General features: G+C 29.8%; 1 protein-coding gene and 1 long non-coding RNA gene across 4 annotated transcripts; both read right to left on the reverse strand.

Moving 5' to 3' along the window:
- Positions 1–868: 868 nt before the first annotated feature.
- Positions 869–56,390, reverse strand: LOC143233943 (uncharacterized). Of its 3 annotated transcripts, none has more exons than XM_076470869.1 (6): positions 56,306–56,390; positions 50,763–50,986; positions 7,384–7,462; positions 5,958–6,120; positions 4,542–4,711; positions 870–1,351 (listed from the first exon to the last, which is right to left on the reverse strand). In XM_076470869.1, exons 4-6 carry the CDS (start codon positions 6,032–6,034, stop codon positions 1,269–1,271), a joined length of 330 nt encoding a protein of 109 aa, XP_076326984.1. In that variant the 5' UTR covers positions 6,035–6,120; positions 7,384–7,462; positions 50,763–50,986; positions 56,306–56,390; the 3' UTR covers positions 870–1,268. The 3 variants fall into 3 exon arrangements, with proteins under 3 accessions (XP_076326985.1, XP_076326984.1, XP_076326986.1); XM_076470871.1 differs by lacking the exon at positions 56,306–56,390 and adding an exon at positions 56,017–56,212; XM_076470870.1 differs by lacking the exon at positions 7,384–7,462 and having other exon boundaries at positions 869–1,351.
- A 4,597-nt stretch (positions 56,391–60,987) lies between these two features.
- On the reverse strand, positions 60,988–69,173 carry LOC143235500 (uncharacterized). The gene is made up of 3 exons (XR_013019229.1): positions 68,967–69,173; positions 65,624–65,867; positions 60,988–61,516 (listed from the first exon to the last, which is right to left on the reverse strand). It is a non-coding gene; the product is annotated as an uncharacterized LOC143235500 (long non-coding RNA).
- Between the last annotated feature and the right edge of the window lie 2,916 nt (positions 69,174–72,089).

The raw sequence follows: 72,089 nt of genomic DNA on the forward strand, positions 1-72,089 counted from the left end.
TTATATTTACCATAAGACATAAGGAATAGGTCTGTTACATTTTTAAACACTACATGCTGTATCTAGTTCCTCAGTTTTAAGAATCAAATGAGTATATCATAATAGTATTTCATCAATAGTGTTCATCATGTATGTTACTAAATGTTTACTTTTTGAAGAACACTTCTCATTTTTTTCAGAAGCTTCACACTTGTTCAATGTTGACATTATCAGTGTTTATACAGTATTTTTACATATAGTGAAAGACTTAAAAACTTGTAGTACCCTTCACAACAATTCCCACTTAACGTATGTACTGAAGCTAATATTTGATTAATGGAACTGGTTTTGAACTTGAATCACTTAAATGAAAACAATACATACAAGTTAAAGTCATGGTACCCTAATTGATAGTTCAGACATTTAACCACTTCATGGCAGTATTCTAGAGTACAGATAGTCAAGTGATGTAAGACATGGTGCACTAATTTATAGTTCAGATATTTAACCAGTTTCATATCAGTGGTTAACACACAAAATGCAGTTTTCCCTTGGCTATTGTATATATTTAGCTGTCTCAACATGGGTTTGGTTGACTTTCCACATTACATCTTTGTGTTTACTTGTTTATAGTTTTGATACTACTAACTGTTAATGCAGTAAATATATGTTAAAGGAACTTAACAGACTTTCAGTAAACATTGTAAGTGTTTCACATAAAAAAAGAAAATATTTTAGTGACATATTTGTAATAAACTAAAAAACAATGTTTCTGTGAATATATTGAGTACTTTTGTCACTGGGCTGTGTGGAAAGTGATGTGAATGTTAAGAATAAAAACAATCTTCTTCATCTAAAAATCTCAACTTTATTTTACTTTATCTCCAAAACCTCTTAAATACAATTGTTTGTTTTTAGTAAAACTATATTTTATCTGTTATTTTCTCTATACAACGTTGGTCAGTTTGAACTACCTCCTGACAATAAAATAAAAATGATAATTGAAGGATATTTTCTGCCTTTTAATGTTATTATTGAAAGTTCTTGGCGAACATGTTCAAATGTGATACTTTTGTGGCGATTGTGTTTAAAGGTATCTACTTTGTTAGACCTTTTACATCTTGTAACTCAAGGTGTACATGTCACAATGTTTTACAGAGTTATGTTTAAATTTTAAATCAACGACTTTATTATCAATATACACAGATAAACTTGGTATAAAAACATAGTTTGCAAACACAATTTTAATATTGTATTAGTTTTAAGTTCTTGTTCTTAAAAAGAAGTATTTAAAAATCATAAATTTCCCTGGTATTAGAATTCTGACATTTGATCACTCGGTCTTTCCTCTTCTCTAATTCGTTGAACATCCCTTCAAAAAATAAGAAATTTAACATAGATTTCTCATTGTTATTACTCTACAAAACATAAACTGGTTAATCAGACTCACCTAATGCATTCCATCTTTCACACATACCAATAGTTCTCTTTAATGTTTCACACAATATTATTTATACCCAAAAGAGAGCTAAAGTTTTAACATATCAAACGATCAAGTTTGTTGTTTTCTTTACAAAACTGTCTGTTTTGTCATTTGAAATTACACTGGAAAACTTAGCTGAATTTCTTTAAGGATATTATTTCAGAGTCAGAAATCCAGAAATTATCATATTTGTTGGACAGTGTTTTCTGTGTGTTTAAATACATAAAGCATTATTTATTGTATGAATACCATTAATATATAAAAAATAAAGCTCATGTTTTATGATACCAAAAATAAGAAAAGACCAACTTTTCTTTATTCATTATTATAACAGTAAGTAAAATGTAAAAATAGAAATTTATGAGGTAAGGTAAGGTAAAGTAAGAAATAAGAGATTCATTTTAATAAGTATGCTTGTGATCAGTTCAGGATTATATAATTTGATATGCTAATGTTCGCTGCATATTTGTTGAGGGATTTACAACTAATGACACCTGAACCAGGTATCTAATAACAGTTAAATTTTTCAATTGAACCGTCAGTCGGGGCTGAAAAACTGTTTTCTTCAGTGAAGCTTTGTACATAAATTATATCTTTTCCTGGAATTATTCTTTTATAACTAGTCTGTATAGAATTCTTCGGGTTGTTAGCCATGAAGATGTTCGTTTACATTAGTTTAAATTTGGTTTCAGATTTTGTATAAGTAGGGCTTTTTTGATTGTGCGTTTGTTTATATTTGTTTCCCTACTTAGTATCTGGGAGTTTTCAATGGTTTGTTGTGTATATTTGATTTGCAGTGTGCAAAACGTATGAAGGTATTTTTTTTGTGTTCTTTGAATCTAGTTTCCATTTTTCTGCTTGTTTCTCCAATATAGAAGTCGTGGTAGTTGTTGTATTGTATTTTGTAAACTATATTGGTGTTGTGTTTGATATGCTAATGTTCGCTGCATATTTGTTGAGGGATTTACAACTAATGACACCTGAACCAGGTATCTAATAACAGTTAAATTTTTCAATTGAACCGTCAGTCGGGGCTGAAAAACTGTTTTCTTCAGTGAAGCTTTGTACATAAATTATATCTTTTCCTGGAATTATTCTTTTATAACTAGTCTGTATAGAATTCTTCGGGTTGTTAGCCATGAAGATGTTCGTTTACATTAGTTTAAATTTGGTTTCAGATTTTGTATAAGTAGGGCTTTTTTGATTTGCGTTTGTTTATATTTGTTTCCCTACTTAGTATCTGGGAGTTTTCAATGGTTTGTTGTGTATATTTGATTTGCAGTGTGCAAAAACGTATGAAGGTATTTTTTTTGTGTTCTTTGGATCTAGTTTCCATTTTTCTGCTTGTTTCTCCAATATAGAAGTCGTGGTAGTTGTTGTATTGTATTTTGTAAACTATATTGGTGTTGTGTTTGTCAGTGTAGTTTTTACATCGTATGGACTTAAGTTTTGTACCTGGATTTTGAATAAATTTGGTGTTTACTTGAATGTTGTGTTTTGTTATAAGTTTTTTCCAAATATTGGTTATTTTCTCGCTGATGTCGGGAACATATGGTATGCAGCAATATAAGGTTTTGTAGTTTGTTGTATCTTGGGATTTATTGTTGTTTGTTTGTTTGTTGTTGGTATAGGTGTGTGTGCATATATTTTTTTCCACAATTTTTTGAGGAAATTTGTTGATGTTGATGAAGTGTTTTTATTTTGTTAATTTTATTGGGTGAGCATAGTTTTGTGGCTATGTTTATTTGGTTTTTTAATGTATTAAGTTTCTGTTTTGTTACAGTTACTGAGTCCCAGGGAATGTATAATCCAGTATGGGTGATTTTTCTGTGGATTTGTTTTGAATTTTGTATCAGTTCTAGTTATCTTGAGGTTAATAAATGCGATTTGGTTAGCTTTTCCTGTTCACGGGTGTTAGAGTGTATCGAGTTAACGTTATTGAAGAACTTAGTATGTGTTCTGTGGATATGAATTCAGCAATTCTATCGTTAACATACCTACCCTACTAAAATTAGGAATACGAAATAGCTTGAAAAAAATATTGTCCGTAGAAGAAGACAAAATGCTCTAAGATTTAGATTGCGTTAACCAATTAAAATCCTTCTTCCATTAAATTATCTTATTGTTGTTAATGATTCGACAATGAATCGGATTACGATTCGCGTGCCTTACGCGCTTGGCCATGCGGGCCAATTATTTAGATAACTTTTACTTTCCCCTGAAATAAAATAAAATAAAAAATGCTGATTTCTATAAGAAATAAATAGCGTCTGAACTAAATTTACCTTGACATCTAGTGAGGAATCTTCTAAACTAAATAATTAAATTCAAAATACAATAACATGCAACTTCACAATGAGGTAAATTCTGACTTTTTATAAAGACATCGTTGCGACCGTTAATGGTGCTACCCGCTAGTACAACGGTATGTCTATGGATTTACAACGCTAAAATTAGGGGTTCCATTCCCTTCGGTGGGCTCAGCAGATAGCCCGATGTGGCTTTGCTATAAGAAAACACACACGCGACCGTTGGTGAGGTATCGTCATTAGTTCTAAATTGTTGTTATTGTAATTTGAAATTAACAGTTACCGTATTTTCTGCAGAATTATGCTATAAAGATAACCACGATAAATTTGTTTTTCCTATAATGAATAAACATGAAAATAATAAATTGAACACATAACACTTTCATCTTTTGTTAGATTTGCACTCACGAAAGATATTAATAAACTAGATGATTGATGAAGGAACCTCTAACGTGTTTTGGTTCAAGAACAGATAGAAACAAAATGAAGGGTAACAAATATTTTCATGTGTTGCTTTTCAAGTTCATATGACATGCTATGTTGTATCCTACAGATTGTATAATTATTCTTGTGATTCATGGCATGTGCAAATTGCACTGTTAAGCGTCCTTTATGTGACATCATTTTAGTGTATACTAACTAAGTGATAGACAGAGAACACACTACTGTATAGTGATGTAAATGTTTAAAACAGGCAATTTTGGTCCTCTTTTACGGTTATAATAATAATAAAAGAAATGCTGTTCTGATACAAACAAAAGGCTGCTTACGTTTGCTGTTTCTCATCCTTCCCTTAGCTATAAAAAATCCGTATGGTTTATAAAGAGGTTTTATCACCTCCACAACCTGTGCTCCATCTCGTTGAAGACCAGTCAGTCGACCACACGTGTAATCGAGGGTAGGTTGGTTATTTATGTCAGCATCATCACAGTTATTGTGACTGGAGTCTGGTTTGATATGTCATGTGGGAGGAAAAATATAGTTAAAGCAGCGATTGTTGTTTCTCTTTTAAATCAGTACAAGTTGAAAAGTTAAGACATCCAATTACTATCATGCCACGCGAATGATTGTAAGAAACATAAAAACCACAACATGGATATTAAAAGAAGTCCCACGAACTCCATGCAAGTTTACAATAAAATGCATTTTAAATTAGAAATGGTCGATTATCCAAAAGTCATGTTAAAAACTATTGCATTTTTCACATATAAACAACACGCTTCTTTCAAACAGATCCTCACTGAGAATAAAAGTTAACATTAATTTATACTTACTACATTCCACTTGGACGAACCAACAGTGTCTGATATTCATTGTGTAGGATTGTGTTTCTCAATGTCTAAAATTCGAGCCACAATGCAGCTAAACACAGTGAGTAATTTCATTTGTGCTCGCGTTGTAGGAATAACAGTCGGCTCCGTTATCGATTCTAAGAGCTGACTAAAGTTTCTAATGACAGTGAATTCTGCCGAGTGGTTGGTCAGTTGTTTAGAATTAGAAATGTTAAGGTTATCCTGGCTTGTCACTTAGCCCATGTGAATATGGAATAATCAATAATTCAAAATATCGGTATCAAGCTACTGAGGGAATATCCAGGAGAGTTGGAAATTTATGAACTCTCAATTTTTAACCAGAGAATATTCGTGTTAAAATGTACGAAAGTCTGATAAAAGAGTAGAAAAACGTCTATTAAATATCCATTGAATGTTCAAGTTATTCTCCCTCTAGACATTTAATCACATAAGTATTTTTTAAGATAACTAGTGCCCCGGAAACAATACTGGGACCATTTTATGGATAAGATAATGATTATTACACTGAGGCCCATTTTCAGCACAAACTTGGCCGCTAACAAATTATTCTCATTTCACTAGGTAAAATAAAATTAAATAGTCAGTATAACTTTCACTAGTATGAGAAAAATATACAAAAGACACACAATGTTCTCCACAAAGCCACTTATCGCGAAAGTTTTAGTGCTTATCCTTCGTCTAAACTGTATGTTGTGAAAAATGATTATATAGATATACGTAATAAGAAATGTATGTTTCTGAGAGAGCCATAAGAAGAGATAAGTCCAGTCAAATCATGTATTAAAACTTGTTTTTTCTAATGCAATTATTACTTTGAGTACATGCAATATTAAAATTTGGTATCCTATTTAAACCATAAAACATGGAACTTACGAGACGTGACACCCGGACTCAGTCTGGATGATCGAATCTTCTTTGATTGTTCTCCTCTTTATATACGTTATACACATGTTTACATGAATTTAGGAGACCGTCCTGGATCTGCTTTTTGAGTGATGACTTTTTGCCTTTTGAGTAATTGTACGGGACAAAGTCACTGTAATAGAAGCAATAATTACAAATAATGAATTTGTCATAGTATATTTAACAAAAGTGAAGTGTGTGAGAGGAGATCACTATTTATTTAAATAAACAGTGTTATATTGATAAATCGGTACCTTAGCGTTAATGGATAATAAATGAAATAAAGTTAATAAATATCACGATTCACACGAAAACAATTATTGTTCAGACAGTATGAATAGTGTTTCAACAACTACAAGATCTGCCGTATCTAGCCAAACTGTATAGTCCTGGTATTACATGAAAGACTTCGATAACTTTGGGTATAGCAGATGTAATGATGTTTAGATATTCTTCTATACTTTAATTCACAAGTTACCATAGCAACGTTACTTAGAAGAAAAAAGGGCTGGAATAGTGTATAGGGAAAAACGATAGTTGAAGTTCGTCAAATAAACTAAACGTGCTTCGGTATTTATATGGTGGCATAAATATCGACAAAATTTAGTATGGTTATTTCAGGGTCACGTAAAATATATTTATCAAATTTCTCTTCTTGATTCAGAAATACAAGAATTGAGGGTCCAAAAGAAAAATGATAAGTGAAAACGACTCTACAGGGTATTGACAACAAAAATGATATGTGACAGGTAGCGTTTAATTAGCTTTAGCCTAGCGGCAAAGGAGCAAAGTTTTGTTTTGTTTGTGTTTTAATTTCGCACAAAGCTTCTGGAGGGCTACCTGTGCTAGCCGTCCCTAATTTAGCAGTTACGACTAGAGGGAGGGCAGCTAGTCATCACCACCCACTACTGAAAAGGCGAGCATGTTCGGTGCGACTGGGATTCGAACCCGCGACACTCAGATTACAAACATCAACTGCTACATATTTTTTCCAAACCGCTTGCGTCCTATTTAATTAAGAAAAATACATAATAGTTTATAGCTTTAAAATGTTTGTTCGATACAGAATCAGTTTTCATAACGTATTAAGTGCTAAGTTTTCCTTGGTTTGTTTTGAATTTTGCGCGAAACTAAACGTGGTCTCTCTGCGCTAACTTTTTGAGCAGCTGTAGACTAGCGGGAAAGCACCTAATCAACACCAACAAACGTTAACAATTCGGTTGCTCTTTTATAGACGAATAGAGACATTGACCGTCATATTTTAGTCCTTCTCTTCGGCTAAATGGGTGAGCGTGTTTGGTGTGACGAAGGTTCAAATCAGCGTCTCGCAGATTTGGAGTAGAGCGCCCTGACAACCACTTGAGCTAAGAGTCAGGATTTAATTCAGAATGCATACCTTTTGGGCATCACAACCTCTGGAGGAATTGACTTTTCTTGCAGATCGCACCGGATGTTACTGATTGCCCTAGACTCCCCTACAATAAAATGCTGATTTATACAAAATTAAATAGCATCTAAACTAACTTTGACATCTCGTAAGGAATCTGCTATATTAAATAATTAAATTCAAAATACAATAACAACAATATCTACACTAGGTAGATTATGACTTTTAATAATTACATCGTATCAACCATTGGTATGACATCATCATCAGTTCAAAACTGTTATTATTTAATGTAAAATTAACAGTTACCTTACTTTCTGCAGGATCATTTCATATTTACCTCGATAACTTTGTTTTTTCCCTATAATGAATTAAACTGAAAATAATAAACTGAACACATCATATTTAATTAGATTTATACACATGAAATATATTAATAAACTTAATGTTTGGTGAAGAGTCCTCTGACGTGTTTTGTTTCAAGAGCATATAAGAACAAATTGAAGGGTAACAAATATTTTTATTTCTTGGTATTCACGTTCATTGTCATGCTGCGTTGTATCCTACAGATTGCATAATTATTCTCGTGATTCATGGCATGTGCACGTTTGACTAATGTCACGGCAATATAAATTGCAATGTTAAGTGTCGCTTGTGTGACAACATCTGCAGGAACTGATTTCTCTTTGAGGTCGCAGAAGGTGTTATTGATTTCCCTAGGAAGAGATGTGGTATCCTGATAAAAGCAAGATTTTATGTTTTCTTTTACATCATGGTTGATTTTGTCTGATAGTAAACTTTAAGAGACAAGATTATAAAGCTGTGTTCATTAATAACTTGACTTCTAAGAAGCTTCTAACTTATATCTTTACGAATTATTCCATGTTATACACACGGATATGTTTAAATACATGTAAATAGGACATGAAGTGAAAGATTACTTTTACTTTTGGTGACAGAACCTTAAATTCACAAACTCACTATTACATTTTATTATAACATTGTATCCACAAAGAAGACTTAGAAACTGAATTGAAATACATAGAAAATCTAGTGCTCTCTAGAGATTTAGCCCAAACATTATAAATAGGGCTTTTATTAAAGGTCGAAACCTTACAATATATTATATTAATCCCTAGCCTCTCTACCGACATACCATTTTATGCCAGAAATTTCTAACGAAATTTTTAGCCTCTTTAATAAGTTGAGTACTGACATTAAACCTTGAAATAATATAAACATCGTATGACCTAACCCTAAATGCCCAACAAGAGGTCTCAGTCGAGTTGCACGGTCGTCATTGCGAATAACTTCAAACATTCGCTTTGGCATGGTCGATATAAGCGTTTGCAGAAGGCTGGCTCGAATGTTATTCCAAGTGGTGAAGATGGCTTCACGAAGATCATGCACTCTTTGGAATTGACGACCATCATTTCTATAAACTTCCCTTGCCATCTACCCCCAAACATTTTAAATGGGGTTTAGTTCTGGCGAACACGCTGGATGGTCCAAAAGAATCACGTTATTCACTATGAAAAAGTCCTTTGTCCTGCGGGCATTGTGGATTGCAGCGTTGTCCTTCTATCCAGTCTATTCCACACAAGCGAGGGCCTTCAGTTAATAAGGATGCTCTCTCTAATATGCCAATGTAGCCAGCAGCTGTTTGACGCCCCTGTATAACCTAAAGCTGCATTGTTCCATGGAAGGAAAAAGCACCCCAGATCATGATGGAATCTCCTCCACTGTGTCGTGTAGAAAATGTCTCTGGTGGGATATCCTTATCGTGTCAGTAACGTTGGAACCCATCTGGGCCATCAAGGTTAATTTTTTCTCATCAGAAAACAAAACCTTCGTCCACTTTTCTACTTCCCATGTTTGGTGTTTCTCAGCAAAATTTAACCGAGGTGTTTCGTGGTGTGGAAGGAGGCGTGGCCTTTGAAGACGTTTACGGTTTTTAAAGCCTTTCTCTCATAGATGTCGTCTTATTGTTCTTGAGCTGCATTCTGCGTCCGTAAGAGCCTTAATATGGTTCGAGGATCGGCTGATGTTTTGCCGTACAACCCGTCGAATCCTCCTGCTCAACGCCAACGAAAGTTTCTTGGGTCGACCACTTGAAATTCTCGTTCCGTATTCCTCAGCGTCTTTTAAGAAATTTGCAACAGCACTTTTACTACGCCCAATCTCACCAGTGATGGCACGTTGAGAGAGACCTTGCTTTTGCAGTTCGACAATCCTGCCATGTTCAAACTCTGTCAACTTTTTAGCCTTTGCCATGTTTTTACCCAATATAACACAGGAGATGTCAGTGTTAGACGCTGAGAATGCTAATGCTTGAACACAAGTGACTGAATTTCGTTACGTGTTTACCGTTTAACGCTTCGTTTCAGTATGGTCTTAAACTTTTGACCAGCTAGTATTTAGGCTAATTTCATTGTGTTCACATTTTCCCTATTAAATGCTAAATTTTTTTTTATTTTCCCTTTTCTTATATTCATCTTTCGAAGCTCTACTCAAATAAGTGGTTGAGTATAACAACGCAAAATGCATATTTTTTCTTTATGTTCATTGGCCTTAAGATTTTGGCCAACAGTGTGTATCTGTGAACCATTGGAAATAACAAAGAGTAAACATATTTAATGAATTATGAAACAGAGATGCATTTCTTTGGAAAAATACGTCAAGACTTCTCATAATGTTTGTTTTAACTGAGATACATTTATTAAAGAAACATATCTGCTAGATGGCAACGAGATGCTGAACAAAATTTTCCTTCGTATTCAATATTTTTGGCCTGCAATAAATATTATTTGCTTTCTACGTTTTGATCCTCTATAAGTGGCACTGGTTTGGTAATAACCTGGTTAGGTGTACAGACTATAAGATGTCTGTTAGTTTTCAAATGCTTAGAATTTTCTGATGTTTCTGTATAACTATGGCTTAAAATATTAGGCTCATTTAGTCTTTCTTTACTCCGACAAGGAAAGGGTTCAAAATATATATTTACTATTTCTACATGATCAGCCGCTTTTATCCGATGAATATTCCGAGTATATATTGGGTTTTCAATTAAATTAAACGCAACTTTTATCATCTTCTTAATTAACTGTTGGAAACTGTTGTTAACTTATTATAATGTTGCTTTACCTCTAAAACTATTACACCAGTTATTTATATGTTTTAGACGTAATGAGGTTTTATATAACAGCCAGACAGGAAATGTTGCTGTAACGATTGTTCTCCATTAAATCATTTGAAACTACTATTTGATTTATTTCATCGTGGTGGATATGATACTGGAAGTTGTACACGACCTGTACGAAGTATATAATTATCATCATCATCACGGCATGTAGATTAATTAATTAAAAGATTGAAACAAAACTCAGGTTCAGTTAGCTTTCGTAAAGATAAACCAACTGCTTCGTTTTTGGCTAAAACAACTGACTTTGTTTAATGCTTGAAAAGAAGCAAGAGGTCTAGTTCTTGAAAAGTAGAAGTTGAGGCGTTGAAAGAAATGTATTAACATGAAATATTTTCTTTAAAGATTTCTTTTCTGCGATTTTGAATTGAAATTGCTTGAGAAACATTTATTATGGATGTTTTGTCGAAGAGAAGTAAGTGAAGTTGGGATTGGTTTTAATTCCATACTTTGGATACTTGTTTTGAAGTTTTGTAATTGACGTAAATTTGATAAAAGGGACGAAGAGGCGGTCTACAGACAAAATAAATAACGTAGAATTTTTTTCACTGAAATATTAAAAGATTTTGCCTGTACTTTTAATACTAGACAATTGAAAAATAGAAATATTTTACCTTTATCTTTGAAGCTTTTATGGACATAATTCAAATTTTTAGGCTTGTTGCTAGCCATTGGTTTGTGTGATCCTAGTGAAACAAATATATATAAATTTCAACGAAACTTTGTTTGTCTAAAGTTAAGCCAAATCTACACTTTTTTTCATAACAATGTTAAAATTGCAGTATTTGAAAAACGTTGTTTGACGTATAATATTTCCTATAATACACTTATCAATTTTTTTTAATCTTTTGTTTGAATTTATGGCATAAAATACGTAAATTTATTTTGAAACTTGATGCAACGAACAGCTGAATACAAAAGAAACAATGAGGCTGATAAAAAACATCGTGATAAAACAATATAATAACATGAACAGTCCTAATTTCTATAACAACTGAAGAGAGAACAAGTGTAGAAGTGTTCAAGGTAGTGTTCTCACAACACGAAATACTGGCGATGGTTGTGAGAATAATAAAAGTGCAACAACTTTTCTTAACACATAGCTGTTACAACATCAGAATTATTGTCTCCAAAACACAAACTGTCCATCTATTCGAAGTTTCATCGTATCTCGATGAAAAAGAAATTTAAATTCGTTGCTAGCTTTTCGTTATCGTGGAAAATGTACTAGCAAAAACACTTTACATCGTTTCAGTAAAAGTTTTAAGTTAAGACAATTCCAAAGAGAAAAATTCAACTACAAAAGAACAGATTGACAAGAAAGTAAAATATAGTGCGGAAATTGTAATTAAACTGTCAAGAAACAATCAAAATCAATAAAACAAACAAACAAATCATAAGCCCCGATACTTTCTGCAATCAGTACGCACAGCTATAAAACGATCAAATTGCTTATACTTATTCTCAGATTATTAACATTTAATGAATTTACTGTCCTCGACTCACTTTCTTATATTAAATAATTAAAGATCTACATCCTCATAATGGATGTTTAGTTGGTAGTTTTGACGTAAGTTATTTATTCACAAACAATCCTTTGGATTCGACCATTGACATTTGTTTGGAAAAATTCTTTCCAGAGAAGTCGCTTGTTTATGGCTTATCTAAATAACAACTTAGAGCTATAATAATTCATTATTTAGATAACAACCATTCTTTTATTTAATGGAAACATTTAAAGCGTTTGTCGAGATTATCGGAAGATTACGATGATAAGGTTATTTTGCATTAATTCATTATCTTAGTTGTTTTACGCCTTTTAAATGTAATCGAAATCAGTAATTGCTTATAAAACCTAAGGTATATTTTTACCAGCTAATTACCTCTAGAGAATTTAGTAAAATATAAATCAATTTGTTTTACATTGTTTTGTTTATATTAATAGTTCTTGATTAGTGTGTTTCTTTTGTTTTCTTCAACTTAATTAATATGGATAATTGCTTCTTCTAACACTTTTGCAGTTATATTCTTAAACTTCACTCTCGATTCGAATTATTGTGTTCCTTTTTTTTGAATATCCGTTAAGTTGCTATGATATAGTAACGCTTAAGAAGTATTAGTTATTGCATGTGAGGTGGTTCTTCAATTAGATGCATTTGTGTATGTATTTATTTACCAGTGACTTAGTTTTTGTAAGAATTTTAAAATAACCTATATACATATTATTATTATTTTGTTGGTATAATTCTTTCATTGAAATGTAAATCTTCTATTATATGTTTAAAATATTTTAATACTTTTTTTCAGTCACCTGGTGACGTTCTTGGTAACCGCTATATTTCAAGCCAGAAATAAGCCTAATAGTTAACGAGAAACACTAAGGAACATTTTGAAATGAAACAATATATGAAAACAGAATGTAACGTAGATAGAGCAACAAGAAATACAAATTGTCGTGGTTTGTATATATACAGATTCTTCTACCAAAGGTAAAGTTGAAATGAGAACCCATGACGGAGAAGCCTAATGTTTCACTAGATTGGCCATATCTACTTCTGTAGGCAGGGGCGTACACCTGATGTGGGGGGATGATTTGTGCAACCACTAATGTGGACTGTTCAATTTTCAAATTGGTAATCTCTGATTACGTGGACCTGGAAGCTGTAAACATGCAGTCACAGAGTAATCTTGTGGCCGCGATACTTGCATGTATACTTAGGTCTACTGACTGATACTTACGAACTATTGCTTGGATCGAAAAGCTTAGAAGCACGCCTATATTAAAGATGTACGTTTCAGCTACTGAAAAAGCCTACATCTAGGTCTAATTATGTAATTCGATTGGTAAGAACACGAGAATTTGTAGGCCTGTGATGTAATAAAACAATTCAAGAGACCAAACTGTAGGGGGGATGATTGTATGCACCATACCCCCCACCTAAAATGAAGGAGGGGATGTATACCCCATCCCCCCAGGATCTACGCCCCTGCATATAACTCTCATCATGTCGATAATTAGTCACTAATTAATTAAATTATCCTTAAACGATTTATAATAATAATAATTAAATCACCCTATAAATGACGCTTAGTTAATCCTGAAAAGGACAGTGAATGTTAATTCATTAATTAATGAATTAGTAGTTAAATCCTTCCGCCACAAAGTAAAGAACGTGTTTCTAGGCAACCATGACTAATGTCAAACATATTTGAACAAAATATAATTACTAATTCAGTTGTTAATGTAATAATTCCTTTAAAATTAATAATAATAAAAAAGACACCTAATTCATTAATTAACTAGTTCGTCCTAAAATGAAAGCTTAACATTAATTCATTAATGATTAATTAAATAAACATAGTATGTAAACCATCATAAAAAGGATGCTTAACGCCAATTTATCAGTTAATTAAATCTCTTTCTTGAAAAGGCGTTATCTTGCTTAAAACTTACTCTTTAAATTATCAACCAAGTGTTTAAAGGTTTTTAATGATATAATAAATTGTTCAAAACACTATTTAACGTAACCTGTTTGAATTAGATTATAATTCACAGAGAAAATCATGTCTTGAATGAACAAATATATTTTGCGGTAATACATAGTATGTCCAAAGACCAAGTAAATAGTTTTGACAAGAACTGAGTATTTGCAACTAAAAACATTGTTCACTATAATAATTACATTATAATAAACTATAATTAATAGTTGCTTTACACAAGTAATCATTTCTTAATTTCATAAATTATACAATACGTATAAAAACTAAATCAGCCATCTACTTTACTTATATTTTAAAATTGACCTCCAATACATAAATGATGACTGTAAAGTACAGGGTGTTCGGAAAGTCACTGTGCAGTTTTGTCTGTTAATAAATATATAAGTGCACAGTGACTTTCCGAACACTCTGTACCATACATTAGTGATTGTGTAAATAAAACAAGTATATTTGACACATACTGACAAGGAGTGCACCAAAGACAAGTACTTCAATTATTCATATAAAATAGACAAACAACCTAAAATTCTAAGTTTTTTATGATAAAAATACTTTCCTTTTCTTTCACGTTTCATAAATCCATCATGTTTACAATCCCAATAAACATTTACGTCCATTATACCATGTTTCGTTCTAGAACTCGCGTATTTGACGTTTAAACAAAACGTTTAAGCTGCTAAAAAGTGTAACAACTGTTGAAGATGAAAGTCGTGGAATAAGTTAATTCCTTCTAAATAACGTTTGTGGTATCCTATGTTATTACTGATTGTCGTGTGAAATATTTAACGAAAACAACGATTTATTGGCTAGGCATTCTGTGAAACGAACGATGAAACCAATATCGATCAATTAAGCTTTAATTTACATGAAGGTGTAATCGCTTAAGAGAGTAAAAAAATATCAGTATCGCTTATTTTTATCTCACATTGAAAGTATAAAACACACAGCTTCTTTTAATGTTTTACAAATCCTAAATATTATATGAACGAAATAGTTATTATAATATAACCAATATTTGTTCTACTACTAAATATAACAAATAAACAACTTACTGATTACTTTTATCTTCAAAAAAAGAAACGCAAAAGACAAAATTTGAGACAAATTGTTAACAAGTTTATTCCGGGTAGTTCTGTACGACATGTGTGAAACTTTGCACATTCACTGCTGAACATGCAAAGTCTGCAAAGGCGAAGTCCACGCTCACTAGGTGACGTTTAACGTCACTCAACGGCAATAACGAGTATGCCCCCCGCGAGCATCAATAACTGCTTGGCATCTCCTGCCCATGGAAGCGATGAGATGACGAATCACATCCTGTGGAATGGCTGTCCACTCAGCCTGCAAAGCTGCTGCAAGCTAAGGTAGGGTCTGCGGTTGAGGTTGTCGCCGTAGCAGACGTCGGTCAAACTCGTCCCAAAGATGTTCGATGGGGTTTAAATCTGGTGATCCGGAGGGCCAGGGAAGAACGTTGATGTTGTGGTGTCTCAAGAAGATAGTGGTGAGTCGAACTGTGTGAGGACGGGCGTTGTCATGTCGAAAAACGTCGTTGACGTTCACCATGATGGGTTGCACATGGGGCCTAAGAATCTCGTCGACGGTTGCGTACGGTCTGATCGGAAATCCTACGCAGCCCTGGTATGGTTGAGGCTGTAGACGTCGTTGTGGTGGTCCTATCCCGAAGGTGACGTAACCGGATGTAGCGATCTTGTGCGGGCGTGGTCACATGAGGTCTGCCAGATCGTGGACAGTCACAAGTTGATCCATGTTGTTGGTGGCGATTCCATAGCCTTGTGATGGTGCTTGGGTGGACATTCACAGCTCTGGCAACATCTGATCGAGATTCGCCTGCTTCCAAGCGACCAATGGCGTTGTTGCGTTGTGCTTCAGTCAGTGTTGGCGTAACTGTTTTGCGTGTCGGTGGCTTAACACTGAGCTATGGAAACCGAGAACCCGTCACTTTTATAGGGGATTTTGCACATGTTGCACTTGCAGAACATGCAGATCTCTCAAACAAATTTATTGGACACGAATGCGTTTTGGAGAAAAATCCGATATTTTTCTCCGTTTTCAATGTGCACAACTTTTATTGTCATTTTGGTCTGACAATCAGTGCCCTAACACGTGTACCATCACATACTCTGAGCTTGTAACGTTATTACATATATTTCTCTTTAAAATAACAAAAATATCCCTTTTGCGTTTCTTTTTTTGAAGAGTATATTTATTAAAGTATCAGAAATTTTAGACTGTCTAAAGTTTAAGCACTAATATCAAATCGCATGCATACAATCTGGAAATAAGTTTAAGAATTACAAAGGTCAGACACAAACAGTGTGGACACTGATGTCAAGACAAGATTGTTTGGAGGGTCATCCACACAGTGTGGGACTGTAAGATATTTCAACTTAATCAGTCGCTGACCTTTTCTCATTAGTTACATTGAAAAGAACATTATCGGTTCCTTTCTACAGGCTAGGTGGTTAATGTACTCGACTCGTAATTCGAGGGTCGCGGGTTCGAATCCCCATCCTACCAAACATGCTTACCCTTGCAGCCATGGGGGGCGTTATAATGTTAGGTTGTTGGTATTTGTTGGTAAAAGAGTAGCTCAAGAGTTGGCTGTGGGTGGTGATGATTAGCTGCCTTCCCTCTAGCCTTACACTGTTAAATTGGGAACGGCTATCACAGATAGTCCGTGAGTAGCTTCGTGCGAAATTCAAAACAAACAATCCTTTCTACATATCTCAAAACTTTATGTACATTACCGCTATTATAATTATTCAATCATTTCACTTTATAGATAAATTATAAAACAGTACTCTGTGATTATACATAAAGCTCATGTTTGCCTTAGTACCTCAAAAGAAAACACTGACGATCGTGATTAAGCAAAATATTCAAATTTAGAAAAATTCTAGAATTAGAATGATCAAGTCTATTTTGCAATAAGTGGCTAGCTAATCCAAGGATCAAGTTTTTGATCAGTATTTTGCACATGCATACAAAACACCAGTTACTATATTCATTATATAAACTTATAAAGAAATTCTCAATGACATCCACTTTTACACATCGCTAATTACACTCATTTATACTGTTATTATAATATACAAAATATTTCGTAATGAACTCTACAAATGAACATTATACGTTAATTATTGTAAGTTAAATGTTTCTTACAAAACATTTCAATGATTAATTTACTTCTCAGCATAAATTATTAAATATTATGTCAGAAAAACTATAGCGTTTCACTTGGATTAAAATGAATGTGTGATATTTACAGTATATTTAAGGAAACCTTTATTAAAATAAAAGTTAATAATAACACATTGTCGCTATTTACATATTTACAATATATGTAATGTTCATGGGAAACTTTTATTAAAATAAAAAGTTAATAATAACACATTGTTGCTATTTACATATTTACAATGTATGTAATGTTCATGGGAAACTTTTATTAAAATAAAAGTCAATTATAATACATTGCAACTATCTATGTATTAACAATATATTTAAAATAGATGATTCACTTTACAAAACTGTAAAAATATGGTGACACATATCAATTAAACACAATCTTTGTAAATAATTAAACTGTGCATTTCTGAAATACGATTATTAATGACGAAACACTGTTGCTATCTATGTAAGTTCATTACATAGTCAAGGCCCGGCATGGCCTAGCGCGTAAGGCGTGCGACTCGTAATCCGAGGGTCGCGGGTTCGCGCCCGCGTCGCGCTAAACATGCTCGCCCTCCCAGCCGTGGGGGCGTTATAATGTGACGGTCAATCCCACTATTCGTTGGTAAAAAGAGTAGCCCAAGAGTTGGCGGTGGGTGGTGATGACTAGCTGCCTTCCCTCTAGTCTTACACTGCTAAATGAGGGACGGCTAGCACAGATAGCCCTCGAGTAGCTTTGTGCGAAATTCCAAAACAAACAAACAAATCATTACATAGTCATATAAATACCAATGTGTATTCTCGATATCTGATAGGGTAATGAACAATTATAGCCTACTGTACCTCACGCACAGCAAATGGTCATACTGAATCAGTCGACTTGGAACAAAATGAAAGATTGATTCCACTTAAATATGTAAGATTCGTTATTATGTTAAGTATCTTATGTTTAGAAACATTGTTGCTATATATTAGATGAAGATTTCAAATCATTGACAATGGCTACTTTTAATCATTCTGACAGCAGCAATAAGTTTATCTTACAATACTTTTAATTCAAAGACAGAACAAATGTTTTCAACTAGGCTTTATTACACGCACACACAGAATATACTAACTGTCTAAAATATCTTGGGAACACCAATTATCACGTTAATTATACAAAAAAAAAAAAAAACACATTCTTCCGCCTCTATGTTATTTGTTTAGTAATTCAGTGTTGTTACAACTAAAAAATATTAAGTGAATGACTTACCCATTATTTATATATTTTCTATTAAAAGACTACGAATCATTGAAACTAATGTATGGACCCATACAATTATAAACTTATTTCAAAGATGCACACATGGTTACTTATAAGCAACAATGTGAATTTCATCGTCTTAATAACGTTATCCGTCGTTAGAAAGAATAGTTTTCACTATTTTAGAGGATCGTCACATATTATTTTTAGCGATTAGTTTACTAGTAATTAAAATTGGAAACTCACCATTTTTTTAGATTATTCACTTAAAATCATACCATACAAACAAAACATATTCTATTTACCTTAAATGATATAAATAAGTCCAAATTCCTTGATATCTAAATATTTTAAATATCAAACAAGAATACAGTATTAAAGTTCTCTGAGTTACTGTTTATCGAGAGAACAACTAACTCTTAGCGAATATAAACAGTTTCGTAGATCAATAAAACACTTTTGTGTTTTTATGATCACATAAAATGAATTATACATCTTGATCTATTCACAATACTATACTATTTTACATTTTGCTTAATTTTTCAAAACTATGTCTAATAATAATAATAATAATAATAAATTTATTAAGCAATAAATTAAACACAAAAAATCAAATATCAATATAAAACCATCAACAAAGAGTTAACTCGTCCTGTGATGGTTAAACACATAATAAAGTAAAATCAAAACTTACAAAATCAATATAAAGTTCCCAGAATATTATCATCAGTATTTAAGATCCATTGTTTTAAGTATTTCTTTTGATTAACACGATTAATAGAAGATCTTATACTATAAGGAATAAAATTATGAATACGAGGTGCCAAATAAAGATATTGATGAAGTGTAACTGTTTTACGTGGTGTGGGTACATTAATTGGAAAAAAAGATTGAAGTCGTGTAAAATATGAAGTGACTTTAAAAGGCCTATTAAAAGAAACATGCAATGTAGATAAAGCTAAAAAATATAAATAAAGTTTATCATATGAAAGAGGGGAGTTAAATTTACTGAAATCGGTATCAAGCCTATGAGTAAAAATAAGAGAGAAAACACTTTTTTGCAACTTGTGAATAGGAATTAAAAAAGTCTTATATGTGCCACCCCAAATTGAAATACAATATTGTAAGAAAGAATGAAAGAGAGCATAACATACACTTAACAAAATATGATAAGGAGCACAATGACTAAGTTCAAAAATTAGCATAGAACTATATTTTAATTTATTAACTAAAGAATTAATATGAAATTGCCAATTTAATTTTCGATCTAAAATAATTCCTAAATATTTAACAGAGGAAACTTGAGTCAATTTGGGACACTTACAATTAGGGTAAGTATAACAATCACTAGAATGATAAAAAATAGAAGGAAAAGCTGGAATGACACCATAAAGGTTAAACTGAAGAAGAAAAGATTTAGATATATTTAAGGATAAGTCATTACAGAAAAGCCAATTTTTAATTTTATTAAGATCACTAGAAATAATGGCTTCATTAATTAGATTTGGCTTACTATAAACAACAGCAATATCATCGGCATAGGCTTGGATATCTCCAAAAAACTGTTGGTAAAGAATATCATTTATATAAATGAGAAATAATAAAGGGCCCAGAACAGAACCTTGTGGTACTCCAACATTAATTGTAAGCCAATCACTATAATTATTATGGATACAAACCGATTGCTTTCTATTGTGAAAGTAAGAAAAAACCAATCAAAAACAATGCCTCTAAAACCATAATAAGATAATTTATTTAACAATATTTTATGATTAACAGAATCAAAAGCTTTGGCTAAGTCAAGAAAAAACAGCAATTGGATGAAGATCAGAATCCAAAGCTTCTGTAATACTTCCCACAAGTTTAGCAACAGCAACCTCCGTTCCAAGCCCAGGCGAAAGCCAAATTGAGAAGGAGACAAAACTGAATGTCTATCAAGAAATGATAAAATTCTAATCTTCATAGATTTTTCAAATAGTTTAGAGAAATGTATTAAAAAGGAAATAGGTCTATAATTCGTAAAATCAGGAATATTACCAGATTTATAAATAGGAATGACCAATGATAACTTTAAAACATTAGGAAACTTCCCTTGAGTAAAAGATAAATTAATTAAAAAAGTCAAAATTGGTGCAAAAGGATTAGCATTAGCTTTCAAAATCTTAACCGAAACACCATCTACACCATTAGAAGCTGAATTTGATAAGGAGAAAATATTATTCATAGTTTCAGATACAGTAACAGGATATAGGTAACAAGAAGAAGAAGGAGCAGGAGGCATGCCCTGAGAACAAAATTTAGGATTGGAGCAAGTAGATTTAGCAACATTAACAAAAAAATAATTCAAATCAAATAAATCAGTAGTACCAAAATTACAAAATTTCTTATTTTTTTTTTAACATCAATAATAGAGTTAACAATATTCCAATTCTGTTTAATAGTTTTAGCATTCTTAAACAGGTTATGATAATAAGTCCATTTAGTCTTACGGGTCAAGCTAACAACATAATTCCTTAAACACTTAAATCTAATCTTTAGATAAATATCATCAGGAAATTGATGTAGTTTCTTTTTTAACTTATCTCTTTTAATCATTAACAAAACCAATTCACTGGTAATCCATGGCTTAATTTTTCTAAACTTTCGTGACACAGAAACAGTAGTAGTACAACTTTGAATACAATCAGTTAACACTTCAGCAAAATTATCATAAGCAACATTAACATCAGAACAATTCATAACACAGGACCAATCTGCAAAATTCAAACAAGAACTCAATTCATTAAACTTAATCTTTTGAACATTTGAGACATGTTCTAGATCCGATAAAATGTCTATACATAAAACAATTGGAAAATGATCGGTCAAAAAACTCTCAACAATATAAGAATAACAATTTTTAACAGTATTTCCACTAATTAAAAAAATGATCAATACAAGAATTAGTAACATTGGTTATCCGTGTAGGAGAAGAAATAATATACTAAGATTGTTCTCAGACAAAAACTTAAAATATGCATTCTTATAACAAACATCATCAAATGCCAAAACATCTATATTAAAATCACCAACAAGTATATTAATATCATATTTGTATAAATTCAATTCTAATGAAAGCTCATCAATAAATTTCAATACAGGCAATCTAGGAGATCGATAAACAACAAAGAGATTAAATTTCTTATTTTGAATCATACAAAATAAAATCAAAGCATCAGACTTAATGTACTGTACTTCTTTTATCATAGTCAGTATCTCAAATTTAACAAAACTGCTACTCCACTAGCCTTATTTAGACCAGAAGATGAAGAATAAAAGGAGTAACCTGGAATCGAAAAGGAAACAAATCCATCCTCAACAAACCAAGTTTCAGAAAAAGCTATTATATGAAATTTAACAACGCTTGATTGTAAAAAAACAAGAAATTGGTCAAAATTTTGAGTAAGACTTGAATATTAACATGTATTAAATTTAAATGACCAACAGAAAAAAACATTTGGTAAATCAGAAAGAGAAGACAAAGTTGGTGTAACACCAACAATATCATCAAAATCATCAGCCATTGCAGTATTTATAAATTATTAAGATCAATCAAGCAACGTAAAACAATGGGCTGAGTAGTTTCTGATTTCTAATAAGAATATTACCATTCGATACCCAAAGAAATTTATAGCCAAGATCTTTCTGTTTTCGTTTTGCTTGCATGAAAATATCACGATAATATGGGGAGAGATGTTCGTTAACATAAACTGATAAGATTCATTACAGACCTTAATATCATTAGTATTAAGAGAGCGAAATTTAGTTTTCTTAAGTTTAAGCAGATCAAATTTAATTTGCTTACGACAAAACTTAACAACAATCTGTCTCGGACTCTTATTTTCAGTTGTTTTCTTTCCTATACGATGAACAGTGTCAATATCTGTAGGAGCACAGTCAACCCCAAAAGTAGTTGTAATCTTCTCAACAACTTCTTGCAAATTCTCATTAGGCTTCTCTGGAATACCTCCAATCAAAACATTATAGTTATAAGAATATTGTTCCGCTTCACACATCTTCCTCCAAAACTTGCCATCTCCTTCCACAATTCTTCATTTTCATGCTTTTAATGTTTTATTTTCCTGTTTACACTCCTTAACTTCAGCTCTCAAAGTTGTGATATCCTCACTCATAGTTTCTACCTTCTCTGAATAATATTGAAAGGAAGTCACTAATTCTTCGACCTTTACTTTAATTAAGTGAAAGTCATCAAGTCTTGACAAAATTTCAGTAACTTTGTCTTAAGCCACTTCATATCTGCCTCCCCATATTTAAATCAAGCTCACTATTCTCAACAAGATTCACTGTCTCCCCCTCTAACGAAATGGACACAGTCTTTCTTAATGGAGTTTCACTATTTAGGCTTAACTTTTTTTTTCTCATACAAAATCACATTCATAACTTTTCCCAATTTCATTTAAATATTCCAAATCCTGTTCAGTTAAGTTCTTACATCTTAAATGATACCATTTTTGACACTCACCAGAGCAATGAAGGGCTTTATCACCAACTTTAATATAAACTTTACATTGAGCACAAAATCTACGTGGCATACTAGTCAGCCATTTGTAGCTGTAAATGTCTAGTGCTATATTTTTGTAATTTCAATGTAATTTTTCGCACCCATATTTACTTTAAGGTTCACTGTTTGATCAGGGTGGTTCACCCTAAAGAACATTGAAATAATTTTGTGAACCGGTCGATTGACAGACTTCCCAACCATTTTGGGTCCAGCATGGCCAGATGGTTAAGACACTCGACTCGCAATCTGAGGGTTGCAAGTTAGAACTCCCGTTACACCAAACATGCTCGCCTTTTCAACCATGGGGGTATTACAATGTGACAGTCAATCCCACTATTTGTTGGTAAAAGAGTATCCCAAGAGTTGGTGGTTAGTAGTAATGACTAAACTGCCTTCTCTCTAGTCTTACATTGATAAATTAGGGACGAGTGACGCAGATAGCCCTCGTGAAGCTTTGCACGAAGTTCTAAAACCAAACCAAAACCTAACCATTTTGTACTCACACATTTTAAAGTCTAACGTTAAATTTAATATAGAAATTTATACAGCAATGATCTATCTATGTATAGCTTCATCATCCGTATATTATTATTTGCATTATTTTTCATACTCTCATCCTTACTTCATTTTATGTCCACATCGAAAGATCTAAGTGATACTTATCGGCTTTACATAGGACTTTGTGTATGTATATCTTTCGCACCTTTTTCAGTTTCTTTCTGTGTTTTTGAAGTTTCAGGTATTGATCCCAACAGTATTCATTACTGTTTGTACTAAAAAAAAAAACAGGTTTTCGTCATACCACCTCGGGAAAAGGTTATTCTCATACTTCAAAAAAAATTCACAGCGACTCTTCAATTGGTTATTGCGGAACTACTGTTGTCATCTATCGAGAGATGCGAAAGTCAGATTGTCGGATAGTTCACAAATTTATATTGTAACATAGCCTCTTATTGGCACAGAGGGATCTGAAATTCTAAATGTCAATATGTATTATCCACGTTATTGTAATTTTGTGATTTAGTAATTTAGTTTTGAAGTTCTATAAATTGAATATAAAAACATTGTATATATTCATAGTTCTCAAATGATGTAAATGAAACAAAAGAGCATTATATATCTTGATTGTCTTGAAATGACATATCTGGTGTAAAACATGCTATATCTTTATAGTCTTAAACTGATATAAATGGAGTGAAGGAACACTGTATATATTGATCGTCTTCAACTGATATAAATTTAGTATAACAACACTGTATCTTGATTTTCTTGAACTCATAAAAATTTAGAATAAGAACATTGTACATCGTCACAATTTTAAAATGATATCAAGATAGTAGTGGAACATTATATATCTTTATAGTCTTGAACTGATATAAATGGAGTATATGAACATTGTATGTCTTGAACTGATACAAATATAGTATAAGAATATTGTTTGACAACTCACTCTTGAACTGATGTAAATGAAGCATAAGAGCAGTGTATATCTTCAAAGAATTGAAGTAATGTAAATGAAGCATAAGAGCATTGTATATCTTGAGATACCTCAACTCATAAATGTAGTATAAAAACATTCTATAGCTTGATCGTCTTGAACTGATACAAATGTAGTTTAAGAACATTGTATAACTTAATCGTATTCAACTGAAACAAATGTGGAATAAGAACATTAAAAATCTGATAGAAATGTGGTATAAAAACATTGTATATCTTGATTGTCTTGCAATGATATAAATGTAGTATAAAAACATTGTATATCTAGATCGTCTTGAACTGATATAAAATGTAGTATAAAAAGATTTTATATATTGATAGTTTTTAAGTTGTATAAATTCTATATAAAAACATTGTATATATTCATAGTTCTCAAATGATGTAAATGAAACAAAAGAGCATTATATATCTTGATTGTCTTGAAATGACATATCTGGTGTAAAACATGCTATATCTTTATAGTCTTAAACTGATATAAATGGAGTGAAGGAACACTGTATATATTGATCGTCTTCAACTGATATAAATTTAGTATAACAACACTGTATCTTGATTTTCTTGAACTCATAAAAATTTAGAATAAGAACATTGTACATCGTCACAATTTTAAAATGATATCAAGATAGTAGTGGAACATTATATATCTTTATAGTCTTGAACTGATATAAATGGAGTATATGAACATTGTATGTCTTGAACTGATACAAATATAGTATAAGAATATTGTTTGACAACTCACTCTTGAACTGATGTAAATGAAGCATAAGAGCAGTGTATATCTTCAAAGAATTGAAGTAATGTAAATGAAGCATAAGAGCATTGTATATCTTGAGATACCTCAACTCATAAATGTAGTATAAAAAACATTCTATAGCTTGATCGTCTTGAACTGATACAAATGTAGTTTAAGAACATTGTATAACTTAATCGTATTCAACTGAAACAAATGTGGAATAAGAACATTAAAAATCTGATAGAAATGTGGTATAAAAACATTGTATATCTTGATTGTCTTGCAATGATATAAATGTAGTATAAAAACATTGTATATCTAGATCGTCTTGAACTGATATAAAATGTAGTATAAAAAGATTTTATATATTGATAGTTTTTAAGTTGTATAAATTCTATATAAAAACATTGTATATATTCATAGTTCTCAAATGATGTAAATGAAACAAAAGAGCATTATGTATCTTGATTGTCTTGAAATGACATATCTGGTGTAAAACATGCTATATCTTTATAGTCTTAAACTGATATAAATGGAGTGAAGGAACACTGTATATATTGATCGTCTTCAACTGATATCAATTTAGTATAACAACACTGTATCTTGATTTTCTTGAACTCATAAAAATTTAGAATAAGAACATTGTACATCGTCACAATTTTAAAATGATATCAAGATAGTAGAGGAACATTATATATCTTTATAGTCTTAAACTGATATAAATCGAGTATAAGAACATTGTACATCCTCATCGTCTTGAACTGATAAAAATATAGCATAAAAACGTCATATAAAATAATTGTTTTCAACTGGTACAAATGTAGCATAAAAACATTATATAACTTAATGGTCTTCAACTGATAAAAATGTAGAATAAAAACATTGTGTATCTGATATAAGTGTGATTTAAAAACATGGTATATTTTGTTTGTCTTGAACTGATATAAAATGTGGTACAAGAACATTTAATATCTTGATAGTTTTAAAGTTGTATAAATTCTATATAAAAACATTGTATATATTCATAGTTCTCAATTGGTGTAAATGAAACAAAAGAGCATTATATATCTTGATTGTCTTGAAATGACCTATCTGGTGTAAAACATGCTATATCTTTATAGTCTTAAACTGATATAAATGAGAGTGAAATAACACTGTATATCTTGATCGTCTTTAACTGATATTAATTTAGTATAAGAACACTGTATCTTGATATTCTTTAACTCACAAAAATTTAGAATAAGAACATTGTACATCGTCACAATTTTGAAATGATATCAAGATAGTAGAGGAACATTATATATCTTTATAGTCTTGAACTGATATAAATGGAGTATATGAACATTGTATGTCTTGATAGTCTTGAACTGATATAAATATAGTATAAGAATATTGTTTGACAATTCACTCTTGAACTAATGTAAATGAAGCATAAGAGCATTGTATATCTTGAAATACCTCAACTCATAAATGTAGTTTAAGAACATTGTATAACTTAATCGTATTCAACTGAAACAAATGTGGAATAAGAACATTGAAAATCTGATAGAAATGAGATATAAAAACATTGTATATCTTCTTTGTATTGAACTGATATATATGTAGTATAAAAACATTGTATATCCTGTTGGTATTGAACTATTATATAATGTAGCATAAAAACATTGTATATCTGGATCGTTTTGAACCCATATAAATACAATAACAATGATATAAGAACATTGTACATCTTCAAAGTTCTCAATTCATGTAAATCAAACAAAAAAGCATTGCATATCTTGATTGTCTTGAAGTGATATAAATATAGTACAGGTACATTGGGTAACTAATATAAATATACTGTAAGAACATTATATATATTCACAGCCTTGAAATAATATAAACTTAATATAAATAAATTGTACATGTTCTAGTTTTCAACTGATACAATGTAGTATAACAACATGTTCACCATGATAGTCTTCAACTGATATAAATTTAGTTTTAAAACATTGTATATTTTCATCGTCTTGAACTGATAAAAATAGAGCATAAAAACATTATATAACTTAATCGTTTTCAACTGGTACAAATGTAGCATAAAAACATTATATAACTTAATGGTCTTCAACTGATAAAAATGTAGAATAAAAACATTGTGTATCTGATATAAATGTGGTATAAAAACATTGTATATCTTGATTGTCTTGCACTGTTATAAATGTAGTATAAAAACATTGTATATATTCATAGTTCTCAATTGGTGTAAATGAAACAAAAGAGCATTGTATGTCTTGATTATCTTGAACTGATATATATGTGGTATAAAAACATGGTATATCTTCATTGTCTTGAACTGATATAAATGGAGTATATGAACATTGTATGTCTTGATAGTCTTGAACTGATATAAATATAGTATAAGAATATTGTTTATCAACTCACTCTTGAACTAATATAAATGTACTATAAGAACATTTGATATCTTCAAAGAATTGAACTAATGTAAATGAAGCATGAGATAATTGTATATCTTGAAATACCTCAACTCATAAATGTAGTATAAAAACATTCTATAGCTTGATCGTCTTGAACTGATACAAATGTAGTTTAAGAACATTGTAGAACTTAATCGTATTCAACTGAAACAAATGTGGAATAAGAACATTAAAAATCTGATAGAAATGAGATATAAAAACATTGTATATCTTGTTTGTATTGAACTATTATATAATGTAGCATAAAAACATTGTATATCTGGATCGTCATGAACTGATATAAATACAATAACAATGATATAAGAACATTGTACATCTTCAAAGTTCTCAATTCATGTAAATCAAACAAAAAAGCATTGCATATCTTGATTGTGTTGAAGTGATATAAATATAGTACAGGTACATTGGGTAACTAATATAAATATACTGTAAGAACATTATATATATTCACAGCCTTGAAATAATATAAACTTAATATAAATAAATTGTACATATTCTAGATTTCAACTGATACAATGTATTATAACAACATGTTCACCATGATAGTCTTCAACTGATATAAATTTAGTTTTAAAACATTGTATATCTTCATCGTCTTGAACTGATAAAAATATAGCAAAAAAACATATAACTTAATCGTCTTCAATTGATACAAATGTAGCATAAAAACATTGTGTATCTGATATAAATGTGGTATAAAAACAGGGTATAACTTGATTGTCTTGTACTGATATAAAATGTAGTATAAAAAGATTTTAAATATTGATAGTTTTAAAGTTGTATAAATTCTATATAAAAACATTGTATATATTCATAGTTCTCAATTGGTGTAAATGAAACAAAAGAGCATTATATATCTTGATTGTCTTGAAATCACCTATCTGGTGTAAAACATGCTATATCTTTATAGTCTTAAACTGATATAAATGAGAGTGAAATAACACTGTATATCTTGATCGTCTTTATCTGATATTAATTTAGTATAAGAACACTGTATCTTGATATTCTTTAACTCACAAAAATTTAGAATAAGAACATTGTACATCGTCACAATTTTGAAATGATATCAAGATAGTAGAGGAACATTATATATCTTTATAGTCTTGACCTGATATAAATGGAGTATATGAACATTGTATGTCTTGATAGTCTTGAACTGATATAAATATAGTATAAGAATATTGTTTGACAACTCACTCTTGAACTAATGTAAATGAAGCATAAGAGCATTGTATATCTTGAAATACCTCAACTCATAAATGTAGTATAAAAACATTCTATAGCTTGATCGTCTTGAACTGATACAAATGTAGTTTAAGAACATTGTATAACTTAATCGTATTCAACTGAAACAAATGTGGAATAAGAACATTGAAAATCTGATAGAAATGAGATACAAAAACATTGTATATCTTCTTTGTATTGAACTGATATATATGTAGTATAAAAACATTGTATATCCTGTTGGTATTGAACTATTATATAATGTAGCATAAAAACATTGTGTATCTGGATCGTTTTGAACTCATATAAATACAATAACAATGATATAAGAACATTGTACATCTTCAAAGTTCTCAATTCATGTAAATCAAACAAAAAAGCATTGCATATCTTGATTGTCTTGAAGTGATATAAATATAGTACAGGTACATTGGGTAACTAATATAAATATACTGTAAGAACATTATATATATTCACAGCCTTGAAATAATATAAACTTAATACAAATAAATTGTACATATTCTAGTTTTCAACTGATACAATGTAGTATAACAACATGTTCACCATGATAGTCTTCAACTGATATAAATTTAGTTTTAAAACATTGTATATTTTCATCGTCTTGAACTGATAAAAATAGAGCATATAAACATCATATAACTTAATCGTCTTCAACTGATACAAATGTAGCATAAAAACATTGTGTATCTGATATAAATGTGGTATAAAAACATTGTATATCTTGAGTGTCTTGCACTGTTATAAATGTAGTATAAAAACATTGTATATCTAGATCGTCTTGAACTGATATAAAATGTAGTATAAAAAGATTTTATATATTGATAGTTTTTAAGTTGTATAAATTCTATATAAAAACATTGTATATATTCATAGTTCTCAAATGATGTAAATGAAACAAAAGAGCATTATGTATCTTGATTGTCTTGAAATGACATATCTGTGTAAAACATGCTATATCTTTATAGTGTTAAACTGATATAAATGGAGTGAAGGAACACTGTATATATTGATCGTTTTCAACTGATATCAATTTAGTATAACAACACTGTATCTTGATTTTCTTGAACTCATAAAAATTTAGGATAAGAACATTGTACATCGTCACAATTTTAAAATGATATCAAGATAGTAGAGGAACATTATATATCTTTTTAGTCTTGAACTGATATAAATAGACTATAAGAACATTGTATATCCTCATCGTCTTGAACTGATAAAAATATAGCATAAAAACATTATATAACTTAATCGTTTTCAACTGGTACAAATGTAGCATAAAAACATTATATAACTTAATGGTCTTCAACTGATCAAAATGTAGAATAAAAACATTGTGTATCTGATATAAGTGTGATTTAAAAACATGGTATATTTTGATTGTCTTGAACTGATATAAAATGTGGTAGAAGAACATTTAATATCTTGATAGTTTTAAAGTTGTATAAATTCTATATAAAAACATTGTATATATTCATAGTTCTCAATTGGTGTAAATGAAACAAAAGAGCATTATATATCTTGATTGTCTTGAAATCACCTATCTGGTGTAAAACATGCTATATCTTTATAGTCTTAAACTGATATAAATGAGAGTGAAATAACACTGTATATCTTGATCGTCTTTATCTGATATTAATTTAGTATAAGAACACTGTATCTTGATATTCTTTAACTCACAAAAATTTAGAATAAGAACATTGTACATCGTCACAATTTTGAAATGATATCAAGATAGTAGAGGAACATTATATATCTTTATAGTCTTGAACTGATATAAATGGAGTATATGAACATTGTATGTCTTGATAGTCTTGAACTGATATAAATATAGTATAAGAATATTGTTTGACAACTCACTCTTGAACTAATGTAAATGAAGCATAAGAGCATTGTATATCTTGAAATACCTCAACTCATAAATGTAGTATAAAAACATTCTATAGCTTGATCGTCTTGAACTGATACAAATGTAGTTTAAGAACATTGTATAACTTAATCGTATTCAACTGAAACAAATGTGGAATAAGAACATTGAAAATCTGATAGAAATGAGATACAAAAAAACATTGTATATCTTCTTTGTATTGAACTGATATATATGTAGTATAAAAACATTGTATATCCTGTTGGTATTGAACTATTATATAATGTAGCATAAAAACATTGTGTATCTGGATCGTTTTGAACTCATATAAATACAATAACAATGATATAAGAACATTGTACATCTTCAAAGTTCTCAATTCATGTAAATCAAACAAAAAAGCATTGCATATCTTGATTGTCTTGAAGTGATATAAATATAGTACAGGTACATTGGGTAACTAATATAAATATACTGTAAGAACATTATATATATTCACAGCCTTGAAATAATATAAACTTAATATAAATAAATTGTACATATTCTAGTTTTCAACTGATACAATGTAGTATAACAACATGTTCACCATGATAGTCTTCAACTGATATAAATTTAGTTTTAAAACATTGTATATCTTCATCGTCTTGAACTGATAAAAATAGAGCATATAAACATCATATAACTTAATCGTCTTCAACTGATACAAATGTAGCATAAAAACATTGTGTATCTGATATAAATGTGGTATAAAAACATTGTATATCTTGAGTGTCTTGCACTGTTATAAATGTAGTATAAAAACATTGTATATCTAGATCGTCTTGAACTGATATAAAATGTAGTATAAAAAGATTTTATATATTGATAGTTTTTAAGTTGTATAAATTCTATATAAAAACATTGTATATATTCATAGTTCTCAAATGATGTAAATGAAACAAAAGAGCATTATGTATCTTGATTGTCTTGAAATGACATATCTGTGTAAAACATGCTATATCTTTATAGTGTTAAACTGATATAAATGGAGTGAAGGAACACTGTATATATTGATCGTTTTCAACTGATATCAATTTAGTATAACAACACTGTATCTTGATTTTCTTGAACTCATAAAAATTTAGGATAAGAACATTGTACATCGTCACAATTTTAAAATGATATCAAGATAGTAGAGGAACATTATATATCTTTTTAGTCTTGAACTGATATAAATAGACTATAAGAACATTGTATATCCTCATCGTCTTGAACTGATAAAAATATAGCATAAAAACATTATATAACTTAATCGTTTTCAACTGGTACAAATGTAGCATAAAAACATTATATAACTTAATGGTCTTCAACTGATCAAAATGTAGAATAAAAACATTGTGTATCTGATATAAGTGTGATTTAAAAACATGGTATATTTTGATTGTCTTGAACTGATATAAAATGTGGTAGAAGAACATTTAATATCTTGATAGTTTTAAAGTTGTATAAATTCTATATAAAAACATTGTATATATTCATAGTTCTCAATTGGTGTAAATGAAACAAAAGAGCATTATATATCTTGATTGTCTTGAAATCACCTATCTGGTGTAAAACATGCTATATCTTTATAGTCTTAAACTGATATAAATGAGAGTGAAATAACACTGTATATCTTGATCGTCTTTATCTGATATTAATTTAGTATAAGAACACTGTATCTTGATATTCTTTAACTCACAAAAATTTAGAATAAGAACATTGTACATCGTCACAATTTTGAAATGATATCAAGATAGTAGAGGAACATTATATATCTTTATAGTCTTGAACTGATATAAATGGAGTATATGAACATTGTATGTCTTGATAGTCTTGAACTGATATAAATATAGTATAAGAATATTGTTTGACAACTCACTCTTGAACTAATGTAAATGAAGCATAAGAGCATTGTATATCTTGAAATACCTCAACTCATAAATGTAGTATAAAAACATTCTATAGCTTGATCGTCTTGAACTGATACAAATGTAGTTTAAGAACATTGTATAACTTAATCGTATTCAACTGAAACAAATGTGGAATAAGAACATTGAAAATCTGATAGAAATGAGATACAAAAACATTGTATATCTTCTTTGTATTGAACTGATATATATGTAGTATAAAAACATTGTATATCCTGTTGGTATTGAACTATTATATAATGTAGCATAAAACATTGTATATCTGGATCGTTTTGAACTCATATAAATACAATAACAATGATATAAGAACATTGTACATCTTCAAAGTTCTCAATTCATGTAAATCAAACAAAAAAAGCATTGCATATCTTGATTGTCTTGAAATGATATAAATGTAGTACAGGTACATTGGGTAACTAATATAAATGTAGTGTAAGAACATTATATATCTTCACAGCATTGAACTAATATAAACTTAATATAAGTAAATTGTACATATTCTAGTTTTCAACTGATACAATGTAGTATAACAACATGTTCACCATGATAGTCTTCAACTGATATAAATTTAGTTTTAAAACATTGTATATTTTCATCGTCTTGAACTGATAAAAATAGAGCATATAAACATCATATAACTTAATCGTCTTCAACTGATACAAATGTAGCATAAAACATTGTGTATCTGATATAAATGTGGTATAAAAACATTGTATATCTTGATTGTCTTGCACTGATATAAATGTAGTATAAAAACATTGTATATCTAGATCGTCTTGAACTGATATAAAATGTAGTATAAAAAGATTTTATATATTGATAGTTTTTAAGTTGTATAAATTCTATATAAAAACATTGTATATATTCATAGTTCTCAAATGATGTAAATGAAACAAAAGAGCATTATGCATCTTGATTGTCTTGAAATGACATATCTGTGTAAAACATGCTATATCTTTATAGTGTTAAACTGATATAAATGGAGTGAAGGAACACTGTATATATTGATCGTTTTCAACTGATATCAATTTAGTATAACAACACTGTATCTTGATTTTCTTGAACTCATAAAAATTTAGGATAAAAACATTGTACATCGTCACAATTTTGAAAGGATATGAAGATAGTAGAGGAACATTATATATCTTTATAGTCTTGAACTGATATAAATAGAGTATAAGAACATTGTATATCTTCATCGTCTTGAACTGATAAAAATATAGCATAAAAACATCATATAAAATAATCGTCTTCAACTGATACCAATGTACCATAAAAACATTATATAACTTAATGGTCTTCAACTGATAAAAATGTAGAATAAAAACATTGTGTATCTGATATAAAATGTGGTACAAAAACATTTCATATCTTGATAGTTTTAAAGTTGTATAAATTCTATATAAAAACATCTTATATATTCATTGTTCTCGATTGGTGTAAATGAAACAAAAGAGCATTATATATCTTGATTGTCTTGAAATCACCTCTCTGGTGTAAAACATGCTATATCTTTATAGTCTTAAACTGATATAAATGAGAGTGAAATAACACTGTATATCTTGATCGTTTTCAACTGATATAAATTTAATATAAGAACACTGTATCTTAATATTCTTGAACTCTCAAAAATTTAGAATAAGAACATTGTACATCGTCACAATTTTGAAATGATATCAAGATAGTAGAGGAACATTATATATCTTTATAGACTTGAACTGATATAAATGGAGTATATGAACATTGTATGTCTTGATAGTCTTGAACTGATATAAATATAGTATAAGAATATTGTTTATCAACTCACTCTTGAACTAATGTAAATGAAGCATAAGATAATTGTATATCTTGAAATACCTCAACTCATAAATGTAGTATAAAAACATTCTATAGCTTGATCGTCTTGAACTTATACAAATGTAGTTTAAGAACATTAAAAATCTGATAGAAATGAGATATAAAAACATTGTATATCTTGTTTGTATTGAACTATTATATAATGTAGTATAAAAACATTGTATTTCTTGATTGTCTTGAACTGATATATATGTAGTATAAAAACATTGTATATCCTGTTGGTATTGAACTATTATACAATGTAGCATAAAAACTTTGTACATCTGGATCGTCTTGAACTGATATAAATACAATAACAATGATATAAGAACATTGTACATCTTCAAAGTTCTCAATTCATGTAAATCAAACAAAAAAGCATTGCATATCTTGATTGTCTTGAAGTGATATAAATATAGTACAGGTACATTGGGTAACTAATATAAATATACTGTAAGAACATTATATATATTCACTGGCTTGAAATAATATAAACTTAATATAAATAAATTGTACATATTCTAGTTTTCAACTGATACAATGTAGTATAACAACATGTTCAACATGATAGTCTTCAACTGATAAAAATATAGCAAAAAAACATATAACTTAATCGTCTTCAACTGATACAAATGTAGCATAAAAACATTGTGTATCTGATATAAATGTGGTATAAAAACATGGTATATCTTGATTGTCTTGTACTGATATAAAATGTAGTATAAAAAGATTTTATATATTGATAGTTTTAAAGTTGTATAAATTCTATATAAAAACATTGTATATATTCATAGTTCTCAAATGATGTAAATGAAACAAAAGAGCATTATATATCTTGATTGTCTTGAAATGACATATCTGGTGTAAAACATGCTATATCTTTATAGTCTTAAACTGATATAAATGGAGTGAAGGAACACTGTATATATTGATCGTCTTTAACTGATATCAATTTAGTATAACAACACTGTATCTTGATTTTCTTGAACTCATAAAAATTTAGAATAAGAACATTGTACATCGTCACAATTTTAAAATATCAAGATAGTAGAGGAACATTATATATCTTTATAGTCTTGAACTGATATAAATAGAGTATAAGAACATTGTATATCTTCATCGTCTTGAACTGATAAAAATATAGCATAAAAACATCATATAAAATAATCGTCTTCAACTGATACCAATGTAGCATAAAAACATTATATAACTTAATGGTCTTCAACTGATAAAAATGTAGAATAAAAACATTGTGTATCTGATATAAATGCGATTTAAAAACATGGTATATTTTGATTGTCTTAACCTGATATAAAATGTGGTACAAAAACATTTCATATCTTGATAGTTTTAAAGTTGTATAAATTCTATATAAAAACATTGTATATATTCATTGTTCTCAATTGGTGTAAATGAAACAAAAGAGCATTATATATCTTGATTGTCTTGAAATGACCTCTCTGGTGTAAAACATGCTATATCTTTATAGTCTTAAACTGATATAAATCAGAGTGAAATAACACTGTATATCTTAATCGTTTTCAACTGATATAAATTTAATATAAGAACACTGTATCTTGATATTCTTGAACTCTCAAAAATTTAGAATAAGAACATTGTACATCGTCACAATTTTGAAATGATATCAAGATAGTAGAGGAACATTATATATCTTTATAGTCTTGAACTGATATAAATATAGTATAAGAATATTGTTTGACAACTCACTCTTGAACTAATGTAAATGAAGCATAAGAGCATTGTATATCTTGAAATACCCCAACTCATAAATGTAGTATAAAAACATTCTATAGCTTGATCGTCTTGAACTTATACAAATGTAGTTTAAGATATAATATGTTCTTATACTATATTTATATCAGTTCAAGACTATGAAGACATACAATGTTCATATACTCCATTTATATCAGTTCAATACTATAAAGATATATAATGTTCCTCTACTATCTTGATATCATTTCAAAATTGTGACAATGTACAATGTTCTTATTCTAAATTTTTGTGAGTTCAAGAATATCAAGATAGAGTTCTTATATTAAATTTATATCAGTTGAAAACGATCAAAATATACCATGTTTTCAAATCACATTTATATCAGATACACAATGTTTTTAATCTACATTTTTATCAGTTCAAGACCATTAAGTTATATAATGTTTTTATGCTACATTGGTATCAGTTGAAAACGATTATTTTATATAATGTTTTTATGCTATATTTTTATCAGTTCAAGACGATGAAGATATACAATGTTCCTCTACTATCTTGATATCATTTCAAAATTGTGACGATGTACAATGTTCTTATTCTAAATTTTTCTGAGTTCAAGAAAATCAAGATACAGTGTTGTTATACTAAATTTATATCAGTTGAAGACGATCAATATATACAGTGTTCCTTCACTCCATTTATATCAGTTTAAGACTATCAAGACATACAATGTTCATATACTCCATTTATATCAGTTCAAGACAATGAAGATATACCATGTTTTTATACCACATTTATATCAGTTCAAGACAATCAAGAAATACAATGTTTTTATACAACATATATATCAGTTCAAGATAATCAATATATACAATGTTTTTATACCACATTTATATCAGATACACAATGTTTTTATGCTACCTTTGTATCAGTTGAAGACGATTAAGTTATATGATGTTTTTATGCTATATTTTTATCAGTTCAAGACGATGAAGATATACAATGTTTTAAAACTAAATTTATATCAGTTGAAGACTATCATGGTGAACATGTTATTATACTATATTGTACGAGTTGAAAACTAGAATATGTACAATTTATTTATATTAAGTTTATATTATTTCAAGCCCGTGAATATATATAATGTTCTTACAGTATATTTATATTAGTTACCCAATGTACATGTACTATATTTATATCACTTAAAGACAATCAAGATATGCAATGCTTTTTTGTTTGATTTACATGAATTGAGAACTTTGAAGATGTACAATGTTCTTATATCATTGTTATTGTATTTATATCAGTTCAAGACGATCCAGGTATACAATGTTTTTATACTACATATATATCAGTTCAAGACAATCAAGAAATACAATGTTTTTATACTACATTATATAATAGTTCAATACAAACAAGATATACAATGTTTTTATATCTCATTTGTATCAGATTTTCAATGTTCTTATTCCACATTTGTTTCAGTTGAACACGATTAAGTTATACAATGTTCTTAAACTACATTTGTATCAGTTCAAGACGATCAAGCTATAGAATGTTTTTATACTACATTTATGAGTTGAAGTATTTCAAGATATACAATGCCCTTATGCTTCATTTACACTAGTTCAATTCTTTGAAGATATCAAATGTTCTTACAGTACATTTATATTAGTTCAAGTGTGAGTTGATAAACAATATTCTTATACTATATTTATATCAGTTCAAGAGTGAGTTGATAAACAATATTCTTATACTATATTTATATCAGTTCAAGACTATCATGACATACAATGTTCATATACTCCATTTATATCACTTCAAGACAATCAAGATATACCATGTTTTTATACCACATATATATCAGTTCAAGATAATCAAGATATACAATGCTCTTTTGTTTCATTTACACCAATTGAGAACAATGAATATATACAATGTTTTTATACAGAATTTATACAACTTTAAAACTATCAAGATATAAAATGTTCTTGTACCACATTTTATATCAGTTCAAGACAATCAAAATATACCATGTTTTTAAATCACATTTATATCAGATACACAATGTTTTTGTTCTACATTTTTATCAGTTGAAAACCATTAAGTTATATAATGTTTTTATGCTACATTAGTATCAGTTGAAGACGATTATTTTATATAATGTTTTTATGCTATATTTTTATCAGTTGAAGACGATGAATATATACAATGTTCTTATACTCTATTTATATCAGTTCAAGACTATAAAGATATATAATGTTCCTCTACTATCTTCATATCCTTTCAAAATTGTGACGATGTACAATGTTTTTATCCTAAATTTTTATGAGTTCAAGAAAATCAAGATACAGTGTTGTTATACTAAATTGATATCAGTTGAAGACGATCAATATATACAGTGTTCCTTCACTCCATTTATATCAGTTTAAGACTATAAAGATATAGCATGTTTTACACCAGATATGTCATTTCAAGACAATCAAGATATATAATGCTCTTTTGTTTCATTTACATCATTTGAGAACTATGAATATATACAATGTTTTTATATAGAATTTATACAACTTTAAAACTATCAATATATAAAATCTTTTTATACTACATTTTATATCAGTACAAGACGATCTAGATATACAATGTTTTTATACTACATTTATATCAGTGCAAGACAATCAAGAAATACCATGTTTTTATACCACATTTATATCAGATACACAATGTTTTTATGCTACATTTGTATCATTTGAAGACGATTAAGTTATATGATGTTTTTTTGCTATATTTTTATCAGTTCAAGACCATGAAGATATACAATGTTTTAAAACTAAATTTATATCAGTTGAAGACTATCATGGTGAATATGTTGTTATACTACATTGTATCAGTTGAAAACTAGAATATGTACAATTTATTTATTTTAAGTTTATATTATTTCAAGCCAGTGAATATATATAATGTTCTTACAGTATATTTATATTAGTTACCCAATGTACCTGTACTATATTTATATCACTTCAAGACAATCAAGATATGCAATGCTTTTTTGTTTGATTTACATGAATTGAGAACTTTGAAGATGTACAATGTTCTTATATCATTGTTATTGTATTTATATCAGTTCAAGACGATCCAGATATACAATGTTTTTATGCTACATATATATCAGTTCAAGACAATCAAGAAATAAAATGTTTTTATACTACATTATATAATAGTTCAATACAAACAAGATATACAATGTTTTTATATCTCATTTCTATCAGATTTTTAATGTTCTTATTCCACATTTGTTTCAGTTGAACACGATTAAGTTATACAATGTTCTTAAACTACATTTGTATAAGTTCAAGACGATCAAGCAATAGAATGTTTTTATACTACATTTATGAGTTGAGGTATTTCAAGATATACAATGCCCATATGCTTCATTTACATTAGTTCAATTCTTTGAAGATATCAAATGTTCTTACAGTACATTTATATTAGTTCAAGAGTGAGTTGATAAACAATATTCTTATACTATATTTATATCAGTTGAAGACTATCAAGACATACAATGTTCATATACTCCATTTATATCACTTCAAGACAATCAAGATATACCATGTTTTTATACCACATTTATATCAGTTCAAGACAATCAAGAAATACAATGTTTTTATACGACATATATATCAGTTCAAGATAATCAAGATATACAATGTTTTTATACCACATTTATATCAGATACACAATGTTTTTATGCTACCTTTGTATCAGTTGAAGACGATTAAGTTATATGATGTTTTTATGCTATATTTTTATCAGTTCAAGACGATGAAGATAAACAATGTTTTAAAACTAAATTTATATCAGTTGAAGACTATCATGGTGAATATGTTGTTATACTACATTGTATCAGTTGAAAACTAGAATATGTACAATTTATTTATTTTAAGTTTATATTATTTCAAGCCAGTGAATATATATAATGTTCTTACAGTATATTTATATTAGTTACCCAATGTACCTGTACTATATTTATATCACTTCAAGACAATCAAGATATGCAATGCTTTTTTGTTTGATTTACATGAATTGAGAACTTTGAAGATGTACAATGTTCTTATATCATTGTTATTGTATTTATATCAGTTCAAGACGATCCAGATATACAATGTTTTTATGCTACCTTATATAATAGTTCAATACCAACAGGATATACAATGTTTTTATACTACATATATATCAGTTCAAGACAATCAAGAAATACCATGTTTTTATACCACATTTATATCAGATACACAATGTTTTTATGCTACATTTGTATCATTTGAAGACGATTAAGTTATATGATGTTTTTTTGCTATATTTTTATCAGTTCAAGACCATGAAGATATACAATGTTTTAAAACTAAATTTATATCAGTTGAAGACTATCATGGTGAATATGTTGTTATACTACATTGTATCAGTTGAAAACTAGAATATGTACAATTTATTTATTTTAAGTTTATATTATTTCAAGCCAGTGAATATATATAATGTTCTTACAGTATATTTATATTAGTTACCCAATGTACCTGTACTATATTTATATCACTTCAAGACAATCAAGATATGCAATGCTTTTTTGTTTGATTTACATGAATTGAGAACTTTGAAGATGTACAATGTTCTTATATCATTGTTATTGTATTTATATCAGTTCAAGACGATCCAGATATACAATGTTTTTATGCTACCTTATATAATAGTTCAATACCAACAGGATATACAATGTTTTTATACTACATATATATCAGTTCAAGACAATCAAGAAATAAAATGTTTTTATATCTCATTTGTATCAGATTTTCAATGTTCTTATTCCACATTTGTTTCAGTTGAACACGATTAAGTTATACAATGTTCTTAAACTACATTTGTATCAGTTCAAGACGATCAAGCTATAGAATGTTTTTATACTACATTTATGAGTTGAGGTATTTCAAGATATACAATGCCCATATGCTTCATTTACATTAGTTCAATTCTTTGAAGATATCAAATGTTCTTACAGTACATTTATATTAGTTCAAGAGTGAGTTGATAAACAATATTCTTATACTATATTTATATCAGTTGAAGACTATCAAGACATACAATGTTCATATACTCCATTTATATCACTTCAAGACAATCAAGATATACCATGTTTTTATACCACATTTATATCAGTTCAAGACAATCAAGAAATACAATGTTTTTTATACCTACATATATATCAGTTCAAGATAATCAAGATATACAATGTTTTTATACCACATTTATATCAGATACACAATGTTTTTATGCTACCTTTGTATCAGTTGAAGACGATTAAGTTATATGATGTTTTTATGCTATATTTTTATCAGTTCAAGACGATGAAGATAAACAATGTTTTAAAACTAAATTTATATCAGTTGAAGACTATCATGGTGAATATGTTGTTATACTACATTGTATCAGTTGAAAACTAGAACATGTACAATTTATTTATATTAAGTTTATATTATTTCAAGGCTGTGAATATATATAATGTTCTTACAGTATATTTATATTAGTTACCCAATGTACCTGTACTATATTTATATCACTTCAAGACAATCAAGATATGCAATGCTTATTTGTTTGATTTACATGAATTGAGAACTTTGAAGATGTACAATGTTCTTATATCATTGTTATTGTATTTATATGAGTTCAAAACGATCCAGATATACAATGTTTTTATGCTACATTATATAATAGTTCAATACCAACAGGATATACAATGTTTTTACACTACATATATATCAGTTCAATACAAACAAGATATACAATGTTTTTATATCTCATTTCTATCAGATTTTCAATGTTCTTATTCCACATTTGTTTCAGTTGAATACGATTAAGTTATACAATGTTCTTAAACTACATTTGTATCAGTTCAAGACGATCAAGCTATAAAAAGTTTTTATACTACATTTATGAGTTGAGGTATTTCAAGATATACAATGCTCTTATGCTTCATTTACATTAGTTCAAGAGTGAGTTGACAAACAATATTTTTATACTATATTTATATCAGTTCAAGACTATCAAGACATACAATGTTCATATACTCCATTTATATCAGTTCAAGACTATAAAGATATATAATGTTCCTCTACTATCTTGATATCATTTCAAAATTGTGACGATGTACAATGTTCTTATTTTAAATTTTTGTGAGTTAAAGCATATCAAGATACAGTGTTCTTATACTAAATTTATATCAGTTCAAGACAATCAAGAAATACAATGTTTTTATACTACATTATATAATAGTTCAATACAAACAAGATATACAATGTTTTTATATCTCATTTGTATCAGATTTTCAATGTTCTTATTCCACATTTGTTTCAGTTGAACACGATTAAGTTATACAATGTTCTTAAACTACATTTGTATCAGTTCAAGACGATCAAGCTATAGAATGTTTTTATACTACATTTATGAGTTGAAGTATTTCAAGATATACAATGCCCTTATGCTTCATTTACACTAGTTCAATTCTTTGAAGATATCAAATGTTCTTACAGTACATTTATATTAGTTCAAGTGTGAGTTGATAAACAATATTCTTATACTATATTTATATCAGTTCAAGAGTGAGTTGATAAACAATATTCTTATACTATATTTATATCAGTTCAAGACTATCATGACATACAATGTTCATATACTCCATTTATATCACTTCAAGACAATCAAGATATACCATGTTTTTATACCACATATATATCAGTTCAAGATAATCAAGATATACAATGCTCTTTTGTTTCATTTACACCAATTGAGAACAATGAATATATACAATGTTTTTATACAGAATTTATACAACTTTAAAACTATCAAGATATAAAATGTTCTTGTACCACATTTTATATCAGTTCAAGACAATCAAAATATACCATGTTTTTAAATCACATTTATATCAGATACACAATGTTTTTGTTCTACATTTTTATCAGTTAAAAACCATTAAGTTATATAATGTTTTTATGCTACATTAGTATCAGTTGAAGACGATTATTTTATATAATGTTTTTATGCTATATTTTTATCAGTTGAAGACGATGAATATATACAATGTTCTTATACTCTATTTATATCAGTTCAAGACTATAAAGATATATAATGTTCCTCTACTATCTTCATATCCTTTCAAAATTGTGACGATGTACAATGTTTTTATCCTAAATTTTTATGAGTTCAAGAAAATCAAGATAGTGTTGTTATACTAAATTTATATCAGTTAAAGACGATCAAGATATACAGTGTTATTTCACTCTCATTTATATCAGTTTAAGACTATAAAGATATAGCATGTTTTACACCAGATATGTCATTTCAAGACAATCAAGATATATAATGCTCTTTTGTTTCATTTACATCATTTGAGAACTATGAATATATACAATGTTTTTATATAGAATTTATACAACTTTAAAACTATCAATATATAAAATCTTTTAATACTACATTTTATATCAGTACAAGACGATCTAGATATACAATGTTTTTATACTACATTTATATCAGTGCAAGACAATCAAGAAATACCATGTTTTTATACCACATTTATATCAGATACACAATGTTTTTATGCTACATTTGTATCATTTGAAGACGATTAAGTTATATGATGTTTTTTTGCCATATTTTTATCAGTTCAAGACGATGAAGATATACAATGTTTTAAAACTAAATTTATATCAGTTGAAGACTATCATGGTGAACATGTTGTTATACTACATTGTATCAGTTGAAAACTAGAATATGTACAATTTATTTATATTAAGTTTATATTATTTCAAGGCTGTGAATATATATAATTTTCTTACAGTATATTTATATTAGTTACCCAATGTACCTGTACTATATTGATATCACTTCAAGACAATCAAGATATGCAATGCTTTTTTGTTTGATTTACATGAATTGAGAACTTTGAAGATGTACAATGTTCTTATATCATTGTTATTGTATTTATATGAGTTCAAAACGATCCAGATATACAATGTTTTTATGCTACATTATATAATAGTTCAATACCAACAGGATATACAATGTTTTTATACTACATATATATCAGTTCAATACAAACAAGATATACAATGTTTTTATATCTCATTTCTATCAGATTTTCAATGTTCTTATTCCACATTTGTTTCAGTTGAATACGATTAAGTTATACAATGTTCTTAAACTACATTTGTATCAGTTCAAGACGATCAAGCTATAGAATGTTTTTATATTACATTTATGAGTTGAGGTATTTCAAGATATACAATGCTCTTATGCTTCATTTACATTAGTTCAAGAGTGAGTTGACAAACAATATTCTTATACTATATTTATATCAGTTCAAGACTATCAAGACATACAATGTTCATATACTCCATTTATATCAGTTCAAGACTATAAAGATATATAATGTTCCTCTACTATCTTGATATTTCAAAATTGTGACGATGTACAATGTTCTTATTCTAAATTTTTGTGAGTTAAAGAATATCAAGATACAGTGTTCTTATACTAAATTTATATCAGTTAAAGACGATCAAGATATACAGTGTTATTTCACTCTCATTTATATCAGTTTAAGACTATAAAGATATAGCATGTTTTACACCAGATAGGTCATTTCAAGACAATCAAGATATATAATGCTCTTTTGTTTCATTTACACCAATTGAGAACTATGAATATATACAATGTTTTTATTTTGAATTTACACAACTTTAAAACTATCAAGATATTAAATGTTCTTGTACCACATTTTATATCAGTTCAAGACAATCAAAATATACCATGTTTTTAAATCACACTTATATCAGATACACAATGTTTTTATTCTACATTTTTATCAGTTGAAGACCATTAAGTTATATAATGTTTTTATGCTACATTTTTATCAGTTCAAGACGATGAAAATATACAATGTTTTAAAACTAAATTTATATCAGTTGAAGACTATCATGGTGAACATGTTGTTATACTACATTGTATCAGTTGAAAACTAGAATATGTACAATTTATTTATATTAAGTTTATATTATTTCAAGGCTGTGAATATATATAATTTTCTTACAGTATATTTATATTAGTTACCCAATGTACCTGTACTATATTTATATCACTTCAAGACAATCAAGATATGCAAAGCTTTTTTGTTTGATTTACATGAATTGAGAACTTTGAAGATGTACAATGTTCTTATATCATTGTTATTGTATTTATATCAGTTCAAGACGATCCAGATATACAATGTTTTTATGCTACATTATATAATAGTTCAATACAAACAAGATTTACAATGTTTTTATATCTCATTTCTATCAGATTTTTAATGTTCTTATTCCACATTTGTTTCAGTTGAGTACGATTAAGTTATACAATGTTCTTAAACTACATTTGTATCAGTTCAAGACGATCAAGCTATAGAATGTTTTTATACTACATTTATGAGTTGAGGTATTTCAAGATATACAATTCTCTTATGCTTCATTTACATTAGTTCAATTCTTTGAAGATATAAAATGTTCTTATAGTACATTTATATTAGTTCAAGAGTGAGTTGATAAACAATATTCTTATACTATATTTATATCAGTTCAAGACTATGAAGACATACAATGTTCATATACTCCATTTATATCAGTTCAATTCTATAAAGATATATAATGTTCCTCTACTATCTTGATATCATTTCAAAATTGTGACGATGTACAATGTCTTTATTCTAAATTTTTGTGAGTTCAAGAATATCAAGATACAGTGTTCTTATATTAAATTTATATCAGTTGAAAACGATCAAGATATTCAGTGTTATTTCACTCTCATTTATATCAGTTCAAGACAATCAAGATATATAATGCTCTTTTGTTTCATTTACACCAATTGAGAACTATGAATATATACAATGTTTTTATATAGAATTTATACAACTTTAAAACTATCAAGATATGAAATGTTCTTGTACATTTTATATCAGTTCAAGACTATCAAGACATACAATGTTCATATACTCCATTTATATCAGTTCAAGACTATAAAGATATATAATGTTCCTCTACTATCTTGATATCATTTCAAAATTGTGACGATGTACAATGTTCTTATTCTAAATATTTATGAGTTCAAGAAAATCAAGATACAGTGTTGTTATACTAAATTGATATCAGTTGAAGACGATCAATATATACAGTGTTCCTTCTCTCCATTTATATCAGTTTAAGACTATAAAGATATAGAATGTTTTACACCAGATATGTCATTTCAAGACAATCAAGATATATAATGCACTTTTGTTTCATTTACATCATTTGAGAACTATGAATATATACAATGTTTTTATATAGAATTTATACAACTTTAAAACTATCAATATATAAAATCGTTTTATACTACATTTTATATCAGTTCAAGACGATCTAGATATACAATGTTTTTATACTACATTTATATCAGTTCAAGAGAATCAAGAAATACAATGTTTTGATACGACATATATATCAGTTGAATATCGTCTGAATTTTGTAATGATATCAAGATAGTAGAGGAACATTATATATCTTAATAGTCTTGAACTGATATAAATGGAGTATATGAACATTGTATGTCTTGATAGTCTTGAACTGATATAAATATAGTATAAGAATATTGTTTATCAACTCACTCCTGAACTAATATAAATGTACTATAAGAACATCTTATATCTTCAAAGAATTGAACTAATGTAAATAAAGCATAAGAGCATTATATATCTTGAAAAATGTCAACTCATAAATGCAGTATAAAAACATTGTATATCTTGATCGTCTTGAACTGATACAAATGTAGTGTAAGAACATTGTATAACATAATCGTCTTCAACTATTACAAATGTGGAATAAGAACATTGAGAATCTGATAGAAATGTGATATAAAAACATTGTATATCTCGATCGTCTTGAACTGATATAAAATGTAGTATAAGAACATTTTATATCTTGATTTTCTTGAACTGATATACATGTCAGTCCTCATTGCGGACTGCAAACGAAATCTACAGATCATGTAGCATAACCGGCAAGGACGTGAGAATTTAACAAGTCGAAAGCTTCAAATATCTTGGATATACTATAACATCAAATGCAAAAAGGACACAGAAATAAAGAAAAGAATTGCAATGTCCAAGGATACTTTCTATAAAATGAAGTCCATATTCACAAAGAGGAACATAACAAATGTCACTAACAAATTAACACCTTGAAATCATATGTATGGTCTGTTCTCTTATATGGCTGTGAGAGCTGGACACTGAACAAAGATACAGAGAAGAGATTAGAAGCTGCTGAAATGTGTTTCCTTAGAAGGATGCTAAAAATATCATGGACTGAAAGAAAAACAAATGTGGAAGTCATGGAACTGGCAGGATACAAAGGTCCCTGATGAAAACTATAAGAAAGAGACAAATGGAATTTCTAGGACACATCTTTAGGAAGAATGGGATAGAGAAACAAATGCTATGTGGAAAAACAGAAGGGAGGAAAAGCAGAGGGTGTCAAAGAACTAAATATATCGACAGCCTCAATAACTATGTCACCAAGAACTCAATGAGCAACATTGAGTTGATAAGGAGGATTGACAACAGAGAAATCTGGCATGCCATGGTCGTCGATGTCTGCCGCAGATTTGACACATGAAGAAGAAAAAGATGTGGATCGTCTTGAACTGATATAAATATAGTAACAATGATATAAAAACATTGCACATATTCAAAGTTCTCAATTCACGTAAATCAAACAAAAGAGCATTGCACATCTTGATTGTCTTCAAGTGATAATAATGTAGTACAGGTACATTGGGTAACTAATATAAATGTAGTGTAAGAACATTATATATCTTCACAGCCTTGAAATAATATAAACTTAATACAAGTAACTTGTACATATTCTCGTTTTCAACTGATACAATGTAGTATAACAACATTGATAGTCTTCAACTGATATAAATTTAGTATAATAACATTGTATATCTTGATCGTCTTGAACTGATATAAAATGTAGTATAAGAACATTTTATATCTTGATACTTTTGAAGTTGTATAAATTCCATATAAAAAATTTGTATATATTCATAGTTCTCAATTCAGGTAAATGAAACAAAAGAGCATTATATATCTTGATTGTCTTGAAATGACATATCTGATATAAAACATTCTATATCTATAGTCTTAAACTGATATAAATGGAGTGAAAGAACACTGTGTCTTGATAGTCTTGAACTCATAAAAATTTAGAATAAGAACATTGTACATCGTCACAATTTTGAAATGATATCAAGATAGTAGAGGAACATTATATATCTTTATAGTCTTAAACTGATATAAATGGAGTAGAAAAACATTGTATATCATGATAGTCTTGAACTGATATAAATATAGTATAAGAATATTGTATATCATTTCACTCTTGAACTAATATAAATGTACTATAAGAACATTTCATATCTTCATAGACTTGAAGTAATGTAAATGAAGCATAAGAGCATTGTTTATCTTGAAAAATCTCAACTCATAAATGTAGTATAAAAACATTGTATATCTTGATCGTCTTGAACTAATACAAATAAAGTGTGAGAACACTGTATAACTTAATCGTCTTCAACTGATACAAATGTGGAATAAAAACATTGTGTATCTGATAGAAATGTGGTATAAGAACAATGTATATATTGATAGCCTTAAACTCATATAAATGAAATATAAGAGTATTGTATATCTTGATAGTTTTGAACTCATGCAAATGAAACAAAACAGCATCGTATATCTTGATAATCTGGAACTCATGTAAACGTACTATAAGAACATTGTATATCTTCACAGTATTGAATTGATATAAATGTGGAATGCAAACTTTGTGTATCTGATATAAATGTAGTGTTAGAACATTGTATATCGTCACAGTTGTAAAAATATATAAATTTAGAACAAGAACATTGTGAAACTTGATAGTCTTCAACTGATACAAATGTAGCATAAAACTATTGTATATCTTGATAGTTTTGAATTGATGTAAATGAAACAAAAGAGCATTGTATATCTTCATAGTCTTGAAATGATATAAATGTAGTATAAGTACACTGTATATGTTCATCGTCTTTTACTGAGATAAAAGTAGTATGAGAACATTGCGTATCTTGATCGCCTTCAACTGGTATAAATGTAGTATAAAAACATTGTATATCTTTATAGTATTAAACTGATATAAATGTTTGTCTTGATAGTCATCAATTGATAAAATGTAGTGTACGAACATTGTGTATATTGATATTCTTGAACTGATACAAATGTAGAATAAAAACAATGTTCATCGTCATAGTTTTCAAGTGATATAAATTTGGTATAAGATTACTGTGTATCATGATAAGCTGGAACTGATATGAATGTACTGAAAGAACATTGTTCATCTTGATAGTCTTCAACTATTATATATTTAGTATAAGAACATTGTGTATCTTGATAGTCTTTAGGTGATATGAATCTACTAGAAGAACATTGTTCACCTTCATAGTCTTCAACTGATATAAATTTAGTACAGGAGCATTGTGAACTTTGGTTGTCTTGAACTGATATCAATGTAGTATAAGAACACTATATATCTTCACAGTTTTGAAATCATATGAATGTTGTATGAGAACATTGTATATCTTTATAGTCTTGAACTGATGTAAACGGAGTATAAAAACATTGTATATCTTGATCGTCTTGAACTGACATAAATGTAGAAAAAATCTGGAAAAAATTCTTCTTTAAATGTTGCAGAATAGTTAATGATTTTGAAAAAAAAGCATTTCAGTGATTTATGTAAAAAAATTACTTCATGTACATTAATCTGTAATAACAATTCCCTTGATAAAAAACAATAGACATGTTATATACACAAAGGGGCACAGTAAATAATTATACTATTAATAAATATACAAAATATAATCATATCAAAATTATCCTATATTCTGTATAGAAAATGATGGAAAGAATAAAGCCAACTTAAGATGCAAATAAGACAAATTTCTTCCACCATTCAATATGTCAATTATTGAACTACATAATTCATATGACAACTGCACATAAAAAACTGTAAATAAGATTTAATTTTTTTACATACACCATTGCAACTTTTAAAACACGAGAAATTTCAATATTTGTTGATGTTTTTGAGTGAAAAATTTAGCAATTTAACTACTTTGTGATGATAAAACTGGAGAAGTGCTAATAAGCATGCACAATATGTAATGAGTAATAAACAGATTCATAAATTCTTATAAACTATTGAACATACCACATAATACAAGCTTGGTACATCACCATTATGAGAAAAATTCCTATGTAATTATACTTTTGTGGATTCCTCAATCTGTCCTTCAGTAGAACTACCATCTGATGCTGATCCACTTGCAATAACTTCACCTTTCATGGACAACTTGTCACTGAGGACTGAGTCAACATTTGTTTGAGAATGGATATCTTCAGCACTCCAATAAACACTCAACTCTGACTCTGAATCTTACAGAAATAATAATAATAAAAACAATTAAAGAATGCACAGAAATGGTAGTTTTTAATTGTTGTTCCATGTTGAAATTAATAAGTAAATTGTAAGGAAGATCTGGTATTCTTATGTCCAAATTTTTCTTACTTTTCAACTAGTATATATTAAAGTACATACATTGGTGTGTTTGGCTGGGGATTCTTCTAGAACAAGTGTCTATGACTTATTAGCAATAAATGAACAGTACACACTCCACTTGTGTTTAAATAATATATTCAAAACAAGTTAAATGCAAGTACAAAAATTTTATATTTTACATGGTGTTTATTATAGTTGTATCTCAGATACAGTTCTCTTCTTGTCAACGGAACCACTTAGGCCAAATAAATTGCTTTAGAATTCAGATGAGAAGTCAATCTATTTTTAACTCAAAAACTATCAGTTTTTAAATCACTTATTCCTTTTCTTGTCTTTCTTTTTTTATCACAACAGTATCGATGTACAGTTCACTTAAACCATCTCGTGAGTTACTACAGTTGTATATTGAACTTCCTGATACTTGTTTACTTTCTAGTACATTGGTCTACTTTCAATAAATGTCTGCTTTTTTTACATATAATCCTACTTCCAATAAATGTTTTCTATATTTGCTCATAGACCTACTTCCAAATAGTCGTCTGCTTTTTGTCAAAATCCACAATGATAAGTTCAACTGCTTTATAACACCCCTTGACAAAATACATTATTCTCTTAAAGTATCAGAAAACTGTTAACATTACGTTAACATATCAACAATTAGGCTATTCATTCCCAAGACATTTAGCCTCACATATTCCAACCTTTCTCTAACCAAAACATTCTTTTACTTGACTTTACTTTTGGCTTTCTTCCCATTTTTATCTGTCTTCTTGCCACTATTTATAATGTGTTATAACGTGGGTCTTATAGAAATTTCTGTATCCTTGATATCAATGGCTTGCATATGGCATTCGATAGCCTCCACATCAATATATTATGACTTACAGTCACAATTCTTCAAACAATCATCTGCTTTAACTCAAATCTCATAAAAAAAACAATAATCAAATATTAATTCCTAAAATAAATAAACAAACACTACCTTCACTAACCAGTCTTTTATGTCTGCCAGTTTACATTTTCAATAAGATAATGACAAACTGTAATTAGTGACCAATCAATCATAAAAACTGGCTCTAATTTAACTGTTTGTTGAATAAAATCTCCTTTTAGCTGTAAATCTTTTTTAGATATTTTAGAAAACCCTTTAGACCCAAAACAACTATAAATGTTATTTAACTACAGTGTCCCTACAAATATTCGATCTATCATTCGTCACTTGAGTTATACCAGTTTCAGAGAATTTCACCACTCATGATTTAGCCTTGACGAGGGCAAATTGAGGGGTGAAATTCCCTAAAACTGGAATAATTTTTCAATAAGTCGTAAATGAAATGAGAAATCTAGCTTCACATTTATTATTTTAAATGCCTCTGCATCAGAATAAATTAAGAGCATCAGGCATATTTTATACACATACAAAATATTTTATACAACAGGCAAAAGCACATTTTTCTACACCACAGTTATTCTTTTTCCAGAGGACATGAGGAAGCCTACTTTACCCCCAAAAATACTCAACTGCACTTAAATTTTTTCAAATTTCAAGGGATATACATCTTGGAGATAAATTTTATGTATTTACTGATACAACTGTAGCATTTTAGACACTTGTAAAAAATAAAATGTTAGGGAGTGCAATAAAAGCACGTTTAACAAACGGATTTATGTAAATATCTTCTTATTTACCACAGAGTGATAACAATAACAATGAAATTCACAAAACAAAGAGTGATCATTTAGCACTATATTCAATATTCTAATATAGTAAATTATTATGCAAGGCTATTACATTTTTAATTGTCACAATTTATTACAAATTATTTGACATAAAATTCCTACTGATAATTTAAACTGGTATGTACTGTTATTTGTTTGTTACGATTCATTATTTTTTTATATTATATATGGTTTAGTTTGTTTGTAATTTCATACAAATCCACATGAAGACTATTGATGTTAGCTTTCCTAATTTAACAGTGAAAGACTAAAGTGATTGCAGCTTGTCATCACCACCCACTGCCAACTCTTGAGCTACTCTTTTACCAGTGAATAGTGGGAGTGACTTTTATATCAAAATAACCTCACAACTGAAAGGGTGAGCATGTTTGTTGGGATGAGGATTTGAACTCACAACCTGCAGATTGTAAGTCGAGTGCCCTACCTATCTGACCATGTCAAACACATTATACATGTATTAGTATGTATTATAAAAATTGTGCTATTACTGTTAGTGTATGTGAAACCTATTTTGTATGATTCCTAGAATTCACTGAGAATTCTCTGCTATGAACATGTAGATCTAGGCCTAATATAAATAAAATTTCCTTTCGACTGATGCTGTATATGTTGTCCACTGTCTGATTTGGTTTGGCAATGCTTGATGTCCAACACATAGTTAGGCCATATGTTATTTTGGATATTTTTTGTAATGCAATCACAGAAAAATGTATGCAGTTACTGTCTGTATAACATATTTTTGCCACACCTACTGAAAAAAAAAAAAAATTTGTGATACATGAGAGGGATCTAGTACAATATCTCACTTCCATGGTACTGACTCTCACTTGAAAACAAACTAACTTTTGATGTTACATTTCTATCCATAAATAATATTTTTCCAAAATATGATGTTACTTTGTGAAAAATTATGACTTGAATGAAGTAATCAAATGAAGACAACAACCAAAATTTATCTAATTTTGATAAATATTCTACAAGTTGTTTGAACAATGTTTCAGTTATGAACAACTGATCTAAGTTTTTCTTAAGATGAACTGAATCATCGTCTTTGTTTTGCTTTTGGACAAAATCTTTTTTTGTTTGCCTTTTTTATTTTCTAATCATCTTTTGAAAATTTTTAGTCTTGTATTTGACTGAAAAATGTGTTTGACAACTGTTTTATTGAAACAGAACCATTTTTTTTCTAATTTTACAACAGTGTAATTTCTAATCTTGAAAAATACAAACTATAATTATTAAATTACATACCTAATATATATTTTACTTTGAAACAAACAAAGTTTTAAGATGTCTTATAAAAGTATTACAAAATAAATAAAATGGTAGACTATATAAAAAAAATATTTGGGTAAGTTATCATCCAGTGAGACATTCTCCATGTACCACATGAGGGTACTGATAACATAAATTTATTGACAATTTTGGCTATGCTGTAAACCTAAAATATTAAATGAATCATACAATGGTGTGATTTATAACATATTATTTCAACAAATGATAGCTGCAGATGTAGTTTTTGTTGCATAACTGAATAAGCATATCTACTGTAGACAAAAGCCAGTGTCTTTTTGTAAAACTGCACTCCCATAAAGGGTGTTATATATTACCTCAATTTTTTTATTAGTCCATAAACTGAAAGAATAAGATAAAATGTCTAAAAAGCAAAAACTAAAGTTTTATTTATCAATTTAGTGTCTGTGTTGATTTAGAAGTGTGGTTTTTAATTAATAATTTCCATGATATAATAGCAAAACAGCTCAATTCACAAATAATTTAGTTTAAAATCTAAACAGATATTTTCACTTCCAAGTCTTTATGTACTTGAGCCAAAGTTAAGTGATTCAATACTATTTCATTAATTTCGGCTTAACTGAAAGAAAAAGAATAGTTCATTAAGCTGACTTATAGCAAATATAAACATTTGATAAATATAAACAAATGTTATTTACATTTTTTAAATATATGCTAAAGATTATTAAAACTTTTTAAACTTGAAATTGTAAACAAAAGTAAAGTAACTATGAGTTTTAATGAAGTAATGTTTCTGGTAGGTTTATTAGATCTAATGGTCAAGTTAGGTTACAAATAACATTAGAGTCAAATAATATTTAGCTACATGTGTTAAAACTATGAATGCAAACTTTTTAAATTATGCAATAAAGAAAGCTTGTTGAAGGAAAGGTGAGGGCACCTGCAGACTTACAAAACTCAAACTGACCTGCTCTTAATGGATTGGAGAAATGAGAAACAATGTATTTGGACCTAAGTTATGTGATTCCACCATTCTTTTTCATTTCAGGTTTAATTACAAAAAACTTGTATTTTGGGCTTGCTTGTTCCATCAGGATAAAGTTTGTTTACAGTTAAGCAAAAAGCTGCAAAACAGACTATCTCTGGTCTGCCCACCACAGGTATCAAAACCTGATTTCTAGTGTTGACTTCATCTTATAGGATGCCCAAACAATTGGGTTTCAGTCTTTAGTGTGACTGTTAGGCTGATATCTATTTCTGCAAAATTTAAAGCAACACCTGAAACTGTACAATGTTAACAAGTTCTGCTGTTATTATGTACATCCAAATCTAAATCTAGTTAACACATTAGGTCAAAGTACTAACACTAAACATGTTTGGTTCTATTATTAGTTATATCGGTGTCCAATGCACAGAAATGAATTTTTAAGATCTGGCCTATGCATGAACCTAGAAGTCCTATGGCATATAATACAGGGTGTTCGGAAAACCACTGTGCAGTTTTGTATGTTAATAAATATATAAGTGACTTAATACAAATACTGATATTTCTTTATGATCCCAAAGTCAAACTTGATACGTTTATCAACATTAAAAACAAATAAAAATTGTTTTCTCATAGTATCAACAGATCTGATCTGTCAAATATGGTTAACATATTCTTGGACCTATGCATCACATCAGACGATAACATGCATGTACGACTACGAAAACACAGTCCATTAAATAGTTAACATGTTTCCAAACTGTTTACTTATCTTTAAACTTAAGTAAACTTTGTGGGTCACAGTATGGGCAAATTACGCGTACAGTAACAATTAGTATTAGTTCTATTTGAGAACCAAATAACCTTATTGACTTACTTTTAAACTTAATAATCATAACTATAAAGAAATTTGCCTTTACTGTTTACCGATCCAGAAGACTTCTAATATTTATAACTGAACCCTTTCTCTCAACGATGAGTATATATGAATGCAATTTTTCAGCTCCGAATATCCAACAGCTAAGGTCACATATATGTGTTTTTATTTACACTTCTAAAGAAACCGATATCCGTGTTGAAAAGTAGTTTTAAAAATTATCGTGTATTTTCAATTCTGTATCAGACAGCTTAACAAATGCCCAGGCTAAAACACATAGTTGAGAATAAAAGCAATAAAGTTCATAAACTTAAAACACGATTTAATGCGATAAAATACCTTAAACTTTTACATAAAACTCCTTATGCAAAATTTACGACGTTATCTTGTGTTCGATCTTCTTGTTCTCTACTTTTGAAACTTTAACGAACATATACGTAATGCGCACAAGAGCCAATAGAAGGCAAGGTACTACAGAAAGACATGCGCACTGCAATAGACAGAAAATATGACGTTCGCCTATTTCTTGACATCATTATTAATATTTATTTTATAGATGTAATGTTTTTTGTTTATCCGTTAAATAGCCATTAAAATTAAGATTTGCAAATAACAATTGCGTCAAACTCTATTTTTAGATAAAGATTAAAACCTTATTGCGACAACTAATGAACTGTGGTTGAGTTACCACATAAAATCTTCTTCAGAAACTAAACTTCGATAATTATGCACGATACTTTTATATATGTAAAAACAGCTCGTTTGGTTTGAGAATTTTTTTTTTTTTATGTAGAGCAGCAAACAACGTTTCAACCTTCGGTGATCATCAGGTTCACAAAGAAAGAAAGAGGTAACTGACTAATAGATGACCACATGTTTGAAGTGTAACTGGGTGTAGGAATGTAGAGGGCGAGCTTAGATGTTTGAACATATATATATATATATTTGAATGTGTAGTACTTCCACATAAAAAAAAAAACGCCAGAAGTAGTCATCTATGATGAAGATGCAGGAAGTTTGATGGCAAATCCTCACCTAATTACACTTTACCATTTCGTATACAAGAGTTGTATTACTGGAGATATAGCAGAGTTACAGCTGATTAACGCTATAGACCGTTTACTCGTGGAAGGTAATGACGACTTCTCCACCAGACCTCATGAGGTTGGCAAAACAAATACCTCATAAGATTGATACTGGCAGTGCAACTCCAATAAGCCAGTTGGCTTAATGACAGCAACTTGCAAAAAAAGGCTGAAACATACAAAGAAATCGAAGGCTTTAAATAACAAGGGGTGTAAAATCCGACCACTAGTCCTTGTGCATCATTACGAATTGTTACGGAAGAATGAATCAATCTTTAAGATTAAAAAATATGTATAAATTCACAAAAAATAATTCCAGCAACTGCCAATTATTTAATCTACCTTGGATGTTTGTCTGGATCAAAATGTTTTTCAGTAATCGATTTTAAGAGAGAATATTAGTAAGTTTAAGACAATGAAGCAAGTAAAGAGAACAGTCTTTGCCTCTGGGAATAGCTTACGGCAATTTTTTTTTTTGTATAGTCATTTGAATTACGTCATGAACCCGCTACACTTCATTGACTAATGGTGTATGCTTTCTTTGAAGAACCATAAAACGCCACTGCATATAGGAAGAACTTTGCTCGTGCTTATGATGAGCCAATAACATTTCTGAAACAACTGAAGAAAGAAAATCTTAAGAAAAAGTGTGAATTGTTTCATTAATAAGCAAGTTTCCTGGGACACGTACTCAGCAGACAAATTGCATTCACAGACCTATTTAAGACTCAATCTGTGTGAAGTAAAGGGATTTCGTGAACTGTGTTCTCAGTGTAGTCATTCTATAAAACTGTTCTGATACAGCTCGTCATCTACACTATTATTATTTGATGCATCAAAGTTGGTGTCTGGAAGTTTATAGTTCGGAGTTCCATAAACTTTAACTGTATAACTTAAATGTTGTGCACCATTTTGAACAGTTATAGAAATACTGATACATTATCCACAAAACCATTTATTAATAAAGGACGTGTGCAAGTACTGTGATAAGTGGGATGCATGAGAGTGAAGACAACAAACCCATGTTACAGCAGAAATAGCCAAAGCGAGAATATTCACAAATGATGATGACCTAACGTGGTGCAACACTCAACTTTGAAGATGTTGAGGAAAAAGATATGCGTCTGAAACTAATTATTCAGTAGATCAAGAATAGTGTAGAAAAACTCTCAATTCCAACAGTTTTTACGTACAACCTTAAGAAAATGATATACTTGGCACAATGGGAATCATTATGCCCACAAGAAAGTCTATGTTGAAAATAGGAAGATACCAATGGACAGAAACATGACTTCAGTTGCTACTTCCAATGTCTACATTCTGAATTGCTTCAACATGGAAATATGACAGCTAGATTCTTATGCATTAAGAAGACAGTAAGATTGTCCTTTTATTAGGTTGAATGTTAAGGATCTGTAGAGAATTGATATAAATCATGTGAACTATGCTGTGAACAAAAAAGTCCACCACTTGACAAAATTCCTGTTAATGGTCTTAGTCTGCTGTCACAAAGTAATAATAAAAAATGAATACATATAGTTATGATGGATTATTCTACAAAAGCAAAAGCATATTATGTCACTAAATAGAAAGTGGAAACTGGAGCAAAGAAAATCATTAATGAATTTGTTTCAAGATTTGGAGGGCTCAATAAACCTCATTCATACCAGAGAAAATTTTGTAACAGCCTTCTTTGTGAAAATGTGTCAATTATTTGAAAGCAGAAATACCAGAATAACAGTTTCAATGGCATTGTGAAGATACACAGCTACATATTTTGAATCACTTAACAATTTATATGGACAGATAGAAGAAAACATGGGTTTAAAATCTTCGAGTAATACTTATGAGTTACAAAATCACATTATAAAAACTGTAGACAACATACAATTATCACTGATAGTTGAGAGAGAAGTTAAGGTGTCATTGGAACCACTGCACATGCATTAATAAGATAGTTAATTAGCAGGGCTTCACAAATAATCTGTAGAAAGGCCAAGGAACATCACTGAGGTCATACAGGAATTTACTGGTACATTGTTGTACAGGTGTTGGTAAGGGTCATATTTTGTACTGAAAAGGATGAGTGATCTGGTTCATATGATCCATAAGGATGATTAGTAGCAGCCAAAGTTCAACCACTATGATTGTCTTTGTAAGTAATTTGGTAAGAGAAAGGCATGCGTGATAAATTCATAGAACTTGTTTTGTGGAAGGTCAACCTGCTAGTCTTGAATTCCTGTAGAAACCACTTTCAAAAGATCACTAGGGATAGACACACAAGTGAATTTTCTCGAATAACTATTTTGGGAGAACTCCGTTAGTGATAACAAGTGTCAATACTACACAAGAGGCCATCCCATATGTATAACACAACTCTCAGAAAATAAAACCATAAAAAATAGACTTGTTGAATGGCCAATCCTGTGTTATTTTGAATTAGCATTATTCAAAGGACTTCTCAACCCAGTAAGTAGTCAGTGTTGTAAGCTATCATTAAATATTTGTTTGCTAGAGTTATAATTTTGATATTTCTTGAAACAGTAAAAGAGTATGATGTAAATATGAGAATCAATGAATTGAATTTTTTTTTAATTTTTACACAGCTATTTAAGTACTATCTGTACTAGCCATACTTAACTTAGCAGAGATAGACTAGAGAGAGGTCAAAAAGTCAGCACCACCCATCTTGGGTTTCCATCTTACCAATGATTAGAAGGTATGACCAACACATTATAACGTCACCACAGCTAAAAAAGTGAGTAAGTTCGTCAATGGAGATACAAACCCACTTCCTGCAAGTTGCAAGTCAAGCATCCCAACCACTAGGCCATATGAGAAATTATTATTTGTCTTCAATTATTACCTGTTAGACAGTGAGGATTACTGCATGTGTAAATCATTTAAGAGTCATACAACAATTTTATCTGTGATTAAAAGCCTGCAACTAAGTTTTATGTTTGTGAAATAGGCACACATTAGTTTTTGATAAGTCCTCTCAGAAGTTATTTGAACCATTTTAACATTAATAAGTTTGCTCTAGAACATGTTTAATCAGGTAATAACACTAAATACTTTGGTAAATAAGGTTTAATTTCTTACTAATGAAAAAAACACTTTTAATTACACATCAAAGGATATTTCTTCAGAAATGCTCATATATTCAGAACAAGAAAATATATAAATTTCTAAACATAAAGCAAATCATGTTGAATACACATATACTATGAAACCAAGAACTGGCCAATGTTAAGAGGAATGCAGCTATCTTAATCATCTTGAGATTATAACAGAAAACCAAAAACTAAAAGTTTCAACATGAAATTCTTAACATGATACGCATATCTTGAAAAACATATTTAAAAGTTAGAAATGCTTCTTAAAAATCAACTTACTTAAGAAACATTAACAAAGCTAAACATACATCATTCTAAAGAAACTAGTTTTTATTTACTTTGCAATTTTCATTCACCCTAATGAGTGATTCAAATTATTATTCAAGGATTATAACAAGTACATAACACAAATCTGTTTAAAATCTGAAGCTGTATCCAATACATCTTGATAAATATTCAATATTTTTTAATAATGCACACATTTATAATAGTAAGTAATAATTCATAAACTGAAGTTTCTACTAAGTTCAAAGAATTTTCCTTGGAGTTAATCAAATAACTTTAGTTTACTCTTTGCTACAATCATATAAAGAATTTTTTTCTGTTGATAATTTGACAGCGTACTTAAAAAAAATATGACAACCAACATTTACTGATACTGATAAAAACAATATACATGATAAATTTTAAACTAAAGAAAGGAGGGTTAAGATAAACTTCCTCTGAACAAAATTTAGTTCAAGATCTTTTTTAAAAATATAGCTTTTTTTACTAAACCTATTTAACAATGATTTTAAAAAAGTGATGGCCAGTGTAAAAATTCAAAACTTTAATTCCTGATTTACCATTATTTTAAAACACTGGAACTTAACATTGTGGAGACACGAAAACAGTTCAAAGAGTAAACATTATCTTAACAATGGTGTTTCTGAAACACAAACTCTGAACACAAGTTTGAGATTCATACACAAATGACAAAGTTGATAACAATTTGTAACTGTAACAGATTGTAACACTGTTCAAGTCTTGTTCTTTAGACTTCTGCGAGCACATCACCTTGTTCAAGTTTGTATCTGCCAACATGAATCTTATGTGGAACAATTGGATCAGATGATTATTTCCAACATCATAATTGGAGATTTAGAACTGGAAGTTGGTGATCTTAAGGATCCAGGCATCTGGCTTGAGAAGTTTGACATGCTAAGCACTAATCTAGAAACTTTCCCAAAACTATACAATTGGATTGATTTGAAGAAACTGGGGCACAAATATAACTCTATTCTCCAACCCTGGAATGGTCTTCCACTTCCACAGTATCATCTTCTCATCTTAACAATGTTTGGTTCTACCTGTATATTCAGACATTTTCCTACATCAGAAACAACCTGTGCTAAGTACTAATAGTAGAAAACTGAACGTGAAATTACATTTGACCAGCTGGGAAACAGACTTCAGAGAAAGAAATGAAACAATGTAACAGCACCAATCTTATTAAACGAACACTCTGTAAATATTATAATCAATTTACATTTTCTTTAGTTTTACTTATCTGGTATTTCATTAAGTGTTTGTATGTAACATAAGAGTTTATTTTGATTTCCTGCAATATTCTTGTTCTAAATTCAGATTGGCTCCCAAGACCCAAAAGGTTGCTGACCTCTGTTCTAAAAGATATGTGAAATGTAGAAATTTGGTTAAAAACAAAAAACACGTCCTCATAAAACATTAAAAGACACAAGATCATTATCTATCAAAATATTGAACACAATATTCTTACAACTTTAAGTACTTAAAAACGTTCTACAAAGGAGAACATCATTGTTATAACACAAACTACAAGATAGTTTAAAACTGCTGTCACAAAGATGGTGTGAACATTAAGTATATAAACAGAAACAAGTTATTTGTTTCTGTATAAGATTTAAGAAAGTTTGGTCTTTGAGGTTATCATACATCAAATGTTAAGTAAAAACAGAAATCTTCTAAATAACATACAGTATTCATCACTGACTTATTCTTGGGGTATATAAGTGTCGGAAAACTTTCCCTGTTAGACTTAATTTTGGACTTCACTCACCACAAATATTTGATTAGATGTTATTATCAACCTGTTTACATGCATTTTAAACAGAAATAGACTCTGCCTTGTTCAAATTCTACACAGACCAATAATAACTTATGTTAACATTTTTCTAAATTGAAAATGTACTTCCGATAATTTACCTCCACTCACACTTATAGCTATTACTTGACCATCAGGGTTTTGCTCTTTGTGCATCTAAACATTGGTCTGATGTTTTACTTCTTGCTCCAGTTTTTTATATCACTCTCAACTGCCATTGGTACTATACTCTCAACCTACATCAATGCTCCCTTTATCCTGGTACTGTATATAAGCACCTCATTCAGAAAATCTTATCAGTTTTTTGAGACTGATACAATTCCAGTCTTTAACTCCAGCTTTCAGTGGAAAGGAATGGTGGGAGAGTGTTAGCAGAGGTGAGTATTATTAGAAATACGTTTTCAATTTAGGAAAATATTAACTTCCAAAACCCACCTCCACTACCAAATGTAGCTAGAAACCCACATTGAGAAAGTGGATATGCTGGCATTATTTAGACAAATAGCATCTGCATATATCAAGGAAGTACCAAGTTAATAGTAGTACTCAAGTGAGGTAACCACACTACATCCAGAACAGGTATGCTCTTTACACAGTGTCTAATTCCTGTATCAAGGTGGAATAGTACATGAGAAATCATAATTATAGGCCAATCCCAACCCATAGCCAAGGTTTCAAAACTCAGGGTTGGAATTAAGAGGTCTTGGACTCTGTATCACACACTGATGGCAAGGGCAACTGAGTCATAGTGTTACATATTGATATACTTTTGATTGGATCCCAAGCCCGTAGCCATAGAGTGATGCATTTCAAACAATCAGAACATGATGAAAAAGTAAGCAACACCTAAGTGGAAAAAAATTTCTCCTAAACCTGAATAAATCCAAATGGCAACACCTCAGTCTCAGAACGATGGGATTGTGTATGCCTTACATGACCAGAAGAACAAAACTCATTCAGTCTGGAATTATGAACAGTCATTCTCACTTCCCAACTGAGTTGGAAAGGAGCACTCCACTTGCCTCAGAAAGTATGGAGAGAACTTGGAACAATGTACTCAACCAAGGATGGGAACACTCTGCATTCAGAATTACAAGGAGATAGTGGACCTTCTTCATTGAACAATATACTAAACTGATGTTGATGAAAAAGAAAGGCCATGCACACCTTAGCTTAGCATAAAATCAGAACTGGTATTATGAGTAAGCTCCTATGAAGGCTAGTACCACTCCCATCAACATCCAGGGATCCAAATAGGATGGGCTTTCAACTTTGCCCTCTTCTCCAATATCAGATGAAAACACTCAAACACTCTGAAGGAAAAGCCTCTGTTCACCACCCCAATGACTGGAAACTGGATGTGTTAAAAACTCCCTAACTCTACTAGTAGTATCTGGGACCTAGTGCACACTGGGGAGTCTTGAGGAACAGTGTTCTGGAAACAATGAAATAGGTGAACTAAATTCCCTAAATTTGAAAAAGTAAAAATTTATTGAAACCGATGAATGGCAGGGATGAGCAGAATCCCCTTTAGCTTTACTCATGATAGTCTATAAGTAATACCATTTGGTAAGCTTCTGGATGATCTTATGAAACAGCTTATTTCTACAAAGCTTGTTACAATTGGTAGTAAGTACAATTAAATTAGTTGTTAGTGTAAAACTGGACTAATAAAAGCACACCTATCTGGTCAAAAACTGCCACAGAGTGGGATCCAGTGAAAAATAAATGGGGTTAAGGGACTGTGAAAATTAAGAGATGTAAGAGAGGGACACAAAATGCTCATTCTTCCTTGTAATCTAGCAGATGTTGTCCAAATGGACACAAAGGGTAGTTGAAAACTCTCAGAGGAAGAAACTGCCAGATAATATAAAGAATGCGATTGAAAAGTATTGAGAGAAGGCTCTATAATAGTCCATACAATGTCCTCAAATGGGCAGCTAAAGATATAGAAATCTCACAAATCTGATGAGATGCAGCTCTCAGAAGTTTCCTTGCCTGGAAGGAAAGTCCAGAACAAGCAACACAGAACAATTTGCAAAGCTGACTTATCTAAATAATTGGGAACAAATATCAGGAAACTGAAGAATATCAATGAACAAAGACTCTAGTTCCATCATCCCAAAAGAAGTTAGTGTTAGGCACATAATGCCTCAGGGCTCTACAGGACACAAATTATCTCTGTCTGATTGGTCTTAGAGATGAGAAACATCTATCCAAAGAATCAGTGAGAAAGATTTATCCCACTCCTTGGCTGTCAGAGTCTTATATGGTCTCTTGAGAAGCTGACCTAGTAAACACAGGCACTGGGGAAAAAAAAAAAAATCCAAATTCTCTTCAGCCTCAGAACCCCCTGGAGAGACATCCCAAAACCAAATACAAGTTTTCATCTTACAACGAATAAGATCACAGATAGCCTCAATTGAGAATGACCCCCTCTGATCTTTGACAGATACTAGAAAAAAAAAAAGAACAAAGGAGGGCTGATTAGCCTCCATACTAGAAATAGTAACCTGTGAATTCATGACTCAAAATGGTGTGTCACAATTTCTTTTTTTCAAATAATGAGTTATCCAGAAAAAGTGACACAAAAATCACAACCTAGTATGTTAATTGTTGCAGCACTTATGTTTTGTGTGTTTGAAATTAAATGCAAAGCAATGCAATGGGCTATCTTTGCTCTGCCCATCATGAGCATTGAAACCCAAATTCTAGCACTATGCGCCACTAAGAGGCTGCACGTGTGTGAAGAAAACAGTGTCTAAACATTCTGTCAAGAAAAAGTGATAACATTATCTAAATGAGAAGCTGATATACACTACCAGTATAGAGGGAGCACTGATGTAGGAGGATGGTATATTGCCAAGGGCAACTGAGTGTGATATCAAGACTGGAGCAAGAGAGAAAAAATCATATTGATGCTTAGATGGGTAAAGATTGAAATCCCGGTGGTTGAGTAACAGTTATAAGTGGCAGCAAAAATAAGTGTGTTTTGGAACTAAAGATAATATGATGAATAATTTATTATATTTGGGGCATTTAATACTTTTGGTCAGATATCACATAGTAAATCTTTAAGTATCAATAAACAACTACCTGGGAAATATTCAAAGATTTTTAAATTTATGTGAACCAGAACCATTTTATAGGACCGCATTTAGTGTGGGTAATGCACATTTACCATTTTTTTCTATAGAACTATGTAACTTTCAAGTAATCCGCTAAAACTTTAAAAACTTATAGGTCAGTATCAATACATACATAAATTTGAAAATACAATATCAAGTTATTTGGATGAAAGTTTGAAAGTCAAACACAACAAACTAGCTCTTACATCAATTAACTGAATGTGCTGTTATTCTGTTGAGTATATTCTGTGAAATATTACTAATCTGTAAATCAATGTTATGAAGTCATGCCTTATCTCTACTTCGAACCTCACCATCCTTCACTCTTCTTAGTTCTTCTTCAATAATATTATTGATGATATTATTTCCATTTATGATTTAAAGTTTCAAAGACTTTGGAATGTCAGGGATCAACCAACGAATTAAGGATGTGATGATAAAAACAAGACTCTAAAAGAAATAAAAACATAAGTTTCACTGGAGCAGTTTCTAAAACATAATCCTTTTACATAACACTGTTTAACCAATACAGATTATAAAACTTTCTCAACAATGATTAAATCATGAATTTTTCTTAAATTACTAATGAGCATGTATAGTCATTCAGAAAAGTATCAGTGTGACAAACATTATACTGGATGAACAGAAGCCACAAAAAAATCTAACACTTATAAAATTGGGTAATAAAAAAGGATAGTTTTATAACAAAATGATTAATCCAATCCATCCATTTTGTGAAGGATAATTTGGTAAATGTAACTGAAGATTTTATAAACATTCTAGGATTGTCCTGGCTGTGTTAATATATATTACCTATTATAGCCTATTTATGTTGTTTCATTAAAAACAACTATAATGTTTATACATTTTCAGTCGCAGTAAATATTAAAAAGTTTTCAACTCCCCTGAAGTTAATTTAATATAGTATTTCTCAACTGGTTCTGTGGGTTTGTGTACACCAAAACATATGTTTAGCTTCCTCAAAAACTTTAAATTACAAATAAAAGGTGATTTAATAAAAGCTATTCACACTTCATATTTGTTTTGAAAACTTTGGTTAAATAAAGTCTCTTGGAATGATAATACACACACACACACCTGAGATATATTTTTTAAAATCTTTGAAAGTCTAAGGTTAGTTCTACAAAACTTTCAATTTATTTACAAATATTGTTAAGGTTTAAAAATATTCTATCTTTTGAAGAAAGAAGGTTGTATTTTATATCCTAAAGTAAAAGCTACTGTAAATTGATTCTTTTTAATATAAACTAAAATGAGCTCTAACTGTAATTAAGTCCAATCAAAAATAAGATTTATAATTGGAAAACAAATTATTTCCAACTTCAAAAATAACAATGAAAGCCAAGTGAGCTACAACGAGATGCCAATAAATTGACTTGTATTTATACTTGTTGTTTACTGTTGGGGGCTCTCTAGTCTTGATACATGAATGGAGAAATCATGAAACAAAATGACTTTAAAATAGAAGCCAGTATTTTAAACAACTTATAGTTGATGTTTTCCATTTTATAAAATTTCTACTTTACCATAAAATTATCTGTACTCAGTTAAGTTTTTTTAAAAAAGTTAACTTGCTAACTTAAACAACTAAGTACATTTTGTGCTCTTATATGAACAACAATATGCAAGTTTGTTAGCAATATCTAATTGTAAGAAAATAATTCTATAGTTTCCTTCCAAAAAACGTTCCTTTGAAATCATGTTGGGTGAGGATATTTTGTTGGAACTTTGTGGATCCGATGCCTGGAAAATTTTAATAGATTTGTACGAGCAGGAAAGTAATAACATCATCCAAGTGTTTTATCTTCAAGTTCTATTGTGTTTTATTTAAACAATATTTGTGTATCAATCCTGAAATACAGTCATTAAAAGAGTAGTTGTAGTTGATTCAAATGTTGCAGAAGATGAAGTCAGTAAAGTTCTCTCTCTTGAAGATGTATAACTTTGTTATTGCACACAAAACAGAATCTAGAAACAATCCTTCCATCTTCCTCAGAGAAAATCCATTAAAGTTTTGTGCAAATGTTACTTCTTTTAGAATAAAAAATGAAACCAATGGTGAATATAATGAAATCTCTCGTAATTATTTTTTATGTTTATAGAAGGATAATGCTATTTCTGTTTAGTACTATGAATAATTATGTTACATTAAAAAATATTAAATAATGCACTTGAATAGAATTCTAAAACTACTGTAATTTTTAACTGACCTACAATCAGGTTTATAAAAAAAAACAAATTCTTTACTGCTTAAAGCAACATTAATTGTCTAAATCCATCAGGTGAGCTTCGTGAAGTATTGGCTTTGACTGACAAAATAAAAAAAAAATTTGCCTGACTTATGTATAGAATACACTCTTTTCATTGTTTATAGAGATGTCCAATAGCAACGTTAAAGAGAATTACAGACATTTCTTGAAGAACAGAGGATAATGAAGAGATATGTCATTTAGGTTGAAATTGTATATTCTAGTTTGTATGTGTTTATGTTATGTTGTATACATTTCCAGAAGAGAAGACAAAAACATCTATAAATAACAAGTCAGAGCATCATCAAATCATGGAGTAAGATACAGACTGAGAATTTATTTATTTATTATTGAAATCAGAAAGTAAAATACATGTAATAAATTATAAATTGTGTTTTGATATCAAGTTTATTAACACTGTGAGACAGCAAACTCCACTTTTATTTTGTTGTAGTTTCATTTAGTGTTTTTACTATTCCTTCTATCATGTAGTTCAACTATGATATTTTAGTTAATGTGCCAACTTATCTTCTAGCTAGAGCATGTTGATGTTAAGTATGTATCTATTATTAAATTAACACAAGCTTCCCCTGGTGGTGAGGTACAAACATTAAAGTTGTGAAAGATCAGATAGATTTATGGTAGTAGCCAGTAACATGAGATATAACCTTATGGTCTAATAACTTCATAAAAACCCTTCCTTGACTCTTAAATGAAGTTTGAATTATTGCTCAATATTACAGTTGATCTTAAGAAGTTGTTTAAATTTGAAATATTTTTAAAAATTTGTTTTTAAATTCTTCTGCTTCTTTTTTAATTCCCTTATTTATAAAAATAATTAACACTGAGGACTAGGTTTACTAACTGTACTGATATGAGTGGTAAAATCTGTAGTTATTTAAAAGTTTTATTTTGGATTTGTGTTGTTTTTTTTAACCATGGTTGTACTACGATATTTTTAGTCTGTTTCAACATGCATATATCATGAAAAGTAATTTAATTAATGTTTGAATCTGTAAAATGGTTATGACTTGTGCAGTTGATGTCTCATTTCAGAAGGTTTAATGTTTGAATCTGCATAAAATGGTTTTAACTTGTTCACTTTGATATCCCATGTCAGTAGAATTAAAGTTTGATTGTATGTAAAATAGTTGTGACTAGTGCACTTTGATGTCCCATATCTGTAGGGTTAAAGAGACATGACACTGGTTTTTAATCACATACACATTGTTTTCAATGCTCTGTTACTTTAAAACAATAAAACAAAATTAACACTTACTTGCAGTATTTAACACTGGTGTCAGTTTCAGAAACGATATTCATATCAACAGAAAAGTCACTGATATTGAAATATAACAGAGTAAAGTTCAGCAATCCATTCAGTGACCCATCTGGTGAAATGTAAACTGAATAGAATATTTGGTCAATAAAACTGGAAATAAAGGTGATGATGCCTGAAAAGTAAGAATTTTGAATTAATAGTTCAGAAAATAGCATACTTTCACCTTAAATAATATACTGTAACATTATTAGTTTGATAGTGTAGGAACAAACCTTAAAGTGTTTCACACCATTAAGTAGATCCCACAATGAAGAAAATAAACTTTTCACACATTTAAATGTCATAGTACAGAGTTAACTAGATTTGACATAGTAGATAATAATAAAATTCAGTGTGTTAAATGTCTATTACATGAACTTTTTAAATTAATGAATGTAAATTTGTTTTCTAGTATTATTAAACTATTTAATTCTAAAATGGAATAGGACTACATTGCTCTGTAGAGAGATTACGAAGGTTAAAATGATTGTTTTTTGTTTCTACAAACATTAATATGTTCTGTACTGTCAACAACTTTTACTTAGTTATGAACAGAAAATGCTAAAACATTAATACAATGGATTTAAAAGTTTTAAATTATTTAAATTTATTAAATAAATTATTTATTACTGGGCATAAGCCCAGTAGAGAAGATGCAAGGTACACAAACAAAGGTTTTGAGAATGCACGTCTCCTTGAAAAGAAATCTGAGATACTACTGCGGAATTGTCAGAATGTATCATGAAAAAATTTTTCCCTCCAAGATAGACCTCCATTGCTAAATTTACTGCAAGGAGATCAAGAACACTGACATGGTGGGTGGACACGTCTCCTGTCCAAATACCCTGGAACTCCTGATCATGAATATGTCTCCAATCTCTGAAGAGATGCATCTGTGCACAGATGGATCTCAGGACAAGATGGTAGAATGGATACCCCAGTAATGGATGGTTCCAATCTAACCACCTTTGCAACTGACAATTTTGCTTATGAGTAATGAGACAGGATGATCCAAAGGATCAGAACGCATGATCCATTAACTGCACAGTGACCACTGAAGTGACCCCATATGTGCTTATCTCAAAGGAATGAGAAGCTGAAGGATGCCCAAATCCCCAAAAAGATAAAACCATCCATGCAGTAGGAGATGGAGACAGAAATAAAAGCCTGATAGGGGTTGGTTGAGTGTGATGTATGTGAGTATTGAAAACATATCCAGATGAATGAGATATTGCACTGATAACAGAATGGATTTCTTCAGTCTGATAACAAAGATCATTTGTGGCTTCTGAAAAGAAAATCTGAGTGTGTTGTTCTGCTAGTTGACTAGAAGTAGCCAGTCATCTATATAATGATATACGCATAGGCCCAAGGAACGTTGGCGAAGAGAAAAAGCTTGAACAACTCCGTACAAGATATAAAGTGCCAATGCAAGACCAGAAGGTAAAGCCCTGAATTGCAGCACCTGACCTTTGTGCACAAATATAAGAAAATTACAGGAAGATTCTGCTGTTGGAATAAGTATCAGTAACAACGAACTCAATCACCCAAAGCCCTGGTGTAATCTGCCATAGTAGGTTGAAAAAGGATTTTATTGTAAAGTGAGGAGGATCTAAAAACTGGTTGTGCTGAGACAGAACAATGGCTAGATGCCAATCTCCTGTCTTCTCGGTTACATTGAATAAATAGAAATAAAATCTTGAAAGAACAGGACTGACCTTCTCTACTGCCCTTTTGATTAACAATTCTCTTATAGCCTGAGAATAAAGCTCCATTTATTGAGATTCTGTTGGAAGTGAAAAGCAACAGATTGGCCAGATAATGGTGGATCCCTGGTGAAAGAACTTCAGATGTCCAGAAAATGTTGTGATCATGCTCCCCCCACCCATGGAATAGTCACTAACACTGTTGTTGTCAGTCTGCCCAAGCTAAAGAACCTCAAGAGAAAGGAATCTATTGTGGGAATCAATAGACCTGGAAAACAGGTGGGATTGGGAAACAATAAGGGTCAATACTTCCAAATTAGTGCCAGATGCTGAAGAAAGACAAGAAGCAAAGGATGACAAAGATAAATGTGTAAGGGCTGTATTAATTCATGATTTTAACACCTCTGGAAGTCCAGTAAAGAACATGTAATTGAGAAAAGGAGCTTTACTTAACACCCCGAGGGTAGAAGATGGTAAATGAGCCCTCTCTAACTAAGTATCTCTACTCAATAAATCCCTAGAGCAAACATGCCAGGAAACCAAACAAAGAACTGAAAAAGACAGTCTGACTGAGGCAGATATCAACAAAACCATCAACTCGTCCTCTGTATCTTAACTGCAAATATTTTAGTATGAATAACAATATTACAAAGAAGAAAAACCAACTAGTCACTTGTTCTTTTCACCAACCAGACAGGAGTAGAGTTAAATACAATTAGAGGGATCCCTAAAACCTCACAAACTCGAATAACCAACTAAAGGAGATAGAAAAAGTTGATCAAAATGATCCTCTGTTGAGGCCAACCTAGTAACAGAAGAAAAGAGAAAAAGTTTGTGTAAATTCTCCTCAGATAGTACAAGATCATTTGCATAAACTGCCTCAGAACCACCCAGAGAAATACCATTGGTCTGCATGGATGTCTCCATCTCGCAACTGATCATATCATGGACAGCTTTGACTGAGAGTGACCCCTCTCCTGGCTATTGACAAACACCAGATAACAGAGGTAGAGGAGGAGAGGTCTGGTTTGTTTTCAAAGTTGAAACATTAACACAGGAATTCATACCCATTGGTCCTTTTTTTTTTTTGAACTAATTTATAAATATAACTTAAGATGTAACTGTAGAAATGCCAATCATTTTCAAAGTCACCACGTAAATTGTTAATAATTACAACATTCTTATTTGTATAAACTTGCACCAAATGCTTTGTCAAAAAAGTGTGATTATGTTCTTTGAATGAAGTGCTTATATACTGTATCTAGATAGAGGGCACATTTAAGTTGCTGGACAATTTTGCAAATCAGAATTTGTTGAGGGCATTTGAGTGGGGTATAAAAACCCAGAGCAAGTGCGTTCAGTGCTTGGATGGGTA

This window comes from Tachypleus tridentatus, chromosome 12 (assembly GCF_004210375.1).
Source record: "Tachypleus tridentatus isolate NWPU-2018 chromosome 12, ASM421037v1, whole genome shotgun sequence".
In the NCBI taxonomy this organism is placed as follows: domain Eukaryota; kingdom Metazoa; phylum Arthropoda; class Merostomata; order Xiphosura; family Limulidae; genus Tachypleus; species Tachypleus tridentatus.

What these genes read in the sequence shown, in the direction of transcription:
- LOC143233943 (XM_076470870.1), bottom strand. Translation starts at nt 6,034, where the DNA reads ATGTGTATAACGTATATAAAGAGGAGAACAATCAAAGAAGATTCGATC. An exon ending in GAGTCCGGGTGTCACGTCTC is followed by an intron (nt 4,712 to 5,957) that starts GTAAGTTCCATG and finishes ACCAGACTCCAG; the next exon opens with TCACAATAACTGTGATGATG. An exon ending in AAGGATGAGAAACAGCAAAC is followed by an intron (nt 1,352 to 4,541) that starts GTAAGCAGCCTT and finishes TATTTTTTGAAG; the next exon opens with GGATGTTCAACGAATTAGAG.